At 44.8% G+C, this 70,828-nt stretch overlaps 3 protein-coding genes across 7 annotated transcripts in view; 2 read left to right on the top strand and 1 right to left on the bottom strand.

The window, feature by feature from the left end:
* Positions 1–3,593: 3,593 nt before the first annotated feature.
* Positions 3,594–12,113, bottom strand: CEP19 (centrosomal protein 19). 5 transcript variants are annotated; one of them, XM_058662073.1, is made up of 3 exons: positions 12,047–12,113; positions 7,548–7,709; positions 3,594–4,878 (listed from the first exon to the last, which is right to left on the bottom strand). In XM_058662073.1, the coding sequence occupies exons 2-3, from the start codon at positions 7,675–7,677 to the stop codon at positions 4,517–4,519; spliced, it is 492 nt and encodes a 163-aa protein (XP_058518056.1). In that variant the 5' UTR covers positions 7,678–7,709; positions 12,047–12,113; the 3' UTR covers positions 3,594–4,516. The 5 variants fall into 5 exon arrangements, with proteins under 5 accessions (XP_058518056.1, XP_058518055.1, XP_058518054.1 ...); XM_058662072.1 differs by having other exon boundaries at positions 7,548–7,742; XM_058662071.1 differs by having other exon boundaries at positions 7,548–7,745.
* A 372-nt stretch (positions 12,114–12,485) lies between these two features.
* PIGX (phosphatidylinositol glycan anchor biosynthesis class X) lies at positions 12,486–32,049 on the top strand. Its single transcript, XM_004578248.4, has 6 exons — positions 12,486–12,703; positions 14,951–15,014; positions 21,328–21,469; positions 26,243–26,456; positions 28,503–28,603; positions 31,697–32,049. The coding sequence occupies exons 1-6, from the start codon at positions 12,649–12,651 to the stop codon at positions 31,838–31,840; spliced, it is 720 nt and encodes a 239-aa protein (XP_004578305.2). The 5' UTR covers positions 12,486–12,648; the 3' UTR covers positions 31,841–32,049.
* An 11,731-nt stretch (positions 32,050–43,780) lies between these two features.
* PAK2 (p21 (RAC1) activated kinase 2) overlaps positions 43,781–70,828 on the top strand; it is a 79,761-nt gene continuing 52,713 nt past the window's right edge. Inside the window, exon 1 of the mRNA XM_004577818.4 lies at positions 43,781–44,078. The gene's annotated coding sequence lies outside the window, so the exon portion shown is untranslated. The remainder of the gene's footprint in view (positions 44,079–70,828) is intronic.

Consider the following 70,828-nt stretch of genomic DNA (forward strand, 5'->3'; position numbering starts at 1 on the left):
ACTTGCTAACTCAGCATTTCCCTTCTCTGACCCAATTACTTCATATGTTTTATTCCAAGTTCACCTGCCACAACTTGCCAGACCTGCCCTGGTGCCACTTTCTGGTCCTTTTAAATACTCCATTCCTCCCATGTTACCCTGCCTCTGACTCCACAAAACCCTATGCAGCGTTACAGCCCAAGATCCGCTCCTTTGTTCTGCCCTTGCCAACTTCCTGGCTGTCCTTGATCCATTATGCCCTGTTCTGTCCACTGTATCCAGTTCTTCCCAGAGGTCTCTGCTCCTCTCTTTGAAAGAGGCTAGCAAGACGCTTGTTCCTTTGTTCACAGCCCCCCTTTTTTAGTGGGGGAGAAGGGTTTGCAGCGAGCAGGAAAATACCAACTTATTAACTTATGTTTTAAAAATTTATTTTTACTTTTATTGAGAAGGCAGATATACAGAGAGGAAGAGACACAGAGGAAGATCTTCCATTACCCTAGCAGGAACAACGGCCAGAGCTGAGCCAATCCGAAGCCAGTCCGAAGCCACGAGCTTCTTCTGGGTCTCACACACAGGTGCAGGTCCCAAGGCTTTGGGCCGTGCTCAACTGCTTTCCCAGGCCACAAGCAGGGAGCTGGATGGGGAGTGAGGGTACTGGAACCAGAATCAGCACCTAAATGGGATCCCAGCATGTTCAAGGTGAAAACTCTAGCCATCACGCCATCATGCCAGGCCCGAAAAATAACAATTTAAATTTGCATTAAAATGCAGAACTTTATTATTTCATATAATAAAGTGTCAAAGACAGGGCAGGATACAAGCACAATATGTGCCTATTGTCACAAAATGATTACTGTATTTCAAGTTCACATGCAGGTATTGCGTGTCTAGAGAAATGGAAGGACCTTTCCTTTTCTCCAAAAAAAAGTGTACAACTTTCTCAGAAGCCCTTGTTGAACCACATCTCAGTGGCCAGAACTAGGTGACATGCCTGTTTCCTAAACCGATCACACAGTAGATCAGGACTCAGGGGAAATTGTTTTTTTTTTTTTAAAGATTTATTCATTTTATTACAGCCAGATATATACAGAGGAGAGACAGAGAGGAAGATCTTCCGTCCGATGATTCACTCCCCAAGTGAGCCGCAACGGGCCGATGCGCGCCGATCCGAAGCCGGGAACCTGGAACCTCCTCCAGGTCTCCCACACGGGTGCAGGGTCCCAATGCATTGGGCCGTCCTCAACTGCTTTCCCAGGCCACAAGCAGGGAGCTGGATGGGAAGTGGAGCTGCCGGGATTAGAACCGGCGCCCATATGGGATCCCGGGGCTTTCAAGGCGAGGACTTTAGCCGCTAGGCCACGCCGCCGGGCCCAGGGGGAAATTGTTTTTAACTCGCCTGATTGTCCCCTTCTTCTCCAGTTAGTCAGTACCTCTATCACACCCGTGAGTGCTGTAAAAAGTTGTGCGAAAAAGGAATTGAAAGATAACTTGGGGTGAGTTTTCAGCATCACACATGATTCTGTTTCTGCTTCTGTTACTGTAGCGCTTATTTTCAAGTCTTGGTTCAAGTTCACAATTCCAGCCTGCTGTTAATGTGCACCCTGGCAAGCAGCCATTATGGCTCCAGTACTTGGGCCTATGCCACTCTTGTGGGGAAACAGGATGGCGTTCCTGGCTCCTGGATTCAGCCCTGCCCAGAGCTGCCTTGAGTAACCTTTTAAAAACTGAACCAGCAGAAGGGAGATAACTGTCTGATTCAAATAAATAAAACACATTTTTTGAAAAAAGCTAAGTTTATGTTGGTATATAAAAAGACGAAAGCTTACTGGTTTGATGGTAGGCATAGTTGAATAGGCAGCTATCAAAGCATATTATGCAAATGACATCAGCATTTTCCATGAACTCTTTGAAGTGCCTTCACATATGGTAATTTTGTTGCTGTGATCAAATTATGTAACACCTCAGTGGCAAAAGTTATGACCTATTTTGCATCTTTCTATAGCTCCTAAGCTAGCAAAAACGTGCTCAATTACACTTCAAAAATTATAAATTTGGAAATCTGCCACAGATGACACTAACATCATCAAAAGTTAACTACTTTAATAAATACGGGTATTTAGGTGATTATAAAAGGGATATTTCAAATCATTGGGGGGAGATACTCAGTGGAGAATGCTACAGGAACACTTGGCTAAGTATCTGCACAAATTAAGTTGTGTTCACATTTCACACCTTAGGCCAAAATCAATCCACACATGAAATAAAATATTAAAAAAAAAAATCTTGGTTTCAGGCCAGCACATTGGCTAATCCTCTACCTCCAAGTGGGCCCTCCCATATGGGCCTGGACATTCCACTTCCTTTCCAGCTCCCTGCTTGTGGCCTGGGAAAGCAGAAGAGGACGGCCCAAAGCCTTGGGACCCTGCACCTGTGAGGGAGACCTGGAAGAAGCTCCTGGCTTCAGATCAGCTCAGCTCTGCCTGATGCAATCATTTGGGAAATGAAGCAGCAGATGGAAAGACCTTTCTGTTTCTACTTTCTCTGTAAATCTGCCCTTCCAATTAAAAAACCAAAACCACTAAAACAAACGAAATCCCAAAAACCATAATCTTAAAAAAGAAAAAAGAAAAAGTGAATCAATAGATAGAAGGCCTCTTTAAAACAAATCTTGGTTTGAAAAATCTGACAAAAATGCAAATGTGGAGAGCAAAATGTTGCTACATCACATTAAAAATTTCTACCTGGGGTAAGCACTGTGCAGCAGTGGGTTCAGCTTGAGTGTGAGACATCCACGTCTCACTGGAAAGGTCGAGCTCTGCTCCCCGCTCCACCAGTGATCCATTCTCCTGCTCATCTGTTCCCTGAGCGGCAGCAGATGACGGCTCAAGCACTGGAGTACCTGCCACATAAACAAAGTAGAAAAATACAACATACACAGGTGACGTGATGGCAACAGTTTCAACTCTTATCATGGAACAAGAACTAATTTCCTTAATAAAGAACTTTCATGGGGCTGTGTCATAGCAAGTTAAGCTACCACCTGCCATGCTAGCACCCCATAGGGGTGCAGGTTTATGCTCTGGCTGCTCCACTTCTTTTTTTATGTTTTTAAAGATTATTTTATTTTTATGTGAAAGGCAGAGTCACAGAGAGAAGAGAAAGCTGTTCCATCCAGTGGTTCACACCCTACATGGCTGCAATGGCGGCTAGCGCTGAGCTATTCAAAGCCAGGAGCCAGAAGTTTCTTCCAGGTCTCCCATTTGGGTGCAGGGTCTCAAGGCTTTGGGTCATCTTCTGCTGCTTTCCCAGGCCATAAGCAGGGAGCTGGATTGGGAATTGGAGCAGCTGAGACATGAACTGGTACCCATATGGGATGCCACTGTCACAGGCAGATTAGGTTGCTATATTAAGGTACTTGCCCCTACTCCACTTCTGATCCAGCTCGATGCTAATGGCCTGGGAAACATGGCTCAATCTGCATTAGCCACGCTGGCCTCCTGTTCTTCCTTTCATATGCCAAGTACATCTCATCCCAGTATTTTATCTATGCGTTTATCATACTCCTCTACTCTTGAAATATGTATCAATAGGAATGAACAGATTAGAACAGTGAATAATTGCTCTTATGGTTTTATTTGATAGATATTACCTTGCAGAAAACACAGGATTTCTACCATTTAAACATTCCAGTGAGAATAAACATATCCGTACATAGATAACCTGCTTAAACAAAGATTGTGTCTTTATAGACTTCCAACCACAAGCAGGCCCACACTGGCAGTATCTATTGTTCATTTATTATGGGTGGATTTCCCATTTTATAAACAAACCTCTTATTTACAGGAAGAGGTTCCGGGTTTCAGAAATGCCTGTGTTATGTATTTCCTGACATGACGGGGGCAGAATTCCCCTGCTGGCCATCATACCCGTTGGGCGACACATGTGCAGCTGTGGGCATTTTGCAGGGTTATGCTTCTACTCTGGATGTCAGCAAGCATGGACATGGTGTATCCAGAACAACGTCCTGGCAATTGCACATGCCCTCCAATATTGTCCAATTATAATTTGCTCACTGCTCCTCAAATAAAACTGTCTATTTCCTATCTCTCAATCTCTCTCCTTCCCATATAAACTACTACTGCACTCTATGATTTCCAGGATCAAAGTCCTACCTGCCCCTTCACCATCCAACTCTATGACAATCGAAGCTCTGACCTGCTCTAGCCTCTATCAGGCACCTGGCTTTCATCTTCTTAACACCAGACCTCATTACCTTTGCAAAAGCTTTTGACTTGTACTGAGATTTTAACCTCCTTAAAAGCAGGTTGCTCTACAGAACAGATACATGGAATGTCCTATAGTCTCTGTGCACTTACCCTGTAGGCGTAAATGTCCTGCTTTTGAAAAGTAACATGGTCAATCCAACTACGACCCAACACATACATTTTGTGCTTTTGACAGATTTTTCTAGAACCAGTGCATGCTCTGCATAAACAGAGACATTTTGCCAGCCCGTCACTTCTCCGAGGACTTTATGTCAGAACTCGTCAGCAGACTCTGTGTCCCAGCTGCACGACTGCACCTGCTCATCCTGTGGGAACTCAACCTCGATGTCATAAACAAAATTTGGGTCATCCTTCTTCTTCTGGTTTTTCTCAAAGAGTTCATCCATGATGCGCTTCCGCTTGGCAAGCTCCTTGTCATCCAGTTTGTTCAGGTCCTCCTCGGGATCAATGGTTGTTTCCCGCTGAATTTGGTCCATGGTTTCTGTCAGACTCTGCCCCCGCAGGTGACCTCGTAAAACACTGAACAACTTCTCCAACTGCCTCAGGGACACCTGTTCCAGGAAAGACTTGTGTCGGGGATTATTCTTTAGTTGCTCAGCTGCTCGGGCACAGTCTAGAAGAAGAGAGAAAACTGCATTCCATATACATTGTACACATCATAAATAATAAACACACCACAAGTTAATACAAGGGTCAAAAACAGAACAAAAAACTCAGAATTTTGAGAGCATTATCTTCCTCACAACTAAGTGACTAACTGTCTTCACTGGAATATTTTAAAAAAAAAAATTTAAATTTGAAAGCCAGAGTGACAGAGATGAGAGGAGAAAAAGAGAGAAAAAGAGAAATTTCCCATTTGCTTGTTTACTGCCCACGTGTGCTATCAGCCAAGGCTGAGTCATGCTGAAGCCAGGAACACCACCCTGGTTTCTCACAAGGATGGCAGAGACACAGCCATCTGGGCCATCATCTGTTCCCTTCCCAGGCACTAAGCAGGAAGCCCAATTGGAAGCAGCGAAGGAGCCAGGACTAGAAGCAGCACTGTTCTACGGTAAGCAGGTGTCCAAGGAGCTACTTAACCCACTGTGCGTAAAGCTGGCCTCTGGAATGAACTCTTTCATAGAACTTACTCCTTCATACTTAGTTTTTAAAAGGTGGTGGGGGAAGCAGAGAAGTAATTTTTTTTTTAAATTATTATTTGCAAAGCTGGATGACACGGAGAGAAAAATTATCTTCAGTCCACTGGCTTTCTGCCCAAATTAGCCACAACTGTTATGCCTGGGTTAGGCTGAAGCCAGGAGCCAGGAAACCCATCTGGGATTCACATGTGGTAGAAAGGACTCAAGAAAGTACTCAAACCACCATCTACTATTTCTTTTTTTTCTCTCTCTCTTTTTTTTTTAAAGATTTATTTTATTTTTATTACAAAGCCAGATATACTGAGAGGAGAGATAGAGAGGAAGTGGAGCTGCCGGGATTAGAACCAGTGGCCATATGGGATCAAGGCGAGGACCTTATCCACTAGGCCACGCTGCCGAGCCCTACCATCTACTATTTCAAAGCACATTAGCAGGGAGCTGAGCTGGAAGTGGAGTAGCTGGAATTCGAACTGGAACTTTTGTATGGAACATGGCTGGCACAGTTGGCAGCTTAACCGAATAGGAGACAATGACCACGGGAACTAACTTTTTACTTGCTTAACTTAAAATAACTTTGTAGAGAGCCCAGCACAGTAGCCTAGCAGCTAAAATCCTCGCCATGCATGTGCTGGGATCCCCTACGAGCGCTAGTTCTTGTCCCGGCAGCCTCGCTTCCCATCTAGCTCCTTGCCTAGGCCTGGGAAAGCAGTCAAGGATGGCCCAAAGCCTTGAGACTCTGCACCCGCATGGGAGACTTGGAAGAGGCTCCAGGCTCTTTGGATCGGCACAGCACCGTCCATTGCAGTCACTTGGGGAGTGAGTCAATGGATGGAAGATCGTTCTCGCTGTCTCTCCTCTTCTCTGTATATCTGACTTCGCAATAAAAATAAATCTTTTTTAAAAAAATAAAGACTCCTGGCTCCTGGCTTCACATCAGCTCAGTTTCAGCTGTTGTGGCCATTTGGGGAGTGAATCATCAGACGCAAGATCTTCCTTTCTGTCTCTCCACCGCTCTGTATATCTGACTTTCCAATAAAAAGAAATAATTTTTTACAAATCACTTTGTGGAGATGTTAAGCAATTTCAATTAGAGAAAATGAGAGGAAATAGTTTTATTACAACCTTTAGATAGCAGCAGTGTTGTTTTGTTTTAATTTATTTTGTTACAAAGCCAGATATACAGAGAGGAGGAGAGACAGAGAGGAAGATCTTCCATCTGATGATTCACTCCCCAAGTGGCCTCAATGGCCAGAGCCGAGCCAACCCAAAGCCAAGAGCCTGGAACCTCTTCCAGATCTCCCACACAGGCACAGGGTCCCAGGCTTTGGACTGTCCTCCACTGCTTTCCCAGGCTACAAGCAGGGAGCTGGATGGGAAATAGGGCTGCTGGAATTAGAACCGGCGCCCAAATGGGATCCTGGTGAGTGCAAGGTGAGGACTTTAACCACTAGACTATTGTGCTGGGCCCCCAGTAGTAGTTCTAATTTTAAAAAAAAAGGGGGGTGGGCCCGGCAGCGTGGCCTAGCGGCTAAAGTCCTCGCCTTGAAAGCACCGGATCCCACATGGGCGCCGGTTCTAATCCCGGCAGCTCCACTTCCCATCCAGCTCCCTGCCTGTGGCCTGGGAAAGCAGTCGAGGACGGCCCAAAGCTTTGGGACTCTGCACCCGTGTGGGAGACCTGGAGGAGGTTCTTGGTTCCCGGCTTCGGATCGGCGCAGCACCGGCCGTTGCGGCTCACTTGGGGAGTGAGTGAATCATTGGATGAAAGATCTTCCTCTCTGTCTCTCCTCCTCTCTGTATATCTAACTTTATAACAAAATAAATAAAATCTTTAAAAAAAAAAGAGGGGGGTGGGGCTACAAATAAAACAATAGCAGGAGAGAATATGATTGAATTATGTTATCACATTTAATCCATACAAAAACTCAAAATAATTAAATTATCAAGTTTCAAACTGGAAAAAAATGATCAATTCCCTTTGACAGATAGGAGAAACAAAGCTCAAGTACACTAAGTAGTTTGCCAAGACCACGTGCCAATGCCCTGACCAAATCGCCATCTGAATGCAGGCTTGGATCCTGAGAACCATGAGGTCCAAACTGTCCTGACAAAATGATCCTGTGGCAAGACAGAGGGGAGATACCTGAAAACTTTGAAAAGTTCCGGACGGGCATGATGCGCTGTCGACGTTTCCCCTGGGTTTCATTCTCATAGATTAAGATAATGGCCGGAGGCTGGAATCTGATTCCACATTTCTTGGCAGTACACATCATTCATACAGGCTTCGGGGTTAATCACAGGAAACCTGGTAAAAAGGTATTCGTTGCACACTCACTTCCTGCTAAAGGGCAAAAGAGCACAGTGAGATACATCTCCCTCCCCTTTCTTGTTCCTCTATAGCAAATCTGGCTCTAGTCCAGCCCAAAGGCACATACCCAGCCTTGGAAGCCCAATCCTTAGGGGCCACCCTCAAAGTTCCATATGGCCTGGGGTTAGCCTCCGGTGGATTCCTCAGTCTCTGCTTCATGGAAAGACCTAAGTTTGTTCACATGTGAGCTGCATAACCAAGTCCACCTGGACCTCTCTGTGTACCGCACTCTCAATAAAGACAATGGATGAGCCTGAGTTGCCCAAGAAGTGATCAACAGTGCCTTTCCCCTCTATATCAAGGTATTATGATTCTTTTTTCATCTTTGGAGCTGACATGGTGGCTTAGCAAGCTAATGATCTGCACCCCATATGGGTGTTGGTTCCCGTCCTGGCTGCTCCACTTCTGGTTCAGCTCCCTCCCTGCTTATGGTCTGGGAGCAGCAAGAGGATGGCTCAAGTCCTTGCACCCTGCAAGGGGAGTGGGAGAACCAGAGGGGGCTCCTGGTTCATGGATTTGGACCAGACTGGCTGCTATAACTATTTGGGAACTAAAACAGCAGATGGAAGATCTCTTTGTCTCACCTTCTCTCTGTAAATACACATTTCAAATAGAATAAATAAATCTTAAGAAATAAATTCAAACAATTTGTTCTGAGAGGGTCACTGAACTAGATCTATATCCTTTGAATTTTCCCAATTACTTTACTCATCCAGTTTGCTGTAACCTCTCTTTCCTTCTGGTCTGTACGTGCCATGAGGGCAGGGAAGACCCATTCTCCCCACAATATCTCAGCACACTTGGAGTACAGAAGGCATTCTGTGCATACCATTTTTTTTTTCTAAAACTTACTTATTTTGAAATTCAGAGTTACAAGGAGAAAGAGAGGGAAAGATACAGAGAGAGCATCCATCTGTTAGTTCATTCTGCAGATGGCCACAAGATCCAAGTTGGGCCAGACTGAAGCCAGGAGCCAGCAGCTACAAGCGGGCCTCCCATGAGGTTGGCAGGAGACCAAACCCTTGGTCAATCTGCTGCTGCTTTTCCCAGGCCATTAGAGCAAGGCATAGGATTCAAAGCAGAGCAGCTGAAACATGAGTTGGCACCTATAAGGTAAATACCACTCCCATGCTGGTTTAATCCTCATGTATTAACATAAAATATAGCCCCGACAACTCTTTGCAAGCATTTATACTCTAGAAGCCTGACTAAAACAGAAGCCCAACCTGAAGGAGAAACAGCCTATGTAGGAGGCTTTCAAAAATACATGATTTTTTTGGGCCTGGCACGATAGCGTGGTAGCTAAAGTCCTCACCTTGCACGCGCTGGGATCCCATATGTGCGCCGGTTCTAATCCCGGAGGCCCCGCTTCCCATCCAGCTCCCTGCTTGTAGCCTGGGAAAGCAGTGGAGGACAGTCCAAAAGCCTTGGGACCCTGCACCCATGTGGGAGACCTGAAAGAAGTTCCTGGCTCCTGGCTTCAGACTGGCTCAGCTGTTGCAGCCATTTGGGGAATGAACAAGCAGATGGAAGATCTGTCTCTTCAGGTATCTCCCCTCTGTCTTGCCACAGGATCATTTTGTCAGGACAGTTTGGACCTCGTGGTTCTCAGGATCCAAGCCTGCATTCAGATGGCGATTTGGTCAGGGCGTTGGCAAGCACCAGGATCCCATATGGGCCATAAGCAGGGAGCTAGATGGGAAGTGGAGCAGCTGGGACGTGAACAGGTACCCATATGGGATCCTGGCGCTTGCAAGGTAAGGATTTAACCATTGAGCCATCATGCTGGCCCCTAAGCCTCCGTTTTAAATAATATCTATTTATTTGTGTCATTACACACCGAAATGGAGGAAATGGAAGAGGGATCATCTGAGTGCTGGTTAAGATGGCCGTAACAACAGGAGCAGGCTCAGGGGGGAGCCAGGAACTTCTTCCAGGTCTTCCCCACAGGTGACAGAGGACCAAGTACTAGGGCCTTCTCCTGTTGCCTTTCCCTGACCATCAATAAGGAGCTGGATTAGAAGAATACTGGTGCCCAAGAGGAAAGCAGGTATCACAGACACCTGCAATGTCACAACTGTCAGCCTTTATCTATAATATTCTAGAAAGATTTGCAAACATTAAAAACACTTTGAGGTACAGTGCCATAGTGTACAAACCTGGTTCTGTTGGATAATCACCCCCAGAAATACACTTTTTAAAAAGATCCTTGTCTTAAAATCTATTCTTAAGGGACTGGCTTTGCCATATAGCTGGTAAAGCTGCTGCCTGCAACACTGGCATCTCATACGGGTACTGGTTCAAGTTATGGGCATCCTACTTCCAATCCACCTCCCTGCTAATGTGCCTGATAAAGCAGTAAAGGATGGATGGCCCAAGTCACTGGACCCCTGCACCGATGTGGGAGCCCTGGATGACGCCCTGGCTTTGGACCCGCCCAGTCCTGGCCACTGTGGTCATTTTGGGAGTGAAACAGCTAATGTAAGCTCTCTTTCTGCAAACTCTACCTTTCAAGTAAATAAACAAACAAATGGATAAACAGTTCTTTTTAAAGGCAGAGAGGGACAAAGAGACCTTCCACGAGTAGAGTGGGTTCATTCCCCAGGGTTGGCAAGGGAGTGGGGGTAGGGTAGGTCTGGGCCAGGCCAAAGGCAAAAGGCAGTAACTCAAGCCAGATCTTCTACAGTCAACTGCCTGAGCCACCACTACTGTTTCCAGGATAAGCGCAAGCAGGAACCTGGACCTGGAGTGTGCATCTGAGGACGAAGGCGTCCCCAGCACCTTAACCATGTTAATGGCTAGAAAAACCTGTCCTGCAAACATAATTATTCCTAACAGTAACTACATAATTCACTGTTGGAAAATTGGTGTGAGGGAGAGAGAAAGGAAAGAAAATAATTACCCTAGTTACTTCCAGGATTTTTTGAGGCATAGTTTTAGTTTCTAGCATGCCGATTATTTACACTGAAATTTAAGAACTTCTTTTGTCATTAAACTTTGTTAAGATATAATTTTGGGCCCGGTGCGATAGCATAGCAGCTAAGGTCCTCGCCTTGAACGCACCAGGATCCCATATGAGAGTGCTGGTTCTAATCCCAGCAGCCCCGCTTCCCATCTAGCTCCCTGCTTTTGGCCTGGGAAAGCAGTCAAGGATGGCCCCAAAGCCTTGGGAACCTGCACCCGCATGGGAGACCTGGAAGAAGCTCCTGGCTCCTGGCTTCGGATTGGCTCAGCTCTGGCCATTGCTGCCGCTTGCGGAGTGAATCAACGGATAGAAGATCTTTCTCTCTCTGTCTCTCCTCCTCTCTGTATATCTGTCTTTCCAATAATAATAAATAAATCTTTTTTTAAAAAAAGAAGATATAATTTTTACCAGATTTCCAAGTGTCTTATGGATGTACCATAACCTATTCCAAGTAGCTCTCACTGTTGGACTTAAGAATTTTTACACAGAAAAAATTAGGAAAAGTAGGAAAGCTTACTGAATATAAATCCAACACACTCTGCATGCCATGTTATTTTAGACTCTTCCTTCTTGCTTTTCTCTCTATTAACATATATTAATGTCTGCGCTCCTCTGAGAATGTAAAGGTTTAACATGCTAAGAGCAAAAACTGAACAAACACGGTGAGCGTGATAGCTCAACTAGGTAATCCTCCACCCTCAAGTGCCCAGCATCCCATGTGGGTGCCAGTCCGTGTCCCAGCTGCTCCACTTTCCATCCAGCTCCTTCTTTATGGCCTGGGAAAGCAACGGAGGATAGCCCAAGTCCTTGGGACTCTCTACTCAAGTAGGAGACATGGAAGAAGCTCCTGGCTTCTAGCTTCAGATAGGCTCAGCTCCAGAAATTGCAGCCACTTCGGAAATGGACCAGCTGATGGAACATCTTTCTCTCTCTCCTTCTCTCTGTAAATCTGCCTTCCCAGTAATAATAACAATAATAAATAAGTTTTTAAAAAGTCAGACAAACCAAACGATTGGTCCTCTGGCCCACTGCTCTCCACACGGTACGGTCTTCCAAAGCGCCTTTCGGCATTCCCTACATTGCTTACAGCACAAGCCCCCTTTGAGGCCCAGGCCCTGCAGCTCCGGTGTTCGGGAAGAGGGAAGGCGCGTTCACTCTCTACCTGGGTTTGAATGGTTTTCTCCGCAGAGAGCAGGGACTGTCAGAATCTTGCAGGGTTACCCCCACCACACACGCCATGAGGATACGGATCTTGCCCAATGGGTAGATGTAGCCTCGCACGTCTCCGGTGCAAAGCTGGCCTCCTTACCCGAAGGAACAGAACAGGCATCCTCTCCTGCGAGACAACGTCCAAACCCTCAGGTGCGGTGACGTCCCCTCACGGACACCCGCGTCGCCGTCGAGGCCCGAAGCTGCAAGAGGCCACCACCCACAGCCTCCGTGTCCGCACCGTGGGGTGAGCCCTCCTCCAGGGCCGGCGGGCACACAGCCCACAGAGCAGGTGGAGGCCGGCGGGCAGCGTCTCGGCGTGCGGGATTCAAGGTCCCGCCAAACCCCTGCCCAGCCGTTCCCACAGCAACAGCCTGGGACGCACGTCACCACGCCGGCGTCGCTCCTCGCCCCGCCCCCGGGGCCGTGAACGCACGAGAAAGGGCCCGGTGCCACCGCCTCGCCACCTCGCGCTAGGCTGGAACTTTTGAGCGCGGGAGCCGCGGGTAGTGCGGGGGAACACGCGGCGCACGGACGTGCGGGTGTGCGGGCGTGCCGAGCCTCAGGCCCAGTCAGCTGCCGGCTCCTTCCTCGGCCGGCGCCTCGTTCCCGCGCGCCCCTCACGGGCGGGCGTCCTCCGGCGTCCTGGCTGCTCCGGTCAGGGCTGTCCGGGCGGTCGCTTGGCTGCTGCTGGGCGCGGCGATGGAGCTCGGCCGCACCGCAGCCGCGACCTCCGCTGACGGCGCTACCGCGGACGGTGAGGGGAGGGGAGGGGCTCTGGCGGGGGCGGGGCTTCGGCGGGGGCGGGGCTCGGGCGGGGGCGGGGCTTGGGCAAGCGCCGGTTTGCGCAGGTGCTCTTTTTTTTTTTTAATTAATTATTTTGCATTGTGTGACAGTTTCATAGGCTCTGGGAATCCCCCCACCCCTCCCCACGCCCCTCCCCCTCCTCTCCCCCCTGGTGGATTCCTCCACCTTGATGCAGTATTACAGTTCAAATTCAATCAAGATTCTTTCCTTGCAAACATATACCAAGCATAGAGTCCAGCTACTTATTGTCCAGATGGGTTGAACAGTTTCTTGGGGAGACCATTTCTGGTCCGAAGTTAGAGCTGGTAGAATATCATCCCAGTCAATTAAGAGTCCCAATATAACATCAACAGCAATTTGCAATATTATGGAATTGACATGGTTTTGAGTAACCAGTATGTTAAAAAAAAAAAAAAAAAAAAAAAGCAAGTCCTAACCACAACCTATGATTAGCTCATTGACATTTCAATTTTAGTTTATATTCAGGACCGGCTGTTATATACCTTAAAATGGCTATAAGGTACCATTCAGCTGTCTCGTTTCTATTTCATTTTAGTATTTAGCCATTTGTTGTGTTGAAGTATAATTTTGCTGATCTTGGCAGATTTTAGGATAATCTAGACTGGCTTGTAACTCTAACAACATATTTGTCGACAATTAAGGTGCAGAACATTTTTGGGGGGGGGTTGCAGGAAAATCCTCAACACCATGGTGAGGAGTAACTAATCTTTGTGTCCCACCCAGCGAGGCATGAGCCAATCCACACCAGCTCTCTCCTGTCAGATTTCAAGCTCTACTTTCTGTTGTTTGTCTATTTATTTTAGGGTTTTTTTTTTTTTTTTTTTTAGTTTGTATGATTGTTTGCTGTGACGGCTTTTCGAAGCGATCCCGATGGTCATTGCGAGGGAGGGCGGGGGTCCAGAGGTGGAGCCAGGCTCAGACCAGAGAAAGTTCTCCTCCCTGGTCCCGAAGGACATTTATTGTTCTTCTGTATCTGCGGACTGCTCAGGGATTCTGGTTGTCTTTCCGATGACGTTGGTTTCTGCGCGGTAGTGTTTGGACTTCTTCCATCCCCTGCGGAAGCTCTGGTTGGGAGTGGGTGACCTCAGAGTACTCGGCCTCCGAGGGCATCCAATTCCCTGTGGCCTCCTTGGCAGTTGGGATATAGTCCTTGTTGCTCGTATTAATAGTTTGTGGTGAAGGTCTGGGAGTCTTCATGGTTGGGATCCAAGCTTCCTCCTTACCACTGTGCAGGTGCTCTTGACGCCAAGCCGTGGACTTCAGGACGGACTTGGAGTGAATTAAAACCAAAGGTCAGAAAGAGAAAAGAATCGTTTGTGAGGACTTGCTTTAATTATCTACCTGGAAGAAAAGGAGAGGGTGGTTCACTTTCCAGTTGCCTGCAACACAGCAGAAGGCCAGGAGCTTGGAACTGCATGTGGTTTCAGGGACCCAAGCATTTAAGCCTCTTCCACTGCCTTTCCCAGATGCATTAGCAAGAGCCAGATTAGAAGCAGAGCGCAGGTGGGACTCACGCAACGCTCCAGTATGGAGTAGCGTAAGTGGCTTAGCCCACTGTGCCACAGCGCTGTCCCCAAGCTTGCTTTCCCCCTATTTAAATACGTCGTTAGATGTTAGGCCTTAAGGAAAAATACTGGGCCTTACTCCCTAACTTCATTAAAATTAAACACGATGAGGGGCTAGCTAAGTGACTCAATTGGCCATTCCTTTGTCTGCAAACATTTACATCCCATATGGGTACCGGTTCGTGTCCGGGCTGCTCCACTTCCCATTCAGCTCCCTGCTTGTGCCCTGGGGAAGCAGTTGATGATGGCCCAAAGACTTGGGACCCTGCACCCGCGTGGGAAACCCTGGAAAAAGCTCCTGGCTGCTGGCTTCGTATCGGCTCCCCTCTGCTGCGGATGGAAGATCTTCCTGTCTCCCCTTTTCTCAGTGCTTCTCTACCTTTCAAATAAATATAAATTTTAAAAAGAAAACTCTAAAATCAAAGTTAACTACTATGCAGCACTAGAAATAGATTTATGTATAGGTTAAATTGCTTTAATTTTAAAAGTTTCTGGTTTTAGATCGGTTACATTTTATAGGCAGGTAAAGCCTATTGAAGTGATTTCATTCTAGTTATTTAAATATTCTTTCACTGTGTACTTATTTAATAGAATCTTTTTGGTTCTTACAGGTATAAGGGCCACATGTTCTGAAATTATTTTAAAGCAAGAAGTTTTGAAAGATGGTTTCCACAGGTAAGTTACCCATTGAGGGTTTTTTTTCCCGTTTTTCTTTTTTTCCTTTAATGATTCATTTATTTAGGGGCCACTTTTGTGGAATAGCTGGTGAAGCTGCCACCTGTGATGGTAACATCCCATATGGGTGCTGGTTCAAGTTCTGGATGCTCTACTTCTAATTTAGCTATCTGCTTAGGAAAGTAGCAGAGGGTAGCCCAAATGTTTGGGCTCTGTGCACACGTGGGAAACACAGAAGAAACTCCTGCCTTTGGCCTAGGTTAGTCCTAGTTATTACAGCCATTTGAGGGTGAGCCAGTGGATGGAAAACCCCTCCCTGGCTTTTTCTCTCTCTCTTTCTCTTTCTCTCTCTCTGGTTTGTTTGTTTGAAAGGCAAAGATAGAAAGATAAATATATAGAGAGAGGAATTTTTGGACAAAGAGAAATCTTCCATCTGCTGACTAATTCCCCAAACAACCACAACAGCTGGGACTGCCCAGGCCAAGTCAGGCAGTCTGATATTCCATTTATATTTCCCACATGGGTAGCAGGGACCCAAGCATTTGGGCCATCTTCTGCTGCTTCTAAGAAACTGAATCAAAAATAGAGCATCTGGGACTTGAACCAGCACTCATATAAGGTACGGGTTAAGCCACTGAGTACCACAATTGTGACCCAACTTGTTGAATTCTACATACATGTCTACCTCATGGGGGACCGCAGCCTGGAGGCAGAGGATGGCCAAGCAGGAATCATGTGGCCTCAGTTCTGAAAGCCACCAGGGCCATGCAGGGAGGGCGGCAAATTGCCCAGGGAAGGGGGTCTGAGGACATCCTGGAACAGGAGCCACTAAGGGAGTGTTTGACAGATGTGAAATGACCATTTGGGGGCTTCCACAGACCAGGCCACTACACTCACAGATAACAGAGGGTTAGCTGAGATGGGGTGATTTAAAAAGGGGAATTTGGAGGGCACGTCAGGGATATGTCTGGGTATCCACCCACGTAGGAGACCTGAGCTGGGCTAAGTAGTATCGCCCCCTGGCGCATGTGAAACCTAGAGCTGAGGGGCAGACCAGACAGGGCTGGCTTGCAATACCCACTGTGTATTGGGACAGAGTTATATTCAGTAGAGATTTTGTGAGCTTGTCCCTGCTGGATTGCAACACTTGCTGGTGTGCCCAAGAGCTGAGGTTGGTGGTGGGTCAGTCCAGGTAATGCTGTGGTACCCACTGGAACCTGCGAGAACTGGGCCTGGGAGCAATCTGGGCTGGGCCAGGCTGCAGCACCCACCAGCACATGTGAGAACTAAGTCTAGGGGCAGGCTAGGCTGTGCTGTGTCACAGCACCCACTAGCGTATGTAAACGTTGGGGCAGGGAACAGTCCAGGTTGAGCTAGGCCACAGCACCCATCAGCAAGTGCTGGAACTGGTGGCAGACCATGTCAGGCCGGGCTGCAGTGCTGGCCATCATGTGTGAGATCTAGGGCTAGTAGTGAGCCTGATGGGGGAACTTTGGAGTCTTCAACTAAGCTGCAGTTCCCATTGGTAAGCATGAGAGCTGGGCCTGGGAGGGGCAGACTGGGCCAGACTGCAGCACCAGCTGATGAGTGTCAAGATGGAATGGGCCATGCTAAGCTGGCTCACAGTTCCTGCTGGTGAACCTGAGAGCTGGGGTCGGGGGTGGGGCAGGCCCTGGTGGGCCGCAGCACCCACCAGTTTACATGAGAGCCAGGGCTGTTTGCAGTTATGGCTGGGCTAGGCTGCAACACCTACCAGCATGCACAATAAGTGGGGCTGGGGTGGGCCTGGTGGGGATTATTCTTGATTGTCCCACCTTGACCACAGTACCTACTGGTATATATGAGAACCAGACCTTGAGCCGGCTAGGCTTGGCTAGGCTGCAGGACCCTCTGGCTTATGTGAGAGATGGGACTGAGGGTGGGACAGACCAGACAGCTGCATGCTTGGTATGTTTTAGGCTGGTATGGGAGGCAAACAGAACTTGACCCTGTACTGATTAGCGCACACAAGAGTCATGTGTGAGAACCTTCCAGGCGAGAATTCCTGGGGACTCCCCAGTTAGACCACTGGACTCAAACCTCATCCTCAGGGAAAACCTCAAGATATGTGATCTGACCTTGGAGCACATGTATTGGGACAGGGCATACTAAGTTGATAATGCCTGTGGACCACATAGCCAGATGCACACAGGAGACATAACAGTCAACTCATCTAGACCATCAGAAGACAATGGCAGCCTAATCAGAGAACAGAAAGCAAAACAGATTAGACCACTCTCATGGCCAAGCTTTGCAGCAGGTGTCTGGATCTGTGGATGCACTAAGATGGACTTGTCAGCCATTAGACCCTGGTGCAGCAGGGCTAACAATGTCTCAAAACTATCAAACCCATTCAGGTAACACCCTCAGAAAACTCCTCCCCACATGGGGTTTCTAAGGCATAATCAAATCATCATCCCTTATCCCCAGGTGTTGATGTAGCTTGATGACAAGCCGCAACTCCTTTTCCTTCCTCCTCATTCCCATACCCCTCCTGCCGTGGTCACTGGAAGGAAAAAAAAGAAGTGAAACATTAATCTCATCCAACTTTCTGCACGTCTCAGAGACTGACATGGATATGCATTCTTCTCAGTTATGCAATCAATTTTAAAAATTGCAAATAGTTTTTAAAAGGTTTTCTAAAATATAACAGCAAAGAAATAAAGACAGTGACACATTAGTCATTCAGTAGCATGTTAACTTCATGATGTTAATTTCTTTTGTTTCTTCCTGTTGATTTTTTTGTTTTGTGGCTTTTCATTTAAGCGGATGTATAGTAACTGTGTAATGGAGACTAACATACCTAGCAGCATGTAATTTAACTTCATGGCATTGTAAATTTCTATTTTTCTTCCTGTTGTTGATTTTGTATCGTGGTTTTTCATTTAGGGGAATGTATAGTAACTGTGTAATGGAGACTATCACATCCAGATGTGAGGGTACAATGCAGTATGCATCTCTACTTCCAGACAAAAATGGACTCCCAATAAAGCTGTTTACTATATCTTGACAATAAGATGCTGGACTCTCTGCCATTGTCCATGCCTGCAATGGTGGACATATGACTGTGTTTGAAGAATTGTACTATAATAATGCTATAGGGGAAGTCAGTGAAGGGGGAGGGAATTGGAGGGGATAAGGGAAATCCCAGGGCTTATGGAACTGTATCATAATATGATAATAATAAAAATAAGTAAAAAAAAAAAGACAGAGACCAGAGTATTATAATAAGGTTGATTGAAGTAGGAATATCTGTTCTTTTTTATATTTTGGTCCAAATGGAAATAAATTCTTGTTTCAAAAAAAAAATAGTGGACAATGATTTTCAGTAAGAAATTAATGATTGAAGCACTGGTGTTGTGGTATAGCAGAAAAAGTCACTCCCTGTGATGCTGCCTTCCCATATGGGTGCCAATTTGAGTGTCTGCTACTCCACTTCCAGTCCAGGTATGCGCTGATAACCTGGGAAAGCTGCAGAGAATGACCCAAGTGCTTGGGCCCCTAAACCCATGTGGGAGATCTAAAATGAATCTCCTGGGTCCAAGCTTGAGCCTTGCTCAGCCCTGACCATTTCAACCCTTTGGGGGAGTGGCCAGTTGATAGAAGATCTCTGTTTCTCTGTCTTTATCTTCTCTGTATAACTCTACTTTTCAAATTAAAAAAAAATTCTTAAAAAAGAAATTGATAATTGAAATATGGCTAAATTGAAAAAAACCGTTTGCTTAAAATGTATCAGTGACAGATTTTTTCAGATGTGAGCCATACTTTGACACAGTGGTTAAAATAGCAGTGTGGAGGGGCAGATGTTTCATGCAAAGATGATGCCGCTTGGAACGCACACACCCCCTCTCCCAGAGCCTGCGTTCAAGCCTCAATGCTACTTCTGATTTTAGCTTCCAGTGGGGCTAGCTCAAGTAGCTGAGTCATTGCTACCTGTGTGGGAGTCCTGGATTGAATTCCTGGCTGTTGGCTTCAGCCTGGGCAGCAGTTGCAGGTGTTTGGGGAGTGAACTAGCAAGCAAGCGCTAGCCGTTTCTCTCTCTGTCCAGCTGCCTCTCAAATCAAAGCAGTATGATCTATATTAAAATACATAGTGCTTGTCACATAGTGAAAGCTTAAGAAATGACAGCTGTTATTAACAATGAGACAAGTGGTCTACCTGGGCAATAGTTTTTGTCAAAGAGGAGCTGTGACTGTAAGACAGCGTAGTTGATTCTGCAAGGGAAGATGGCGGAAAGACACCTTTGAAAGTTTTAAGTGGCATTCTACACACGATTTAGGCAATGGCAGAGTAATTATGCCACGTACACACTGCTATTTTCGCAGTAATTAGGATTCATAAAGCTGTTTTCATGCCCTGAATTGTCAGAGGAATAGTGGATGCTAAGTCATGCAAACCTGACAGTGTAATCATTAGTTATTTTAAGAAGGACAAAGGAAGTACCTGAAGAGGTTCTTGTGATGGCACGACTGCCTCTCTAATACACAAATACCCAGAATGGGAGAATATATAAAACCAAGAATATGGACTGACAAAGCACATGCGGTTTGCTTCAGAAAATAGGAATCTCAGTGTTGCATGAGACTTTAAAAATGCCAGTATTTTTTTTTAAGATTTATCTGTTTGAAAGACAGAGTGACAGAGAGATGTTTTTTAAAATTAATTTTCATTAGAAAGTCAGATATACAGAGAGGAGGAGAGACAGAAAGGAAAACCTGGGGCCCGGCGCCATGGCCTAGCAGCGAAAGTCCTCACCTTGAATGCACCGGGATCCCATATGGATGCCGGTTCTTATCCCAACAGCTCCACTTCCCATCCAACTCCCTGCTTGTGGCCTGGGAATGCAGTTGAGGACGGTCCAAATGCTTTGGGACCCTGCACCCGCATGGGAGACCGGGAGGAAGTTCCTGGCTCCTGGCTTCAGATCGGCACAGCACGAGCCATTGCACTCACTTGGGAAGTGACCCATTGGACGGAAGATCTTCCTCTCTATCTCTCCTCCTCTCTATATATCTGACTTTGTAATAAAATAAATAAGTCATAAAAAAAAAGAAAGAAAGGAAAACCTTTCATCCACTGATTCACTCCCCAAGCAGCTGCAACAGCTGGAGCTGAGCCAATGCAAAGCCAGGAGCCAGGAGCCTCCTCTGGGTCTCCCACATGGGTGCAGGGTTTCAAGACTTTGGCCCGTCCTCAACTGCTTTCTCAGACCACAAGCAGGGAGCTGAATGGGAAGCTGGGCCACCTGGATTAGAACTGGTGCCCATATGGGATCCTGGTGTGTGCAAGGCGAGGACTTTAGCCACTAGGCTCCCGTGCGGGGCCCAACAGAGAGATATTGATAGAGGTCTTCCACCCATTGGTTGGCTTCACTCACTGAGCATCTGCAGCATCCAGAGCTGGGCCTGCCAGGTCTCCCATGTGGGCGGCAGCTGCTACTTCCCAGGCTGGTTAGCTGAGAGCTGGATCAGAAGTGGAGTGGGTGAGACATGAACTGGTACTCCAATATGGGATATGGATGGCACGTGTGGCATCTTAATTCTTAATTTGCTGCACAACAGTACCTGCTGTGCTTTTGAAATCTTGCTGGATTTGATTTAGTTAGGATTTTCACTGCTGTGTTCCTCAGGGCTGTTGGTTTGTATTTTTCTTGCAATCCCTTATTCTGGTTGTGATATCAAGGAAATATGGCCTTACAAAGTAATTAATATTGCAAATTACTATTTGATTGTATAGCACTGCTATGAAGATATCTTTCTCTCTCTCTCCCTGTCTCTTCCACGTCAGTCTCACTGAGCTTCTATCTATATTTCCCAGTTTTAGCGATACCTGCATGCCAAACTTTCAGTCCCCTTCCCTGTACTGCGCTCTGAGATCTGCCTCCAAGCAGAGACATGAGGCAGTTATACACTCAAATTTGTATCTATTTTATGTGAAATTTTCTGTATGGTGTGAGGTAGAGATCAATGCTCATACTCCCCTATATTAATTTGTAATTGTTTCAGTACCATTTGTGGAAGAGTCTGTTCTTTCCCCTATCCAGTTAGATTATACCTTTATTGAAAAATGTGTATGGATATTTTTGGGCTGTCCTTTTCCATTGGTAGCTGTTTATTTTCATAGTAATGTTGTAATGTGGTTTATGATATGAGTTTTGAAACAGCTATTTTTTGGAAATGAATTTGAAATAGAATGTTTCCATTATTATTAATATAGTGTCATCTCATTTAATTATTGAAGGAAGAAATTTACTTTAAATGTATTTGTCTTGCAGAGACCTTTCAATAAAAGTGAACTTTGGAGAAAGTGGCGAGGACTCACAGCCCTGCCGACTATTAATTAAACAGCACATCCCGACAGGACTTCTTGTGGATCCGTACGAATTGGCTTCATTACGAGAGAAGAACATAACAGAGGTACTGCTATAGGGACTTTTTTTTTTTTAAAGATTTATTCATTTTATTACAGCCAGATATACACAGAGGAGGAGAGACAGAGAGGAAGATCTTCCGTCCGATGATTCACTCCCCAAGTGAGCCACAACAGGTTGATGTGCGCCGGTCCGATGCCAGGAACCTGGAACCTCTTCCGGGTCTGCCACACGGGTGCAGTGTCCCAATGCATTGGGCCATCCTCGACTGCTTTCCCAGGCCACAGGCAGGGAGCTGGATGGGAAGTGGAGCTGCCGGGATTAGAACCGGCGCTCCTATGGGATCCCAGTGCTTTCAAGGCGAGGACTTTAGCCGCTAGGCCATGCCGCTGGGCCCAGGTATAGGGATTTTTAAAACCGTTCTGGTTATGTTCTTTTTTTCCTAAACATTTATTTATTTATATTGGAAAGTCAAACATATGAAAAGTCCAATTTATGAAGAGGAAGAGAACAAAGATCTTCCATCCTCTGCTTCACACCTCAAATGACAACAACGACTAGAGCTGAGCCAATCCGAAACCAGGAGCTGGGAGTCCGAAGCTTCTTCCAGGTCTCCCACGTGGATGCAGGGTCCCAAGGCTTTGGGCCGTCCTCAACTACTTTCCCAGGTCACGAGCAGGGAGCTGGATGGGAAGTGAAGCAACTGGGATATAAACCAGCACTCTCATGTGGTGCTGCTGCTTATATGTGGACGGCTAGCCTGTTGAACCACTGTATGAGACCTAGGAATTTTTTTTGAAAAAAAAAAACTTAAGGATGCTATATCTTCAATAAAGGAAGAATATTAGATATTATAACATTGTAATTTTTTCACATTTTCTTAAAGCATATTTAGTAACATTGGGATAGGAGTATTTTTTTTAAAGATTTTATTATTATTATTGGAAAGCTGGATATACAGAGAGGAGGAGAGACAGAGAGGAAGATCTTCTGTCTGATGTTTCACTCCCCAAGTGAGCCGCAACGGGCCGGTGCGCGCCAATCTGATGCCGGGACCAGGAACCTCTTCCGGGTCTCCCACGTGGGTGCAGTGTCCCAAAGCTTTGGGCCGTCCTCGACTGCTTTCCCAAGCCAGAAGCAGGAAGCTGGATGGGAAGTGGAGCAGCCGGGATTAGAACCGGCGCCCATATGGGATCCCGGGGCTTTCAAAGTGAGGACTTTAGCTGCTAGGCCACGCTGCCGGGCCCAGGAGTATGTTTTTTAAGGTTTATTTATTTGAAAGACAGAATGAAAGAGCAAGGGAAATATCAGTCTTACATCCACTGGTTCCATAACGGATTAGAAAGCCAGTGGTCAAGAACTCCAGCAGTATTTCCCATGTGGGTGGCAGGAATCCAAGCACCTGGGCTTTCATTTGCTGCCTCTCCGAAGCGTTCAGCAGGAAGCAGATCAGAAGTTTGGAGTAGCTGGGACTTGAACTCGGCAGTTCACTGTGGGATGCAGACATTTCAGGCTGCATTTTCACTTACTGCTCCACTGTGCCTGTCCCAGCGTGGGGATTTTGTTGGACAAGCAATTGATGTTTGTTCACTTGCCAGGAATAAACCACCTAAACTGAGCTTGTTAAATGCTCTTTGGAAGGTTGACTGATAAGTAATTAAAATTGTGTGTGTGGTTGTGTGTGTATACCAAAAACTTCAAAAAATGCATTGACAAATGAAAATTAAAAGATAATTTGCATATTCTACTCATATAAAGTCATGAGAAGATTAGTGATGAATAAATAGCATTTAAAAAGCAATTTTGTCAAACTAGATAGACATAGATTCCAACATCTGTGATTTGGAAATGCAAGGAAAGGAAACTAACGTTTACTAGTTATTAAAGCTGGAAATCTTTATTTTTTAAAGAAGTTAGCAGAGAGATAGAGACAAAGATCTTCCCCTGCTGATTTACTCCTCAGATGACGACGCAATCCTTGGCCGGACCAAGTCAAGGCCAGGAACCAAGAACTATAAATAAAAATAAAATTAAAATTCATTTTTTAAAAAAAGTGGACTCAGGACTCACACTCAGGTGCTCTGGTGTGAATTGTGGATATCATATGGCATTTTAATTGCTGTGCCAAATTCCTACCCCTAATATTCTCATTTTTAAAAAGGGAGAGAAGTAAGGAAAAGTTAAATTTTTGAAAATATTTCTTTATTTATCTTTATTGGAAAGTCAGATATGCAGAGAGGAGGAGAGACAGAGAGGAAGATCTTCCATCCATTGATTCACTCCACAAGTGGCCACAATTACCAGTGCTGCGCTAATTTGAAGCCAGGAACCTGGAGTCTGCTTCGGGTCTCCCATGTGGGTACAGGGTCCCAAGGCTTTGGGCCATCCTCGACTGCTTTCCCAGGCCACAAGCAGGGAGCTGGATTGGAAGTGGGGCTGCAGGAATTAGAACCAGCGCCCATATGGGATTCCAGAGCATGTGAGGCAAGGACTTTAGCCACTAGGCTACTGCGCTGGACCCAGAAAAGTTAATTATTACAGGAAGATTGCGTCCCTCATATTTTACGTCAATTAGTTGTTCCATCACTCTAGAGGTGTAACCTGCAGGTTGTAGATAAGGAAACAGAAACACAAGGAAACAGTACCTTATGCAAGATATGTAGATAAATGGTAGAGCCAAGAAATGGACCCAGGGTTATTGAATGGCAGAGATTTTGCCATTACCTGATGGGAATCTTGGCACTTTAACTCAGAGTGTCTCTAGCTTTGAAGAGAGAATCATCTGGGGCCACTTTTTGTACAAATTGTTGTCTTTTGGGGAAGTCCCAGTTCCACAGGTATAGACTGGCCCATTCCCCAAATGGTCACATGGCTGGACCTGAGCTGATCCAAAGCCAGGAGCCAGGAACCAGGAGCTTCCTCTTGGTCCCCCACGTGGACACAGGGTCCCAAGGTCTTGAGCCATCCTCCACTGCTTTCCCATGCAGTAGGCAAGGAGCTGGAAGGGAAGTGCAACAGCTGGGGTATGAATCAGTGTCCATATGGGATCCTGGCGCATGTGAGGAGAGGATTCCAGCATGTAAGGAGAGGACTACGCTGCCTCGCCGGACCCCAAACGCGTGTTTGGCTTACAATGTCATGGATTAAAATCATATTAAACCACCTTAATAAATGAATCTCTGGAGAGATTCCATTGTGCTTAGAGTGGTTAAATCAGCAATAATTCAGAACTGTTGAACTATCAAAACCACTTGAGCAGGACCCTTGGAGCATGCCCCACAGTGGGGACCCTGTGATGGCGCTGGGTGGCTGCCCTCCATCCCTGTGTATGAAGGTGGTTGGGAGGCTGGGTGTGGCATCCCCCCTTATCTGCATTCTTCCCCCAGATACAGGAAGGAAAAAAAGAGAATGTGGAAATAATGGTCTCACCCACCTTCCTATAGCCCTTGTCCCTTATCACCCTAATTAACTATTTTGGTAAAAATCATCAAAAATAAATATAATTGTATTAAAATTTTAAAAATGTAAAAAGGAAAGACCTTATAGCTTTATTGATTAGATTTCTTGATTTTGATGACCTGCTTCCCCATTTAGTCTCTAATTGTAGTTACGTTATAATATTGTAAATCTCTAGAAAAATTGACATCGCCCAGTGACATGCAGTAATTGGAAGCTGATTTCTTGATCAGTGGGCTGCTGTTTCTTTGAGCTGTGCTGAGGCTGGGCTTGTGGCCCAATTCCTTCTGCAGAGACTTTGCGAAGAGGTCTGTGAGCATCAGCAGCACAGCTTGCTTTCTTTATGTCTCTTGCTGTGTCTCTGTCACTCTCAAATAGTTTGTAAAGTCTGTTTTGGTACAAAAAAATTGAAATTCATACATAGTTTTTTAAATAATACTCATTTTCCATCATGTTTTTGAAGAGTCATTTTTATATTGATATAGATAATATATACATGATAAATACAGTATAACTCATGTGCACCTATGCAGTCTCACTTTTTGGGTAGAAGGTTCATCTTAAAGTGATTTAAAAAAAAAACTATTTGCCATTTTTCTTTTCAGTTAAGTTTTTTCCCCAAAAGGCAAAGCAACTAAGAGCTCCCATCCTGTGGTTCACACCTTAAAAACCCACAGCAGCTTCAGACCATGCTGGGACCAAGAAGACAGGATCTGGGAACTCCCTCTGGGTGTCCAACGTGGGTAACAGAAACCCAGTGACCCAGGACCTACAGTAGCAAAAGCTGGGGTCCAGAACCAGAGCTGGGTGTTGGACCCAGGCACTCAGATACATGGTGTAGGTATCTCGATGACTCGGCTGGACACCCACTCCCTGTGACGTTTTTATACCCCCTGACCTTTGCTCTGACTTCCTGACCACAGTGCTTTAACTTACTCATTACCTTCTTACATGTTTGTCTGAAGAACAGGAAATTACTAGAATGACACCAGCTTTTTTCCCCAATACAGGTTCAACACTTTTTGTCATAGAGATTTTCATGATATATGTATTAACAAGCTTTCTCTTTTCTTGATACCTGTTTCGTCATGTCATCAAAGGCTAATAAGAAAATTTGACAGAAATATGTTTTAAGAGGATATATTCTTTCTCCAGTTTGCTTTGAGTAAGCAAGCTTGGTTAAACGTAGATCACATCCTCTGTGTTCTACTTTGAACTGAGGATGCAAGGGTGATGGAAAATATTGATGCAAGGGCCCCATTTGACACTTCTATCTGTATAGCCATCTTCTTCCAGTTTTACTTGTTCATAAACCCTCCTCATTTATTTCTTTTAGATTAATGTTTGTTTTCTTGTTTGACAGGCAGTGATAGTTTCAGAAAATGTTGATATAGAAGCTCCTAACTATTTGTCCAAGGAATCTGAAGTTCTCATTTCTGCCAGACGAGATCTCCAGTGCATGAACTGTTTCCAGGCCTTTGTGCCTGTGCACTTCCGCTATCACCGGCCACACAGTGAAGACGGAGAGGCCTTGATCGTGCTCAGGAACCCAGATTTGCTGATGCGTTGTGACCAAGGTGAGGGTTGTTAAGTCTTTTCTAAAGCTTGAAAATGCGAGTGAAAGCTATGGCCCCAGGAGCGAAATACAGGCTAAGGCATGATGCTTTATTTTTAATTGTAAGATATAAGCTCAGATATGGAAAAGCTTATCTGTGGATAGTTTTGCAGATTCTAAGACAGTTGCTCTTGTGAATACCAGCCAGGAGAGGAGAGAAAACTTTGATGGCCACCCCAGCAGCAACTCCATGTGTTCTGTTCCAGCCATAGCCTCTTCCATTTCAAAACTCACTCTTCCTACTTAACCCACTTCCTCATATGTGTGTTTTTTTTTTACATTTGTGTTATGAAAATGAACATTTTTAGACACAACTGCTTTGTCATTAAAAGCATGTTATCTCCATCAGGTCTGTTAATGTACAGGTTTCTCTCCCTTTACTTTGAAACTAAACTATTGAAGCAATATGCGCTTGGGGCCGATGTTGTGGTGCAGTAGGTTAAGCTACCTCTTGTGGAGCTGGCATCCGCTATTGCTCTGATTCTAATTTAGCTCCCTGCTAATGGCCTGAGAATCAACAAATAAATGAATAGATCTCTAAAACAAAAAGTGGTCCATTTGACCCTGTTGACTTTCTCCTTTTGGAGATTTTTCCTGATCATCCTCATGAGGCAGTTCACCATGTTCCTCAGACTTAGTTATTTCCCATGGAGCAGTGCAGACACCAGCCCTTCAGATAAGTTAAGGTTTGTTCCTTGAACAAGGCCCTGGGTGGTGCCATGTTCTGTGAGCAGTTAGCTGGCTGATACCCAGTGTGTTTCTTGCTTTCTGTTTCTTCATTACTGATATTGCAACACTTTCTGGCTTTCACTATTTTGTCTCCAGTTGGGAGGAGTCTAGTATTTTTATTACTTACCTTTATTATAATTTTGCTCATGAGGGTTTGGTTTAACCAAAAAGTTGTTCTTGCTTCTTTTTTAAAAAATCCTTGGATCTGGATGAATTAAGACGTGATTTTTAACTCTTCACAGACTTCTTTTTTTTTGTTTGTTTTTGTTTGTTTATTTTAATTACACATATTCTAATGTACAAATAAATCTCTCTTATCTCTAAATTATATAGGGTAGAAATAATCACACTACCTTGGTCAGCAAACATTTCCTTCCTTTTTTCTTCCTTCCTGCCTTCTTTCCTTCACTTATCTATTGAGGTTTTATGCTTCTAAAGAGTTTAAAGTCACAAGAGCCTGTGTTGTGATACAGTGGGCTGCACCACCTCGTGCAACGCAATTCAACATCAGAGAGCCAGTTCTGAGTCCTGCTTGCTCTGTTTGATCCAGCTCTGACTAATGCTCCTGGAATGGTGGCCCTGAAATATGGACCCTGACCTTCCTGTGGGAGACTGGGTCTTCACAGACTTCTAAAAATCAAGACTATTTTTTATAGTTAAAGAAGCTGCTTCAGATTTTGGTTCTTCCTGTGGACTTAGAGGGATAATAGCATCATTACCAAAAACTGACAAAGGGAAAGCTTTTAATCATATGGTTGCTGCAGTCATGCCATTCAGGATGAGAACATTTAAGTTCTCAACTATATTAACTAATTTCAATTAATGGTATCTTATACATACCTTAAGTAAATTTTGAAAAAGTGCCCCATCTGCAAGAAAATTGGAGGGTCTGGTATTGTTATGATTTTTGTTGTTGTTGTTGTTTTGTCTTAAAGATGTTTCTACTGATGTGTTTCATGTGGGCAGTTGTCAGCTTGTACATGTAGCAGTGTTTTTCAAAGATTCGTCCTTAGTTTGGCTGTAATACAATTTGTTAAAACTCATGTTCAAGTCTGTGATACCTTTGTAATCTTATTTAGGCATCCATACATACAAAAAGAGTGCTCAGATAACATCCTGAGATAGATGGGTCCAGGTCATACAGAGTTTATATATTGTAAATTAAAATGTTTCAATATTCGCGTCCCAGTATGAAGGACTTCTGTTGAGACTCGATGCAAGAATAACCTGGAATTCAAGTACAAATTTTCTGATAGAGTTTCCTGCTTCCTTTGCTCAGAGTTCTCAATTTTGAGATGCTGGGCTCAGTCGGAAGTGGCAGCTCCTTGTGCTTTGAAGAAAGAGGATATTTGCCAGTGGAAAAATATGAAGTACAAATCAGTAAGCTAATATTTTATGTTGTTTTTATATATGAAAGTCTTTATGTTTATACTACACTTAAAGAATTAGTGTTTTATATTCAAACATTTCTTCACTTGTTTTTAAATATTTATTTATGTGTTTGAAAGGAAGAGTTATACAGAGAGAAAAGAAGGAAAGACAGAGAGAGACCTTCCATCTGCTGCTTCACTCCTCAGATGGCTGCAGCGGCCTGAGCGGGGCTGATCCAAAGCACAGGAGCCAGGAACTTCTTCTGGGTCTCCCATATGGATGGCAGGTACCCAAACTCTTGGGCCACTTCCACTACTCTTCCCAGGTGGTTAGCACAGAGCTGGGTGGAAGTGGAGCAGCATGGCACGAATGGGCACCAATGCAGGATGTTGGCATTATGGATAGTGTTTTAATCCTGTTAAGCCATAACACTGGTCCCCATTTGTTTTTCATGTTATTTCTTTGCCAGCAGTTTTTTTCTCATTTGGGTGAAGTTTGCATGCATGTTTTGGCATGGAGGTTAAGGATTTAGAATTAGTTCTTTGACACATTGGTTGGTCAAGGGCATAAATGTAGCAGGTACACTTTTTAAAGATGTGAAATAGTAGAGAATACGGTAGCATTTACGTCTTTTTTCCTTCTTATCAATAAAGTTTTATTTGAGGCAGCATTGTAGTACAGTGGGTAAAGTCTCATCTCTACTGGATCCAGTTTTCTGCTAGCTGTACCGTGGAGGCAGCAGGTGGTGTTGTAAGTACTGGGGTCCCTGTCACTCACATGGGAGACCTGAAAGGAGTTTTGGGCTCCTGACTTCAGCCTGGCACAGGCCTGACTATTGGGGGTTTCAGTGGCATAAACCAGAGGATGAAGACCTCTTCCTGTCTCTCTCAGTTGCTGTGCCTTTGAAATAGACAAACATTTAAAATATGTTGTTGTGACATAATGACTTAGGCAGCCTCTTGCAGCACTAGCATCCCATTTGAGCACCAATTTGAGCCTTAGCTGCCCCACTTCTGATTCAGCTGCCTGCTAATGCACCTGGGAAGAGAGAAGGTGACCCAATCCTTCGACCCCTTCACTCACATGGGAGACCTGGATGAAGCTCCAGGTTCCTGCCTTCACCTTGACCTAGTTTCAAGTGTTACAGCCATTTGGGGAGTGAACCAGTAGATGGAAGATCTCTTTCTCTTCTTCCCTCCCTCTCTCTCCCTGTCCGTCTCTCTCCCTGTCTTCCTCTTCCTTTCCATAAATCCTCCTTCTTGCCTTCTTTCCCTCTCCCTCTTTCTCTAACTCTGCCTTTCAGTAAATAAAATAAATATTAAATAAATAAAATGAAAGTTTAAGATGTGTTTATTTTTATTTAGATCTTCTAGTTTTTAAATAACAAAGTTAACTTCAGAGGAAGTGAAAAAAAGGAAAACAAAGTTCAAAGATGGTCAACTTCAGTAATATTTCTAGACAGTTTTATTTTGTTATTTTAATACCTAAATATAGTCTGTCTGTGGCTATTTTTGTAGTTTTGATCTCAGTTATTGAAGCGAATATCACATTAATACCTCATTACCACTATTTTTTAAGAGTTTGCAATTTTCACATTTACAGCCTTTTAGTTAATAGTCTACTCGTTTGTCACTTCAGATAAGTCTTTATAATGTACATCCTTTCTTTTTTTCTTTTCCTTTTTATCCTTTTGTTCTTCCCTTTATTTCCTTTTAACTGATGGTTGTAATGTTTTTGTTTGTGTTTTTCTTTCTTTCTGATTTTCTTGAAGGAGCATTTTGGTTGAAGGATACAATCTGTGTCACCATTTTTTACAGCATTTTTGTTTTTGTTTTTTTCACAAAGGACCAAATGAATTTGCAACAAAAATAAATTTAAAATTTAAACAAGCAGACAGCATACTTTGCCAGTCCTAAACCTAAGGCAGAATTACTCATATGTGTTAATGTGGATATTTGGGTTTGAAGTAATTTTCTTGTGGTTACTTAAAAGTTTGTCTGGGCCCGGCGTGGTGGTCTAGTGGCTAAAGTCCTTGCCTTGCATGTACCGGGATCCCATTTGGACGCCAGTTCCAATCCCGGCAGCACTACATTCCATCCAGCTCTGTGCTTGTGGCCTGGGAAAGCAGTCGAGGACGGCCCAATGCTTTGGGACCTTGCACCTGCGTGGGAGACCCGGAAGAGACTCCAGGCTCCTGGCTTCAGATCGGTTCAGTTCTATCCATTGTGGCCGCTTGGGTAGTGAATCTATGAACAGAAAATCTTCTCTCTGTATATCTAACCTGCCAATAAAAATAAAATAAATCTTAAAAAAAAAAAATTGCCCAAGTGCTTAGACTGCTACTGTCCATGTGAGCAACCTGGGAAAGCTCCTGGCTTCTGACTGCAACGTGGCTTAGCCCTGATTGTTGCAATTGTCTAGAGAGTGAAAGGAAATAAAGATCTGTCTTTCCCTGTTTCCCCTCTCTGTGTAAATCTTTCATATATATATGAGTGTGTGTGTGTGTACATACATACATACACACACATATATTTAAGTTGAACATATAACTTTCACATTACTAGCTACAGTAAAGATTGCGTATAGTAGAATCTAAGTTGAACACAGAACTTTCACATTGCTAGCTATGGTAGAGATCCTGTTTGTGCTATTTGTGATTTACAAACTTTAAAAAGATGTGTAGGGAGAGAAGCTGCAAAGCAAGAATGAATGTATAGTTTTATTTTAATACTTTTCCTCTAGAACTTTATTGAGAGAGAATTCTACATTCTGATGTGAATCATGGAGTAGGTAAATCTTTATGGTGACTACAGAGGTGATATTGAGCTATAACATTTTTTAAAGATAATCAACTTTAAAAAAAAATCAGAATTAATGAGACTTTGTAATTGTAGGGATTAAGTTTGATTTTATGACCTAAATGGAATGTTGGATCTCAAATAGTCATTCAAACAATCTTACATATATTATAGAATTAGCAGAATGATATTTAAAGGAAATCAGATTGAAACAAAATCATATTTACAGTGTGACATATGGTGGTCTTACCTTTTTGCTGTGCATTTGGAGCATGTCTAACTTGTCACCGCGTTCTCTTCACAGGCATCTAAGAATGTGACTCTGCAGGTCCCAGTGGGAGTGGCCATTCATACCCCTTTAGTATGTTTTGTGACTCTGTTTGTTACTGTCCTGTGTTCTATGCTGATCCTTGTAACTGTTTTCAAGCATGGTGATTTTTCCCTTTAAGTTTCATATAGTAAAATGCTTTCTTTAACTTCTAAGAACTACTCACTGATGAATAGGGGTATTGGACTGGACCTGGCTTGCTACTTTTGCTTTTGTCTTTAGCTATGACTAAAATTGTGTTTACAAAAGGAAATTTGGGATAATTTTCAGCTAATTGCAAAATCTCATGCCCCATTGTATTGAATATTGACAAACCTAAACATCAACTGCCAAGACAGGAAACTTTATTTTATTAAATTAGTATATTCATGCGTGATTGTGGCTTTATTTAGATTGAAGATAAGGAAATGAACTTTTTATGTATCAGAGATAAATTCTTCCCTTTTCTTAACAGAAACTTTTGAATTTAAAATTGAAAAAATCATTGTAAATAAGGAAAAAAGTCATTTATTTCAGTGTTAATTTTATGAGAATATTAAACCATTTTAACAGTTACAAAAAACATTGTTGAGATAGGGCTGTAAGAGTTGTAATATCAAAATGTTATTATATCTGTTAAGATGTCTTCATTCTTTTAAATTTCATATTTTTGCAGTATGAATTGACACAGGGCTTGATGAAACTTACTACTAATATTAAATATACATACTTGACGTCAGTAGGAATGCCAAAATTATCTTTTTAAAGAGAATGTTTATATTTTCTTAAGCTTTATATTCATTAAAAACAAAATTGTCAGGTCTCATTTTTTTAAAAAACAACGGGTCTTGATTTATTGTTACACATGAGAAAAAATAGAATTTAAAATAAGTGCTATATAGGCTAATTAAAAAATGAAACTTTCGAGTCCAGCACCGTGGCCTAGCGCCTAAAGTCCTCGCCTTGAATGCAGCGGGATCCCATATGGGCGCCGGTTCTAATCTCATCAGTTCCACTTCCCGTCCAGCTCCCTGCTTGTGGCCTGGGAAGGCTGTCAAGGACAGCCCAAGGCATTGGGTCTCTGCACCCGTGTGCGAGACCTGGAGAAAGTTCCTCACTCCTGGCTTTGGATTGGCTCAGCATCGGCTGTTGGGATCACTTGGGGAGTGAATCAATGAACAGATCTTCCTCTCTGTCTCCCCTGCTCTCTGTAAAAATCAGCCTTTCCAATAAAAAATAAATAAATCTTTTTAAAAAAGTAAATACAGGTAAGTCTGAGCAGCCGCATGGCACAGGTGTCCACCACGTAGCTGTGAGGTGGGGAAGGGTCCTGGGCTTTTCCAGGCCTGGGTCCAAGAATTTTCTCCATCCACAGCGACCATGCTGGGGACAGATCTCAGACAGCTTTGGGCATGCCCAGGACCATGGCTCTGCCCAACTACGCCATGTCTATGGGTGGAGTCCAGGTAAGTCTAAGCAACAACACAGTACAGGTGTCTGGGTCCCCCAGCCACATAGCTGTGGCTGGAGGGATCCATGCCAGCCCAGACTTCCTGCTGGGATCCTAGCTCCACCGCTGCTAGGCTGGGGGAGGGTCCTGGACTTGTGGGTGGTTAAGTGCCAACTGGGCTCTGCCTGCTGACCACCAGGTGTCAGGCTCTGGTGTCTTGGGAGTATGGAATTACTGCCTAGGAACATCCATGGATAAGGCCACAGTACGTATAGGTGAGGAATGAATCCTGAGGGACACCCAGCAATAGGGCCACTGTACTTGCAAGTAAGTGAGGGAAATGAGACCTGGTGGTTTGGTGGGGAAAGACTTGAAGATCTTTATGGGTCAGACTGATAACACTGCCCACATGGAAGTCCTGGGTTGGGCTTGTTAGCATGGAACATGGCTGACCACAACACGCCGATGCACACATAAGCTGTGGCTGGGAGCCTGTCAGGCAGGGCTAGATCCCAGTACCTGACAGTAAATGTGGAATCATGGGATGGGTCACATTAGACTAGGCCATGATACCAGCAAGCACGCAAGAGAACCAGGTCTGGAGTGGATTCTGAGGGGGATATGTTGACACAACTGTATGGAACTACAAGTCCCGCTGGTTAGCTTGAGAGTTGGGATGGTGATGGACTGAGCTAGGCATGACCATAGAACTCACCAATGCTCACAGGTACTGGGGCTGGGAACAAGTGGGGCAGGTCCAGGCTGTAGCACCCACACAAGCACCCTAAAACAGGGTGTGGGACAGGCTGGGCTGCAACAGCTCATATAAAGGCTGGGGCAGATGGGGCAGGCCATGTAGTAAGGGCCAAGCAGCCACTGGCGTGCATGAGATCTGGGTCTGGGAGCAACCTGAGTGGGGGAACCTGGAAAACTCCCCTAGTGGGTCATAGTTCCCACTGGGGAGCACATGATTCAGGCCTGGGTGCAGGGTGGCTTCATCTGTCGGCATGTATATGAGTTGGTTTTGGAAGGGGGCAGACTTCGCAGGGCCAAGCAAACCATAGCCTACTGTCAAGTGCAGAAACCAGGATGGAGTGTAGTTAAGCTGTGCTAGGCTGCCATACCTACTGCTTTAGATGAGAGCAGAAAAAGCAGGGTCGGGTTGCAGCACCCACCAACAAGAGTTGGGACTAGGGGCCGACTGGGCTGTGCCCAGCTGGGTCAGAGCAATCATTGGCACAGGTGAGATCAGTGACTGGGATCAGGCCTGATTGGGGAACAAAGGGGACACCTTGGCTAGGTTGTGTAAGCGCAGGGGCCAGAGTGGGGAATGCAGTCTGGTCTGGACATGGATGCAGTCTCCCCGGCATGGGTGTGGACTGGGTCTGGAGCATTCAATGGGCTCAACTCCAGTACCCATTGAAGCTTGTGAGAACCTGTATAGGTTTAGGATGGGCAGGGCTAAGTCTGCTTCCTTGCTGAGCCATGTGTAAGGTGTGTCTGGGTTTGGACCAGGCTTGGACTAAGTAGGTGGACTAAGTAGGGCTGGACTAAGTAGGGCTGGCTGGTGTGCACGAGACTGGTATTAGGAGAGGTTCTGATGGAGGAGCTTGGCAGCTCTTATTTTGGGACACAGTTCCTGCAGGTCAGCACTAGAACCAAGAAAGGAGCAGCCCAGACTAGGCCTGGTTATGGGTCCCTTGGGCTTACCTTTGGCTCAGGTCTGGGGCAAGCCAGACTAGGCCAGTTATCACCTCCTGCCAAATCCAAGAGCCAGAATGGTATGCGGGTCATGCCAGGTCCAGCTGCAATACCACCAGTTCACATGAGGGCCAGGACTGGGGGCTGGCTGGGCTGGACTAGGCTGTAGTCCCCTTAAGCATGAGCTAGAACTGGGGGCAGACTGGGCCAGCCTACAGCACCCACTTGCAAATGCTGAGGTGAGGCGGGCCATACATACCAAACTGGGCTGCAGCACCAAACCAACACATGTGAGACCCGGGGGAGGGTAGGTGAACCCAGTAGGGGGGCTTCAGAGAGCTCCCCTACTGGGCCACCATTCCCACTGGTGATCATGAGAGCTGGGATCTGGAGCAGACCAGGCTGGGCAGGGCTACAGCACCTGTTGGCCTGCATGTAAGCTAGATCAGGAACAAGCCAGGCTGGGTTGACTGTACCTACTGTACATGCATTAGCCAGAGTGGCTAAGGGTTGGTTGGGCTTTGCCACAGCATCAGTTAGCAGATGCTGGCACAGGGGGAAAACTGGAGAGATCCAGATCCAGGAGTGGTATGGGCCCAGTAGGGAAGCAATGGGTACCTCCCTCTTGGATAGCCACTCTGACTGGTGAGTATGAGAACCAGGACTGGGGTAAGCATGGCTAGACAGAGTGTGGTCCCTGCCAGTACATGTGTGGGTTGGATAGTGGGACTGGTTGGGTTGAACTAGGCTTCAATGCCCATTGATACGTATGAGAACTGGATGGGATGTGGGACAGACTGGACTAGCCTACTGTACATACTGGCAAGCACAGGAACCAGGACAGGAGGTGGTGCTAGCAGGGGTTATTACTGGTCTCTGACTAGGCTACAACTCCCACTGGTTTGAGTGAGGGCCGAGTGTGCGGTGGGCAGCATCGGACTGAACTGCAACATCCATTAGTTTGCATAAAAGACAGGGCTGGAGACAGGACTGACCCAGCAACTGCAACTAATGGTGTGCACATAGGCTGATTTGGGTGACGGTCTGTGCTGAGCTCTGTATTGGGATGCACACACAAGAATCAAGTCTGGGATTACCTCAGATGAAGTTTCTTTGATGATTCCCCTAACTGAACCGCTGGACTCAAAACTCCGACCATGGAGAAAATTGCAGGTTCCATGCTGACCATGGAATGCATGTATACTGGAGCCTGCAGAGGACACCTGGTGCCACAACAGAGGATGGAGAACAGAACAAATTGAGCCACTACCCCAGCAAAGTGTTGGCAATGAATATCTGGGCAAATAGAAACTCTAAGATGGACTGTGTTAGCCAGTGGATTCTGGAGAAATTTGATTGTGATTGGAGTGGCAAGATCAGCAGCAATTCAGAACTGTTGAACTACCAAAACCGCTTAAGTGGACACTTGAAGCATTGCCCACATCGGGGACCCTCGGGTGGTCGGGAGGCTGGGTGTGGCTTCTCCCCTTATCTACCTCCTTTCCCCAGTAAAGGAAGGAAAAAGGAGATTGTCAAAATAATGGTCACACCCACTTTACTTAGCCCTTGACCCTTTACACCCTAATCAAGTATGTGAAAATTTATAAAAGTTTTATACAATGTATACAATTTTTAAAATAAAATTTATACAATTTTATTAAAATTTTTACGTAAATTTTATACAATGTATATAATTTTATTAAAATAAAATACAATTTTAAAAACATAAATTAATAAATAAAAGTACCATTGGGCAATTGGCATAGCAGTTAGGACTCTGCTCGTGAGGACCTCATCTCATGGCAGAGTGCCTGAGTTTGAGTCCTCACTTTGCTTCCTGTTGCTGTGTACCTTGGGAGGCAGGCAGGGGCAGGTCCCTGCCACCCACAGGGGATATTCAGATGCAGTTCCAGGCACTTGGCTCCTGGTTCCTGGCTTTGGCCTGGCCTATCCCTGCTTATTGCAGGCATTGGGTGAATGGGAGATCTCTGTCTCTTTGTGTTGTTCTGCTTTTCAAATAAATGAAAACAGTAGGGCATGGCACAGTAGCCTAGCAATTAACATCCTGGCCTTGCACATACCAGGATCCCATACAGCTCTAGTTTGTGTCCTGGTGGCCCCACTTCCCATCCAGCTCCCTGCTTATGGCCTGGGAAAGCAGTCGAGGGTGGCCCAAAGCCCTGGGACCCTGCCCCCTCGTGGGAGACCCAGAAGAGGCTCCTGGCTCCTGGCTTTGGATTGGCTCAGCTGCAGCTGTTGTGGCTGTTTAGGGAGTGAATCAATGGACAGAAGATCTTCCTCTCTGTTTTCCTCCTCTCTATATCTGAGTTTCCAATAAAAATAAAATAAATCTTTTAAAAACAGCAACAACAACCACAATAAAAACCAGCAAAACACAATACCTGAGAACAAGCATATTGTAAATTTTAAAACAGAAGCCAGGATATATTAGCATTATCCTATATAGAGTAATAGGATTTGATATATATTTATGTTATTTTCATTTGATTTCCATAAAATTTTGGTGTTTGGTTTTTTTTAGTTAATCTTTCATAATTTGACTTGCAGGACTTGACTGGTCATCACAGTTTTTTTCAAATGTGTTTGAGACTAAAATGTTGGAAAAAGCAACCATTGTCATCAAGCAGAAATACTAATGGAGATTTTTTGGAGCTTTTCTTTTTATTTACTTGAAAGACAGAGTGACATAAAGAGATAGAAATCTTCCATCTGCTGGTTCACTTCCCAGAAACCCGTAACAGCTGGGGCTGAACCAGGTCAAAACCAGTAACCCAGAACTCCATGTTGGTTTCCACTTGGTTGGCAAGCATCCAAGTTTTTTTTTATTGCAAAGTCATATATACAGAGAGAAGGAGAGACAGAGAAGAAGATCTTCCGTCCAATGATTCACTCCCAAGTGAGCGCAGCGGCCAGTGCTGCGCCGATCCGAAGACAGGAGCAGGAGCTTCTTCCAGGTCTCCCACGTGGGTGCAGGGTCCCAAAGCCTTGGGCCATCCTTGACTGCTTTCCCAGGCCACAAGCAGGGAGCTGGAATAGAACTGGCACCCATATGGGATCCCGGCGCGTTCAAGTTGAGGACTTTAGTTGCTAAGCTATTGCACTGGGCCCGAAGTGATTTTATGTTTTAGAAGGATTTCTTTCATTATGAGATTAGTAATATGACACTAAATGGGATTATAAATAATTTAAAATCAGTAATATTAGCACAGGATTTGGGGTTATGGTTAGATAGGTGCTGGAACATAATACTGATTAACTTATTAAAGGTGTGTGGGCATGTATGTGTAGAAATATAATATATGTAATATAAATATAAAATAGAACTTTTCTCTTTTGCTTATCAGAACCAAGTTTCTTCAGAATTTAAACAAATTTTCAAATTGATGTTTAAATTGGCGACTTGGAACATTGTTTAGCCTTTTATGCAGAAGTATAATAAAAATAAAGAAAACTTTGATATGACTGTTTTTCTTTTGATATGACTTATTTAATAAATGGTTGCAGATGATACTGCTTTTGATATAACAGCATTTCTATTATTGACCTAATTTATCATCTTTTTAAGATACTTAATGAATAAGCACTTTTTAAAATCAGTTTTGCTTTTCCATATAAGGTCTGTTTTGTTCGAGGCCAAGGGAGAGGATACTGTTTTTATGATCATTGTTTTCTGGCATTTATTCCATTTACTATTTTATCTCTTTTTTTAAAAAGATTTACTTTTTTATTGCAAGTCAGATATACAAAGAGGAGGAGAGACAGAGAGGAAGATCTTCCATCTGTTGATTCACTCCCCAAGCAGCTGCAATGACTGGAGCTGCAACGATCTGAAGCCAGGAGCCTCCTCTGGGTCTCCCATGTAAGTGCAGGATCCCAACAGTTTGGGCTGTGCTCCGCTGCTTTCCCAGGCCACAAGCAGTGAGCTGGATGGGAAGCGGGACTGCCGGGATTAGAACCAGCATCCATATGAGATCCCGGTGCATGCAGTGCGAGACTTTAGCCGCTAGGCTACTGCACCGGGCCCCTATTTTTATCTTTTTAAAAAATTATCTATTTCATAAACAATCATTAATGGTTTAACATTCATTGCAGAGGTGAGGGGATGGGGGTTGCGTATCCATGTGGGCCTTTGTTAGGAAAGGAGAGGGTTGGGAAGGGGGATGAGTGAAATGTGAGGTGGTGTGTTATTCCTTGTTGTCGGACTACATTGGGTTGAATAGAGATGGGCTATTACCATCGCCTAAGGGGCCTTGGAGGGGAGGTTGTTGAGTGATCATTAGTAGTTGATGTTTTCCATCTATCTTTGGCTCTTTCCTTGTTCTCTCTGTGTAAGATCTGAGATCTGTTGGTTGTCCATGTCTACCTCAGAGTGTGCACAAGCTCAGGTGCTCTCCATAGAGCTTAGCCCGAAGTGTTGTGCCACCTGCCTTTCTTTCCATCTTTTGAAGGGGTGCCTCTTCTGTTGGATTACAGGGTCCACTTGTCTTGTCTATCATGTGCATCTAAGCACACTCTTCATCCTTCTCTGGAGTCAGCACTGGGGGTGACCCAATCCCACAACAGGTGCTCCACAGTCAGACCACATTCCATGGGATGTTCTCTAGGATTGAGGATCCTGTCAGTCTAAGGTAATTCAGGGGGCCCATTCTCAGCAAGGTCAGCCTACCTGCCCTGCTCCCGGCTCCAGTTCTCATGCTCCATGGTGAGTGCTGTGGCCTGGTCTGGATCTGCTCTATCTCCTAGACATTTCTGCTTATGTATGTCAGTATGATCAGCAAGTGATCCCCTCCAGAACCACTACCAACTTAACTCTCAGTCCCAGATTCTGTGAGCATCTCTTGGCCTACCTTCAGCCTGGCTCTAACATACACTGGCAGGTACAGTGGTCCAGTTGGGGTGACCCTTTGAACATTTACCAGGCTGTTCCTCAGACCCAGCTGTCATGGGCATCTGTGGGTAGCAATGGCTCAACCCAGCCTGCCCCAATTACATGACTCAGATTCACATGGGGTGCCTTGGCCTGGACAAGTTGATTCTGCAAATCTCCTGCCAAGCTGGCCCCCAGCTTGTGTACCAGTGGGTGCTGCAGCCTGGCCCAGATCATTCCCAGACCTGGCAGTTGTATGTGTGCTGCTAGGTGCTGCAATCAGGCTTGGTCCACACCCAGACCTGGCTCTTGTGCATACTGGGAAGTGTTACCGCCTATCCTGTCCAGCATGTAGGTGCCAGGGATGGACCTGGCCTGCACCTAAATGTGGCAGTCGTGCATGCCAGCAGGTGCTATGACTTGGCCTGGCCTGCCCCCAGACCCAGCTCGCACAGGTGCTTGCAGGTGCAGCATTCCAGTCAGGGAAACCCCTTGAATCCCTACTAGGCCATACCCCAGACCTGGCTTCTGTGTACTGTAGAAGGTACTGTGACCTGGCCTGGCCTGCCCCTAGCCTTGGCTTTGCCTAGTCAGGGGGAACCTTGTGGATCCCTATTAGACTAGTCCCCAAACCTGATTTTCACGTGTGGTAGCAATTGTAGCAGTGACCTGGCCTGTCCCTCTACCCAACAACACTCTGACTTTTTACTTGTATGGATGGGTACAGCAGCCTGGCCCAGTCTGTGCACAGACTCAGCTCTAATACTCACCAGTAGCAGGTACCTTGGCCTTGACAGGGCTCCCTTCCAGAATCCCTACCAAGCTGGGCCCCGACCGGCATTCACACATACAAGTGAGTGTTACATCTAGGCCTGTCCTACCCTGCACATTCCCAATTCCATGTGTACCTGCCCTGGGAGATTCTCCCAGGCTCCCTAACCTGGCTCATACCCTGACCTAGCTATACTATGCATGCCAAGTGTAGTGGCCCAGCCCTGATGGAACCTCTGGGCTCTCACCTCCATTCCATCACATGCATGCCGCTGCCAGGTAGACATGCATGTACAGTGACCTGTTCTGTGGAGATCCCTACCAACCATTTTACACACCTCAGTAGCCCTCAGTGGCCTCTCCAGCCTGTCCCTAGTTTGGTACACAGTTATGGTAGCAAGGCTGGGGCTCCCCCTTACTCTTTGTATACTGGTATAGTTAACACAGGTAGCATGAAGCAGGCCCAGAATGCTCGCCATTTGTTGACTGCTTTTCTCCCAGCAGTGTCACACATGCCTAGGAACAAGGCAACTCAAGCAGTTGCTTCTAGCTGGGGAAGATTTGTTTTCAAGTATTGTGATAGGTTCTTTGAAATGGCAGGAACAGAGAAACAAGTTACTTTATTTTCAGGTGGTGGGGGCTTAGTGGATGTGACTTGGGGGTGTGTGTATGTAGATGTGTGTGGTTTAAGTATACTGGCCAGATTTTCTGTTTATGTAAAGTGACATACTGGTAATTGATGCTGATTGATAATAGTGGAGATTTTAAAAAGTAAGGTGAAGTGAACCTACCTGTTACTATTCCAATTTATAAATTATGCAGCTGAATGGTAATTGGGTATAGTGTTTGGTAGGCTGGATTGTCCTAATCTGTGATAAGAGGTAGGTATTTGCTCTGGACCCGATTTTTTCCATCTTAGAATTTCCTTCTGGAATCATTTTTCTAATGAGCTGGATCCCTGAGGGAGTTCCTTTAGTAGATAATAGATGTCAGTTAGTAGCATCTTTATTTTTGTTTTATCATATCTTTTACTCTTATTCATCTGATAAAGTCAGAGTTACAGAGAGAGAGACAGTCAGGCCAGAAACAGGGGCCAGGAGCTGCATCTGGGTCTCCTGCGTGGGTGACAGGGGCCCAAATACTCCAGCTTCCACTCCCTTTCTCAGGCCATTAGGGAGGTAGATTCAAAGTAGAGTTGCTGGAACATGAACTGGAGCCCATTTGCGATGCCAGTGTTAGAGGCAGCATCTTTATTTGCTGCACCCCAACTCTTGAAGTATCTTACTTATTCTGCTTGATATTCAGTTTGTTTCCTGAACCTGGACAGTCTTCTCTCTTTTTTTTTTTCTTTTTTAAAAATCAGATTTACAGGGTAGAGGAGAAGAGACAAAGAGAGCTATTTACTGGTTTGCTCCCTAGGTGGCTGCAAAATCCTGGGCTGGTCCAGGCTGAAACTGAGAGCTTCCCCCAGGTCTCCCATATAGGTGTCAGCAGCCCAGGCACAGGAGCTATCTGCTGCTGCTTGTCTCAGGCCATCAGCAGAGAGCTGGATCAAAAGTGCAGCAGCTGGAACCCAAACCAGCACCCCGATGAGTTGCCCTAATTGCAGACAGAGGCTTTAACCCCTACTACCTTACTGGTCCCAAAGAAGATTCTTGTCTTGAATCAGTTCTGGAAGATTGTTATCCATTACTTCATCATATGTGGCCTCTTTTGTTTTCTTTCCTGAAATCCTCCTTAGGGAATGGTAAGCCTCTCCGGTTCGCCTGTCTCTTTAGCTTTCTCCCATGAAACTGCCAGTCTCACATCTCTGAATAGGTTTCCACTTTACAACTCCTTTCAATGTTGTGTAATCTGCTGTTTAATGCGGTCATTGGCAATGGCATCAGTCCTTTACTTGTGGACATTCTATTTAGTTCCTTTTCAAAGCTTAGTTACACATCTGGAAGGATGTCCCGTGCTCCTGTGTTTTCTTCAGGTCAAGTGTGCCGTGTTGCTCTCCTGTAGCTTTCCTATCAGTTGTGGTTTTTGCTCTACCTATGGAGATAAACACAATTTGACTCCCTCTCCCCATTTCTTGTAAAATTTTATCAAAGAATAAGAGAGAGAGAGGATTGCCATTTCCTGTCCTTACTAGAATGCCATGTTTGGCTGGGCTGGGCAAGTCTAAATCTCCCATGTGAGTAGCAGGGGCCCATTAACTTGAAGTATCACCTGTTTCTTTTCACAGTTTACATTAGTGGGAGGCTGGAATTGGAAGCAGAGCTGGGACTCAAACCCCAGCATCCTGATATGGGATATAAGTACCCCAAGTTGCATCGTAACCACTGTACCCAGTGCCCACTTCACAAGCTCATGCCAACTCTACTGCTGTCTGATGTGGCGTGCTTACTGCCTCCCCAGTTCATTTCTCTCCTATTTTAGTTTCTCTGTACTTCATTAGCACTGCAATTATTTTAGAGTATATACGAGGTTACTCCTATTCCTGGCTTAATACCCTTTTGGGATGAAGTGCAGACTTGTCTCCATGGTATTAAAGTTCCTTCATGGTCTGAATCTTGTCTTTCCAGGGTTTCCCTTACACTCCGCCCTTACTGCCATGAACTCCAGCTACCCAGACCTCCTCCCCTGCCCATAGCATGACCGTTTCTACTGCCCACTCCCTGTCATGCCTTCCCCTGAATGTTTCACCTAGCTGTCTCTGCCTGTTCTTAGCTTGGAGGTTGTCTCCTTCAAGAAGCCGGCTCTGGCTGCCTATCGCAGGCAATCTCATACCAATATCGCGACTTACTTTCGTGTTCTATTTGTAAGCGTCACAGGCCAGGTCAACCATGTTCACTGCATGTGAACGCATTATATGATTAACTATTTGTAGAACAAGTGAACCCACTGATGAACTTCTCTATGGATAAAATCTGGAAATCTGGGATTCCCCAAGATTGGACTTAGAAGAAAAATAGAGTTTGTAGGTCAGGGAAAAATCAAAATGGATGGATTCTAAGAAACAGATGCCCTTGGGTCAGATTTGTATATCATCAATCGTCCTTGGGCAACTGCAGTTGGCCAAACCGGATTGGAGACAAAGCTGAGCCGATGGAGAGTCTGGCTATTCCTTTCAATACAAGACCACTCAAAAAAAAAAAAAAAGAGCAGCAAGCGTTGCCCATCCTTAGACTACAACTCCCAGCGGCCCCCGCGCGAGTGCGCCCATTGGCCGGAGCCACTCGGCGGTGGGGCGGGGCGCCCCGCCCCACCGCTCCCCGCCGTTTCCCTCCTCCCCAGGGTTGTGGCCACGCGCAGCGGCGGCGGTTGTTCCGCTTCCCCTCCAGCCCGGGCCGTCGCCATTGCCGAAGGCTCCCTCCCCTCCCCTCCCCGACGCCCGCAGGGCTCCGGCTGCCGCTCGGCCTAGCGGTGCAGCAGCGGCCGCGCTCCAGCGGGACTCGTCTTCCCGCCCCGCCGCCCCGTCCTTCCCCTCCCCGCCGCGCGCCTGGCCCGGGGCGGCTCCGCAGCCCGCCGGGAGCTCGGACGGAGGCGCCTCGCTTGGGGCGGGGACCTTTTCCTCGCCTGGGGTAAGTGTGCAGACAGGCCCCGGGGCGCGAGCCGTCGCTCTCCTTCCTCTTCCCCTCTCGAGCTGGGCCGGGAAGCCGCCACCTGCGAGCCCCGAAGCCGCGGCTCCTGGGGCGGTGGCTTCATTGTCTGCTCCCTTTAGGGGTGTTTTCTTCTCCGGCGTTAGCCCGAAATGGGAAGCTTGCTGAGCTGGGGAGCTCTCAGGGCTGCCAGACCCAGCCCTGTCCGGACCGTGGCGCACCCCGGGCTCTGCCTCCTTCCCTCATGTTTCTGCCTCTTGACCCCACTTTTAACTTCTTTCATTTTTTTTTCCAACCTTGCTTTTACTTCTCAATCGCTTTCCCCGTCAGGTTCATTGCTTAGGAATGTGACTTCGAGTCCTCCCTTTCGCTCTTTTCTCAACTTTCAAGTCTCTGCCCCTTTTTCCACAGATCCCCACGTTGGTAGAAACGCGAGTTTTCCGGGGTGCTGGGGGAGGGAGCATTGAGGGCCCTGTGCCTCAAACCAGAACTTTGATGAGTCGGGGTTTGATCTGGGGCCAGGAGGTGAGCGTTTGAGTCTTCTCAGGTGAAATTGAAGGGGGTGGCGTTTTTGGTTTTTTTTTCCCCCAACGCTTTTGCACTCAAACCTTTTTCGGGCTAATTCTTGAAAGATTGAAAGTCACCCCAAAACTTCAGTGCGCCCAGGTAATTGCCATGATTAAACCCGGTGGAGTGAGGTTTTAGCACTCCTCCACAAAATCCTCCAATCTTAAACTTCCAGGACCCCGTGTGTGTGATTTGAAATAAATTTCAGCTATTTTTAAGAGAACTGTATAAATTATTTTGTTTTTCCAAACTTCCTTTTGCATCAAACAGACCATCGGAACCGGCAGGCCTAAAATTAAGACGAGCTGTATTTTGGATCAAGGTTGTTCACGTCACTTTTTTTTTTTTTTCTGCTCTTACTGAACTCTTCCGCTCTTATAAAGTAGGCAGGATAGTAGGCAGGATATTGAGATGTACAGGAATTTTGGTCCTTTTTTTTTTTCCTGGTAGCATTGTCCGAAAGAATTAACATTAAATGAAGTTGGGGTGGGGTGGGATGGGGGATGAAGACAGCAGATAGTAATTTTTGAAGCAGGTTACAACTTGCCGACTTTGCCTGCTGGTCTGTGGCGTTTGTACAGTGTGAGTGCTGGTTTAGGCGGCTGTGTCTGCCCTGTATCTGCGGGAAGAAAGGCCTTCCTCAGAGCTTCTGTTTGGAATACTGTTGTGAGGTGATGGGTTCACACGTGCACCCTCAGCACTTAATTAGCCTGAGGACTAGCGGGATCCGTGTTTCCATGACGGAAGCTGGCAATTCATGTTTTTGGCCTTATGTAAGACCTGTAGGTTCTCAAACTGATTTTCAGGTTTTGCGAAAAAGGTTGACCAAAATTCAGCATATTTTCTGTGTTCCTTAAATAGTCCATTGTTGTCTTTTCCCTTCCATGGGCTCTGAAAAATAGGGCCTAATAGGGCCTGATGCTCGGCTACAGCACTGGCATCGTTCAGGAGCTGCAGTTGTCCTACAGGTGACCAGTGTCCTGTTGGCTGAGTGGATGAAGTGGAGCAGGGGTCAGGTGGGAAGCCTGGCGGGTTAGTGTCCACTGCTTGGCTTCCTGGTTCTCTCTCCAGGCCTCTGTTTTTGTTTGTTTTGTAACAAGGAGAACTCCTGCATTATTTGACTTCCCCTAAGGCCTGCCGGTTGAACCTCTGTTTAGGGTTATTCTTTTGGGCAGTGTGATATTTAGTGATGAGCCTGCACATGTGAATTCATAAAGCAGCAGTAGGTGTGTGTGTGGAGGAGCTTATCTTCTCCAGGGATTCCTATGGGTCTTCTGATGTTTTTTGATAGGCAGATTTTGAAGTGAACATGATTAATAATAGTTTGTGTTTTTTGTCATTTGTACTTTTTTTTTTTTAAAGATTTTATTATTATTGGAAACCCGGATATACAAAGAGGAGGAGAGACAGAGAGGAAGATCTTCCATCCGATGTTTCACTCCCCAAGTGACCGCAACAGGCCGATGCGTGCCGGTCAAAGGAACCTCTTCCGGGTCTCCCACGCAGGTGCAGGATCCCAAAGCTTTGGGCCGTCCTCGACTGCTTTCCCAGGCCACAGGCAGGGAGCTGGATGGGAAGTGGAACTGCCGGGATTAGAACCAGCGTCCATATGGGATCCCGGGGCGTTCAAGGCAAGGACTTTATCTGCTAGGCCATGCCGCCGGGCCCTTCATTTGTACTTTTTAAAGGAGTTAATTTAGGAAACAGTCACATTCGTTTATGCTTTTTTTTTTAACTTTTTTTTTTTTAAGATTTATTCATTTTATTACAGCCAGATACACAGACAAGAGGAGAGACAGAGAGGAAGATCTTCGTCCAATGATTTACTCCCCAAGTGAGCCGCAATGCGCCGATGCGCGCTGATCCGAAGCCGGGAACCTGGAACCTCCTCCGGGTCTCCCGCGCGGGTGCAGTGTCCCAAGGCTTTGGGCCTTCCTCAACTGCTTTCCCAGGCCACAAGCAGGGAGCTGGATGGGAAGGGGAGCTGCCGGGATTAGAACCGGCGCCCATATGGGATCCCGGGGCTTTCAAGGCGAGGACTTCAGCCGCTAGGCCACGCCGCCGGGCCCCGTTTATGCTTTTAAAACGGTATTTATTTTAATAGCCAGGAATAAAATATGTAGGTACTGTTAAATTCCTCCTGTCTCTCGTCTGTCACTACTGGTTATCAAAAGAATAATGCTCAAATGTAACATCTTTTGACTTTCTGAAAATTTTATATATATATTTAAGTTTTTATTGCAAAGCCAGATATACAGAAAGGAGGAGAGACAGAGAAGAGGATCTTCCAACCATTGATTCACTCCCCAAGTGACCGTAATGGCTGGAGCTGCACTGTTCCAAAGTCAGGAGTCCAGAGCCTCTTCTGGGTCTTTCCATGGGTCTGCTGGGACACAAACATATGTCTATATGGGAGCTTGAACTGTGTGCAGGGCAAAGACTTTAGCTGCTAGGCTATTGTGCCGGGCCCAACCTGAAATTTTTTAAGGTTTACTTGTTTGGTTTGTGTTCTTGCTGTTCCACTTCCCATCCAACTCCTTGCTTGTAGCTTGGGAAAGCAGTAGAGATGGCCCAACTCCTTGGGATCCTGCATCTGCATGGGAGACCCGGAGGAGGCTCCTGGCTTTGGATTGACTACTCCAGCTATTATGGCCACATGGGAGTGAACCAAAGAATGGAAAATCTTTCTGCCTCTATACTTTATAGATCTATCTTTCCAATCGAAATCTTTTTTTTTGTTTGTTTTGTTTTAAGAAAAAGAAGTACAGAGTTTTAAGGGAAGAGAGAGAGAGCAAGAGAGCTCAGGCCAAAGCCAGAGGGACCAGGAGCTTCTTCCAGGACTCCTTACATGGGTGGCAGGGGTCCAATCACTTGGGTCATCCTCCACTGCTTCCTCAGTTGTATTATCCACGTGCTGGGCTGTATGTCACTTTTTGGAGTGGGATTCTGGTGTTGCAGATGACTGGTTAATAATGTGCTGTGTCACAGTGCTGGTCCCAATTTTGTGTTTTTGATTAAAACTTGAAACTGAGCAATCAATGTTCAAGACTTTTTTTTATTATTATTGGAAAGCTGGATATACAGAGAGGAGGAGAGACAGAGAGGAGGATCTTCCATCCGATGTTTCACTCCCCAAGTGAGCCGCAACGGGCCAGTGTGCGCCGATCCGATGCCGGGAACCAGGAGCTTCTTCCAGGTCTCCCACGCGGGTGCAAGGTCCCAAGGCTTTGGGCCGTCCTCAACTGCTTTCCCAGGCCACAAGCAGGGAGCTGGATGGGAAGTGGAGCAGCCGGGATTAGAACCGGCGCCCATATGGGATCCCGGCGTGTTCAAGGCGAGGACTTTAGCTGCTAGGCCACGCTGCCGGGCCCTCAAGACTTTTAAGTCTTCAGATTTTGAACAGTTTGTTCTCAAAGGCCAGTCTAGGGTTAACTATGTGCTGTTACCAGTTTTATTTGTGAAATTAAAAATAATGATCTGTTGAATGTCATAGTCTTCACAGTGATTTTAAAATTAAAAATCTAGTCATTTTATATTTTCTTTTTTTTTTTTTTAAAGATTTATTTTATTTTTATTACAAAGTCAGATATTCTGAGAGGAGGAGAGATAGAGAGGAAGTGGAGCCGCCGGGATTAGAACCAGCGGCCATATGGGATCAAGGCGAGGACCTTAGCCACTAGGCCACGCTGCCAAGCCCCCATTATATATTTTCTATATCAATATGTATATATAGTGGTGCCTTGTCTTTAACTGTTGTAAGAAATTCCATTAGAATGTGTTTATTTAATTATTCATAATCATTTATGTTATTTCTAACTTTGACAGCAATCTTTGTGCACATGGGTATCTATGTAAATACTTTCCTAATAAGGATTCCTAAGTGTATTTAAGTTTTGTTAGATGCCAAATAGCCTTTCAAAAAGACTTTACCAATCTGTGTTCCCTTGTTGAGTTGTGGGAACTTCTTACACAGAATTAGATGTTAATCTTTTGCCTTCTGTTCAAAGATCTTACCTGTTCAGCCTTTACAGAAAACATTCTTCTATGGTCTCTTATTTATTTATTTATTTATTTATTTATTTATTTATTTATTTATTTAAGATTTTATTTATTTTATTACAAAGTCAGATATACAGAGAGAAGGAGAGACAGAGAGGAAGATCTTCTGTCCGATGATTCACTCCCCAACGACCGCAATGGCCGGTGCTGTGCCGATACGAAGCCAGGAACCTGGAACCTCTTCCGGGTCTCCCACACGGGTGCAGGGTCCCAAAGCTTTGAGCCGTCCTGAACTGCTTTCCCAGGCCACAAGCAGGGAGCTGGATGGGAAGTGGAGCTGCCGGGATTAGAACCAGTGCCCATATGGAATCCCGGTGCGTTCAAGGTGAGGACTTTAGCTGCTAGGCCATGCTGCCGGGCCCAGGAGTATTTTTAGTTGCTGGATTTTTTATCTGAATCTCTCTGGAGTATTTTATGGGAGAGGGTTATAAGTTAAAGTCTGAGATAGTTTTGCTATAGAAATGAAATGCAGGCTTAAGTATTTGAGGTGTTTGAGAGTAAGGTGGAATTTCATTGCCTTATTGAGATTAAGAAAGAAGATACTGTAATGGTTTTATTGTAACTATCATAATTGGAAAGAGAGACATGCCATTCTTTGATTCTTAGTTCTTGTCATCCATCTAATTTATTCTCATTTTTTCAAATCCCAGCTCTGTGTGTGTGTGTATATTTATTCATTTGAGAGAATGTGTTGATTCCCATCTGTTGATTCCTCGAATGAACTCAGTGGCTGGATTGGCCTAGGCTAGTCCAGGTCTCCTGTGTGGCCGAATGGGAGACAAGGCTCCAAGTGCTTGAGCCCTCTCTGCTGCTCAGGGTCCACACTCATGCGAAGCTGGAGCCTGGAGCCAGGATAGAGAATGGAACCCAGACACCCCGATACGGAACACAGAGGTCTGCACTGTCAGGCCCATTGGCCACCTGCAGATTCTCAGCTTCTGAATGTACCTTTTTTTTTTTTTTAGGAGTCTGCTTTTACTATGATTTTGATAATCTCACTGTATATTCTTTAGCATCTTAACCTTTCTGGAAGAGTTATTTCTTACTTTCTGTCATTTTAAGACTAATCAGAGGGAATTGGAAGAGTTCAGTAATATTGGTGAAAGGTGATGTTATTTTTTTTTAATTTATTTTATTGTATCGTTGACAATGTTTACATAGTTAATTATGGTTAAAAAAAAGGTTCAGGGGGTATAGGGAAGTGGGTAATACTATTATGTCCATATTGTTTCCATCTTGTATCTGAGATAAAGGGGAATATTGAGGGAGAAGCCCCACCCGGTTTCCTGCCCACCCCAAGTCCCAGGTGCGGGGCATGCTCTGAGATATTTGCTCAAGTTGTTTTAATAGTTCTCTAGTTATGAATCGCTGCCATTTTCGCTCTATGAGGTCGTCCACTGATTGATATGGTCCATCATGAAGTCTCCATTTGCCCCATATTTCGCTGCCAACATATAGCTGAGATGAATGATTGACCTGTTCTGTCTTCTGTCTTTCTTGGTTAGAGTTCTGAGTCCAGCAGTTCGATTGGGGAGATCTCCAAAGAAACTTTGAGGTATTCCCAGACTAGTTTCTTGTATGTTCTAGCAAGCACAGGGCTGAAAGGTGATGTTATATATGTATGCACACATGTGTAAAAACACAACATGCATTACAGGATTTTCAGCTGTCCTTACATCTTGCTTATCAAGCCTTTTTGTTGATAACATTTTTTCTGTGCTAATAGGTTCTCTACGGATAGGCTTTATTTTGATTTTTACCTTTATTTCATAATAACAAAATGCATGTAAAGTCTCACTCAGCTTTAAAAAGTTGCTACTCCTGGGCCTGGTGCTGTGGCCTAGCGGCTGAACTCTTCGCCTTGAACACGCCAGGATCCCGTATGGGCGCCGGTTGTAATCCTGGCAGCTCCACTTCCCATCCAGCTCCCTGCTTGTGGCCCAGGAAAGCAGTTGAGGACGCCCGATGCCTTGGGATTCTGCACCCGCGTGGGAGACCTGGGAGGAAGTTCCTGGCTCCTGGCTTTGGATCGGCACGGCACTGGCCGTTGTACTCACTTGGAATGGAAGATCTTCCTCTCTATCTCTCCTCCTCTCTGTATATCTGACTTTGTAATAAAAATAAAATTTTTTTTTTTCTGAAAGTTGCTACTCCTGGGCCTGCCATTGTGGCACCTGGGGTTTCCTGCTTCAGATCCACATCCCATATCGGAGTGTTCCCATCCCGGCTGCTCTGCTTCCCATGCAGCTGCTAAAGCACCTGGGCATGGGCGGATCATTGCTGCAGTGGCTGGCTTGGCCCCTGCCTTTCACCTTGGGAGTCCCTGCTGGAGTGCCAGGCTCCTGACTTCCTCCTTGCTCAGCCTGGCTGCTGGAGGCCTTCCGGGAGTGAACCAGCTCATGGACGACCTGTCTCAAACATTCTTTCATGTTATGAAAGTAAGCATCAAGAAAATTCCTACTGTTAACTTGGAGATTATTTAGTAGTATTTAGACCAATGAGTGAGCATAATTGTTGTCTAATAACCACAAGAACAGTGATAGTTAGGGTAAAGCATCGAGACAAATTTCAGGTACTTCAAAGAGCCAATTATTAAAGTAGCCCTTTTGTAATCTATTCCTAACGTTTTCCATCTTCCTGAAATGTTTGGAAAGAGCAAAGTTGATTTTCTTTTCTTTTTTTTTTTTTAGATTCCAATTCTATTATCTCTAGCAAAATTGTTTTTTATTTTGGGGGGGGATGTTTCTTGCCAGTGCTTTGTCTTCATGTGTTATTTATACACGGATGAATTTTAAAAAATATATTTATTTCAGAAAGAGATTAGAAAGACAGAACTTCCATTCATCAGTTCACTCCCTAGATGGATTAAAGCATCTTGAACACTTCCTTTGTTCTCCTTAGAAATTCTTACAATTGACTTTTTTTTTTTTTTTTAAATTGCAAAGGCAGATATACAGAGAGGAGGAGAGACAGAAAGGAATATCTTCCATCCACTGGTTCACTTCCCAAGTGGCTGCAGTGGCAGGAACTGACCCAATCCAAAGCCAGGAGCACAGAGCTTCTTCCAGGTCTCCCACACGGGTGCAGAGTCCCAAGGCTTTGGGCCGTCCTCGACTGCTTTCCCAGGCCACAGCAGGGAGCTGGATGGAAAGTGGGGCCACCAGGATGTGAACCGGCACCCCTGTGGGATCCTGGCGTGTGCAAGGTGAGGACTTTAAATCACTAAGCCTCCGCTTTGGGCCCAAATTATTTTTAAAGTATAAATAACACTATGGTGAATATCTTTTTGCATAAATCTTATAATGTCTGATTGTAACTTTTTTTTATTAAAATTACTTTTTTTTAAATTTGAGAAGCAGGGTGGTCCCCTGGACTGTTCACTTCCCAAATGTGTGCAGGGCAGGCAGTCGAGAAGGAACCCAGCAGGTATCCCCCCAAGTGAATGACAGGAACCCCAGTCCTGGAGTGGTCACTGCGGCCTTGGTGTTTGCATGAGAGGAAATTGGAACACTGATGTCATAACCACTGGGCATCTGTTCCTGCTCTGTGGATTTAACTAATCCTTTAGAGATTTATTTATTTAAATGATTTTCCATTTTTCTGCATTGCTGATTTCTACTTCATTTTCTTAGGTTGTGCTTTTTCTAACTTATTGAATTATTGTTTCTTATGTGTTTATTTATTTGAAGGACATAGTTCTAGAGAAGGGGGGAGGCAGAAATCTACCTGCTGGTGCATTCCCCAGATAGCTGCAACAATGAGTGGCTGAGTCAAATTAAAACCAGCACTTCTTCTGGGTGTCCCGTGAGGGCAGAGGGGCCCAAGCACTTGAGCTATCTTCTGCTGCTTTCTTAGGCACATCAGCAGGGAGCTGGATCAGAAATGCAACAACCAGTTCTTGGACTGGTACCTGTATGGAATGCTGGCGCTTGGCAGGCAGAGGCTTAACATGATGTGCCATAGTGCCCCTTTTAATAATCAAAACATTTAGTGTTCTTTTTTGTTTTGTTTTGTTTTTAAAGATTTATTTATTTTTATTGGAAAGGCAGATATACAGAGAGGAGAAGAAACAGAGAGGAAGATCTTCCATCCACTGGTTTACTCCCCAAGCGGCCACAACGGCTGGAACTGAGCCAATCCAAAGCCAGGAACCAGGAGCCTCTTCTGGATCTCCCGCAAGGGTGCAGGATCCCAAAGCTTTGGGTCGTCCTGGACTGCATTCCCAGGCCACAAATAGGGAGCTGGATGGGAAGTGGGGCTGCTGGGATTAGAACCGGCGCCCATTTGGGATCCTGGTGTGTGCAAGGTGAGGACTTTAACCAGTACGCTATCGCGCTGGGCTCACATTTAGTGATCTTAACTGGTGTCTTAGTAAATCTTTGATTACCACAATAACTTACATGAGCAGTATTCTATTTACTACTTTCTAAATAGTTGGTACTTTTAATTTTGATTTTTTTATAAGATTTATTCAATTTTTATTGGAAAGTCAGGTACACAGAGAGGAGGAGGAGAGACAGAGGAAGATCTTCCGTGCACTGATTCACTCCCCAAGGTGCAGCAACAGCTGGAGCTGAGCTCATAAGGAGCCAGGAACCTCCAAGTCTCCCACATGGGTGCAGGGTTGGGATCCCGTGCAGCTGGATTGGAAGCGGGGCCACCGGGATTAGAATTTGTGTCCATATGTGATCCTAACGTGCAAGGCAAGGAGTTTAGCTGCTAGACTGCTGCACGGGGCCTATTTTATTTTGTTAGTGACTACTGTCTTAAAATGCTTTTAAATTTATTGAACATTTTTTGTGACTTAAAGCATAATCCATGCTGTAGTTGTTCTGTAGAAACTCAGAAGCTCTATCGTTCAGCTCAGACTGCTGCGCCCAGCCTGTTCCAGGGCCTGGACAGTGGTGAGTGAGTAAGTTGTTTTTGACAGATCATGTCCTGTGCGTGTTGATGAGTGCTACCTGAAGCAGTAGTTCCTTATGATCTACATGCTTGGTTCTTTTTTCATTTCCCAAATTACTTTTGGTTATTACTTTTCTTTCAGCTGCTGTGTTTCCTTCCCTGAAAACATTTATAATTAGGTTGGCTCACTTTTTCTGTCCTGTGTGTAAGCTGCTCAGATGTTTGTCTTTTGTATCACTGGTTTGGTTTTCCCTTTGCCTCCATTGTTGATTTTATTTCCACTATTGTAATTTTGGTTTCTGCATCCTTTAAAAATTGACCATGCTCCCTTCCTAAATTATTCCCTTTTTATCTTGGACTTCTCTCTCTCTCTGTTTGCCAAACAACATTTGTAAGTTAATTCTTTGTCCTCAAGTAATTTAACTTCGAAGTCAGTTCTACATTTGTGTGAAGGAGAACTTTCCCTCTTCCTTGTGCAGCTTTGTTTCTGGTTGGGTTTTTTCTTGTTTGTTCGTTGCTGAATAGTAATTGGTTAGAGTATCTGTAAACTGTTATTTCTGGATTGTCCTTGCCTGGTCCGTGGATTGGGGTGCTGGTGGCATCCTCTTCTCTGGTGTGTTGCTTTGGGAGGTGACTACCCAGCTGTTAGGCTGGTGTCCATGGGGTAAGAGATCCTCTACAGTGGCTGGCCTGGGCTGGGGCCGTGGTGTCCTGTGCTGGCTGCTTCTGCCCGTGGAACTTGACCTCTGGATGACATGCTGTGTGTGGGGTGGAGCTGTTCCTGGGACTGTTTTTAAAACTGAAGTAACCACTTAATGCAGTCAAATCAGTCTTGACCTTCAGCTTTAGGTGGTAGATTATTATTCTGAATTTTGTGATGTTTTGAGATCTAGTGAGGTAGAACACTCTGCATATAGATATTGCCTCTCCCACTCCTCCTTCCCATTTTGAATGGAGGTCTGGAGTTTGCGACCAGGTTTTCTCATTTCTTCTTGCTGCTTTTTTTTTTTTTCTTTTTAAAGTAATCTTTGGTGACTGTTGGTTACCTAATCGCTCCCCATGAGGCTGGTTACAGGCAGTTTTGAAACATTCTGAGCCTCCCTAGCCTCCTTCATGCTTGGTCATTGTTTCATTTTTTAGTGTAGCAATTGGGTAGTAGCCAAGAGGAAGAAAGAAAAAAGATCACATTTGAATTACAAAATTTCTTTACGCTCCCAGTTTCCTCTGTATACAGAGATCTTCCTTTCTTTCTCTGCCTGCCAAATTCCTTCTCATCCTTCAGAGGCCACTTCTTACCTTGCCCAGTTCCTGTCTTAGACACAGAAATCCTGGATCTCTTTCCTGCTGGATTCCACTGAGTTAGCTCATTGCAGAGCAATCATGTCCTAACTATATTCTACTTTCTGTGAGTGTAAACGTGAGGTTAAATCTTTGATCTCTAGTATCTGACACATTTTGAAGTTTTTTTTTTAGCTTTTGATGATTACATAATTAAAAAGGATGCCTGCCCAGTTAGGGTGGGAAGAATGGAGGAAAGAGGGAAAGTGGAAGAGACAACTGTTTCCAAATTTCTTTTTTCTTCCTGTATCTGGAGAAAATAGGGACAGAAGGGGAGAGGGATCCTTCTAGCAGCCCAGCCACATCAGTATCCAGGAATGGGGGACAGCCACCTGAAGTCATACCATGTTCCTGATGTGGGGCATGTTCCTAGTGTACTGCTTAACTGGCTTCAGTAGTTCTGCGATGCTGCTGATTTTGTTGCTCCAAGGATGAGGAAATCCTTTCCAGGTCCATTGACTGGCATAGTCCACCTTAGAGTCTCCACTTGCCCAGATACCGCTGTCAATGTTTGGCCAGGAGAGCTGTCCAATTTGTTCTGTCCTCCATGGTACTAGATGTCCTCTGCAGGCTTCAGTGAACTGGTTGTTACACACCCATGTGCATCTGGGCATGGTGACTGACACGTTTTAGATACATTTTAAATATTTAAGTATTTAAATGAGTGAATGTATGGAGAAAGTTAAAAAATTTTTTTCCCCAATTCTAGCAAGTTATGTTCAGGTATTTCTGGTATGAAATGACAGAAACAGTTTTCTCAAAAGTGGAATATGGGTGGATGTTTCTTTTATTTGTTTATGTTTTGCTTTATTCTTTTTTTTTTGAAAGATTTATTTATTTTTATTGCAACATTGGATATACAGAGAGAGGAGAAATAGAGAGGAAGATCTTCCGTCCGATGGTTCACTCCTCAATTGAGCACAACGGCCGGTGCTGTGCCGATCTGAAGCCAGGAGACAGGAACTTCCTGCAGGTCTCCCACATGGGTGCAGGGTCCCAAAGCCTTGGACGATCCTTGTCTGCTTTCCCAGGCCACAAGCAGGGAGCTAGATGGGAAGTGGAGCTGCCGGGATTAGAACCGGCGCCCATAAGGGATCCCAGCGCATTCAAAGCGAGGATTTTAGCTGCTAGGCCATGGCGCCGGGCCCAGATGTTTTGCTTTATTCTGAAGTAAGATTTTTGTGATGGTCGCATGCTGCTTTATTATGAGTGTGAAAACCAAATCCCTCACACTCGAGATTCTCACGGTTCACTATATGCCCTTCATCTCCTTCCTGTCTTATTAGTTAGGCTGTAGACTGTCCCTCGTCTTTGGATCCCATCTCCTGGTTAGGGTTATGCTGTGTTGTAAACGCTGAGGGGCCATGTTAGAGACTGTGCACTTAAAAGTTTCGATTGTCTGATATCCTGGTCTTATCCTGTACGTGTCATGGTTTGTTGATATGTGTTATCAATTGTTACGATCAAGATAAATGGAGAATTTAATTACCTTGTGTTAGAGAAAAGACTAGTGAGTGTATCTTCAACTTTCTGTGTATCTCTGATAGCCTAATTCTGATTCCTTCACAATTGAAGGCTATTCATTCATTGATATATTTTTTTCAGCAAATACTCATTACTCTGGATTAGTTACAGTATTAGTACTAGAGTGGTTAGCAAGACACTGGAACTAGGCTCATAGCGTTGATAATGTAGTAGGGAAGTCCTTTAAAAAGGAGGGGCTGGGCATTTGGTGCAGTGGTTATGCTGCAGTTTGGAATGCCTGCATCTCTTGTTCTAGTGCCTGGGACTGCTTCTGAGTTAGCTTCCTTCTAATGCTTTCCCTGAGTGGCAACAGATGATGGCTGAAGTTGGTGGGGTTCCTGTCTCCCAGTCGGCAACCTGGATTGAGTTCTGGGCTCCAGGCTGTAGCCTGGCCTAGTCTCAACTATTGCCAGAATTTAAGGATGGACAGTCTTTCTCAGTTTTCTCTGTCTCTGTTCCTTTCAAATAAAGTGAAGAATTTAAAAGTAAAATAGTCTTTTTTTAAAAAAGGAAGGACTGAAATAAACAGGTGTGTGAAATGAGATAAGACAGAGTCAGGAGAGATTTCCTGAGAAAGTGACATTCAGGCTAGTATTTTCTAGCGTTAGTAAAGTGGAATGATGGGCAGAAAGGGCTGATGAACTCTTCCTGCCTTGCCTGAGGCTTTCTTTTTTTTGTTTTTAAGATTTATTTTTCTGTGAAAGGCAGAATTAGAGAGAGACGTAGAGATCTTTTATTTGCTGATTCAGTCCCTGAATGGCCATAATGGTCAGCGCTGGGCTGGTTCAAAGCCAGGAGCCAGAAACTTTGGGTCCCCCATGTGGGTGCAGGGTTCCGGGTTCCAAGCACTTGAGCTTGGAACCAGGCACATCAGCAGGGAGCTGGATTGGAAGTGCCTTGGGACTTCAAAGAGTCCTTATATGGGATGCTTGCACTGTTTTTAATACTGAAAGTGCTTGTCTCCGGGAACTGTCTTGGTTCTTAGTCCCAAGCATACGGATTGGTCACCATAGAGCCTTTCAGAAAGCTTATTTCCATAGTGAAGGCATCTGACAGTTACTAGAGAAACAGAGAGAATGGCAACAATCTAAGAGTATAGGAAGAAAGGTTAAAAAGAGATGAAGCTGAACAGTTAGGTGGATACCTGATCTTGAGGGTACTACTGGGCGTAATTTGACAAGCCCATCTGAAGGTTTTGAATAGGAGAGTGGAGTAATAGCGCTATGTGTGTGTGCAGGTTGCTGCCTACATTTGGAAGGATAGACGGGGAGGAACTGAGTGGATACGGGAGGTGAGGTGGACATGATGACTAAGTCACGTGCCTGCTGGCTTAGATGGTCTGTGAGGCATGGACAGGTTTGGCAGTTAGAGCAGTCTGATGGAGATGTGAACCCCTGAGACAAATGAGTTTCAAAAATCGCTATCTTAAGTTAATTTATTTAAAATGGGAAAACAAAATGTTTTCTGTGTATTTCTCCCTGTTTGGGTGGAAGTTTTGCTAGCATAGTAAATAATGCAGGCAGCAGGGTTTTTTGTTTTAAATGATGACTGTTGGCAGTCTTGTAATTTCAGATGTGAACAGTTAATGCCTTAGAATGTAGGGGACGTGGCTGTGGCATTTTTTTGGGCACAGAAAAAACTACAAATGTCTGTGTCACCTGCAGAATTGTCCCATTCAAAGGTTGTGTATTCCAGTGGCACTTTTGTTCTTCAGGTCGTTGTAAGGACTCTGCTTTCTGAGTCCCCCTAGGTGCCTGTGGCATCTCTTTCATCTTCATTGGAGGGAGACACTTCATCCTTGCCTTTTGCTAATTTTGGGTCACTCTGCTCTCTACATCTCCCTGCCCCACTATGATTTGTTCTTTTCCTTAAAAGTACCCTTAATTAAAAAAACAAGCCAAGTGTAATTCCTGTCTGATAAGATTCGCCCTTTGTGATACATGATGAATTGGAGTTTTTCATGTTCACAAAGTTGTGCAGCCTTCACCACAATCTGGTTCCAAAATAGCTGTGTTACCTTAAGGATGAATATCACACTCCATACTGGTCACTCATTTTATCCCCCAGCACTTCCTTGTCACTAATACAATTTTGACTTCTAAATTGTCCTGCACTGGTACATAAATGGAATGACACAATATGGTCTTTGGTGATTGACTTTTTTTTCTTAAAGCGTGATGTTTTCATGATCCGTATGTGTTACCGCATGTATCAGTGTTCATTCTTTTTTTTAATCACTGAGCAATATTCCATTGTGGAAATACTGTGTTTCATTCATTAACCCATCAGTTATATATAAATAGTGCTAATATTAACATATACAGATGTTTGGATAGATGTAGGTTTTCATTTCTGTTGATCTTGCCAGTGTTCATAGGAATACAATTGCTGAGTCATACAGAAAGGCAAATGTTTTCAAGGTGGTTACCGTTTTCTCTGAGTTTTCACCTATACTTATTTTTTGTCTTTTTGATTATTGCTATCCTAGGTGATGCTAAGTGTTATCTTATGTCCTCATATTGTCAATTTGCATTTCTCGGATTTTTTTATGCGCTTGTGGATGGGAGTGTTTCTCTCTCTTCCTCTCCCTCCTTCTCTTCCTCTTCTTTCCCTCCCTTCCCTTTCTGGCATTCCCTCTCTGTAATTGCCTTTCAGATAAATGAGTACCAGAAAGAAACATAGCAGTACCTTGCCATCCAGGTGTTTATAATCTTGTAAAAGGAATGGTTAGAAGCTAGGTGACTGAACCAAAAAGAAGTATGTAAACCCTATATTGGTGGATGGGGGTCAGGAGAGCGAAACCATTATAATGTGAACATGAAAAGAATGATTGACTGTAATGGAAGAATTGGCTGATGAGGAATTGCTCTAAAGATCTTGTAAATAGCAAAAGCGAGGAGCAGCTGCTCCTGGGGCTGGGTGGAGCACATGGGAAGGAGCCCCAGCTGAGCTGGGAGTACCTGGGGGAGAGAGGGCCTCGCTTTCTCCCCCCATAGGCTGAGACTTTAAGTTTGTGTATTTGAAAGAGTTACAGAGATGGAGAAACAAAGATCTTCCGTCCTCAGTTCATTCCCCAGGTGGCTACAGTGGCAGGGGTGGCCAGGCCCAAAGCCAGGAACTTCATCCAGGTCTCCCAAGTGGGGGCAGGGGCCCTGGTATTTGGGCCATCTTCTGGTGCTTTTCCCAGGCCATTAGCAGGGAGCCTGGTTGGAAGTGGAGTAACTGGGACTTGAACTGGTGCTCTTGTGTGGTGCCAACATTGCAGGTGGTAGTTTATCTGGTGCATCTGTGTTCTGGCCTCCCATATCTGCTGCGCCAGAATGCTGGCCTGCTGTAGGTTGAGATTGAGTCTCCAGGGAAGAGCCCTCTCTTCTCTCAGGTCTGAGATCCAGACCGTGTTGGATACAACATTGCTGCGGATCATTGAGAAGCAGGAGCTCTCTACCGTTTCATGATTCTGTTAGCCAAAACTGCCTGACTTCTGTGCCTTAGAGTGCCAAAGTAGGTTGTTAGCATCACTCAAAAGTGCCCAGTAAGTGTGTCTGTGTGTTGGGAAGGGAAGCTGCTGGCTGCTGGAACATGGTTCTGGTAGGTTCAGTCCTGCAGGCTGCGTAGAATCCCAACACCGGCTGAATCACCTCGCCTTCAGGGCTTCAGGGACAAAGCTGGACCAGGAAGCAGAATTTTGGCTTAAAGTCTCTGTGGCTCCCTCTACTGACAAAGATCAGTATTGTGCTATCTGACAAAGGAAAATTACCCAAAGGTCCCAGATTCTTTAAAGGTAAAAAGGGTGAGGGGCCTGGCGCAGTAGCCCAGCAGCTAAAGTTCTCACCTTGCACGCTAGGATCCCATATGGCTGCCGGTTCTAGTCCCGGTGGCTCTGCTTCCCATCCAACTCCCTGCTTGTGGCCTGGGAAAGCAGTTGAGGACGGCCCAAAGCCTTGGGATCCTGCGCCCACGTGGGAGACCTGAAAGAGGCTCCTGGCTTCAGATTGGCTCAGCTCCGGCCGTCGCGCTCACTTGGGGAGTGAATCAGTGGATGAAAGAGCTTTCTCTCTGTATATCTGACTTTGTAATAGAAATAAATCTTTAAAAAAAGAGAGGGCCTTGAACCTTTGTGTCCCAATTAACTATGTAGAAATTGTCAAAAATAAAATTAAAAATGAAAAAAAAAGATGATGCAAAAGTATAAAACTTCAAAGGGGGGGGTGAAAAAAGGGGGCGGGCGAATTTGGAATTGAGAAATACTGAATGGTTATTGAGTGCTGTTTGAGCTCCAGGAAGGAGTAGAGATCATATTGGGTTATAACAGTAAACAGAATAGTATTTTTTAAAAATATTTATTTATTTTTAATACAAAGTCAGATATACAGAGAGGAGGAGAGACAGAGAGGAAGATCTTCTGTCCAATGATTCACTCCCCAAGTAACCGCAACGTCCGGTGCTGTGCCAATCTGAAGCCGGGAACCAGGAACCTCTTCTGGGCCTCCCACGCCGGTGCAGGATCCCAAAGCCTTGGGCTGTCCTCGACTGCTTTCCCAGGCCACAAGCAGGGAGCTGGATGGGAAGTGGAGCTGCCGGGATTAGAACTGGCACCCATATGGGATCCTGGCGTGCTGAAGGCAAGGACTTTAGCCGCGAGGCCACGTTGCTGGGCCTGGGAATAGTATTTTATGAAGGCATTCTTTTTTTTTTAATTTATTTTTTATTTTTATTTTTATTGGAAAGTCAGATACACAGAGAGGTGGAGAGACAGTGAGAAAGATCTTCTGTCCGATGATTCACTCCCCAAGTGACCGCAACAGCCGGTGCTGTGCCGATCCGAAGCCAGGATCCAGGAACTTCTTCCAGGTCTCCCACAGGGGTGCGGAGTCCCAAGGCTTTGGGCCGTCCTTGACTGCTTTCCCAGGCCACAAGCAGGGAGCTGGGTAGGAAGTGGAGCTGCCGGGATTAGAACCGGCGCCCGTATGGGATCCCGGTGCGTTCAAGGCGAGGACTTTAGCTGCTGGGCCATGCCGCCGGAATATGAAGGCATTCTTTAATGTTGAAGATAATACTGTTTTCCTTTTTCCAGACATTTTCTTTTTCATGTTTTATTTGAAAAGCAGAGAGACTGATTCATGGGCTGGTTCATTTCCCAGATGCCTACTATAGCTGGGACAGGGCCAAGGCAAAGCCAGGACCCCAGATCTCAGTGGGGATCTCCAATGTGGATGGGAGGAAACCAGGTACTTGAGTCATCACTTGTGCCTCCCAGGGTGTTTGTATTAGCAGGATGCTGGGTTCAGGGCAGAGCCAGGCAATGGGGATATGGGTGTCCCAAGCAGCATCTTAACCGTTGTGCCAAATGCCAGCCCCCAGAAAGATTTTTGATGAAATGTTGTACCTTAGAAATTCATCTGTGGTCTGCGTTGCACGTTAAGCCTCTGTCTGTGATGCCAGAATCCCATATGGGTGCTGTGAAGCCCCAACTGCTCCACTTTTTAAAAGATTGATTTATTTTTATTGGAAAGGTAGATCTACGGAGAGAAGGAGAAAAAGAGGAAGATCTTCTATCTACTTGTTTACTCCCCAAGTGGCCACAACAGTTGGAGCTGACCCAATCCAAAGTTAGGAGCCAAGAGTTTTTCTGGGTCTCCTATGCAGGTGCAGGGTCCTAAGGCTTTGGGTCATTCTCCACTGCTTTCCCAGACCCACAAGCAGGGAGCAGGATGGGAAGCAGAGCAGCCAGAAAACGAACATAGGACTTTTATGGGATCCTGGTGCATGCAAGGTGAGAACTTTAGCTACTAGGTTATGGTCCCTGCTCCATTTACAATTTAGGTCCTTGCTAACATGCCTGGGAAGGCAGTGAAGATGACCCCTTACCCTCTAGGGAAATTTAGAAGAAACTCCTGGATTTTGCCTGACCCAGCTGTGACCTTGTAGATATTTGGGGAGTAAACCAGCAGAGAGAAGACCATTCTCTCCCTCTTTGTTCAAATAAATATATGTAAAGCTTAAGCAGAAACAGGAAGAAACTGTAAACTGTGGAATCTTTGAGTGGTCTTAATTGTTATTTAATTGTGGCAGTTGTACTAGACAGTGCAGACAAAATTTTTATCAGTGCAGCAAGTTCTTTTTTTCTTAAGAGTTACTTTTTTTTTTATTGTAAAGTCACCTAAAGGGAGCCAAAACAATGTCTACCATTGTTTATCTGAAAAGTTTAAACGGTTATGCAATTAAACTTCACACACAGATTTTTAAAAACACATACATGTACTTACTGGAAAGGCAAAGTTACAGAGGGACTGGGGTAAGGGAGATGGCGTTACCCATGGATCTTCTAAGTGCTGGCTCACTCCCCAGATGGCTGCAGCAGCCAGGGCTAGATCAAGTGGCAGCCAGGAGCTTATTCCAAGTCTTCCATATGGGAGCCAGCATTGCAGGCAGTAACTTTACTGGCTACACCACAGTGGCGTTTCCTGTAAACAGTCTTAATTGCAGTTAATGACTTTTATTTGCTAATTCTAATATAGAAGAATGCTGGAGAAAAATACTAAATTCAGATAAAAATTTGTTGAAGCATCCATGGTAGTGTATAGAGAGACTTTTTAAAAATTTTATTGTATTGTTGGACAGTAGTTTAGTATGTGATATTCTAGCGCTAACTCAGCCAGTCCAGACCAGTGTCTATGGCTATTTGAATCACTTTCAGGGTATTTTTTTTTCTTTTTGACAGATAATGCTACAATAATAGCCTAATGTGTATGTCTATATTTTTACCAATGTATCTTTGGAATAGATCCTACAAATAAGATATCTTGAGCCAAAAAGCATAGTCTATACTTTAAAGCACTTTTATGTTGCTTTTATATGAAATGAAAACCAGGTGATCAAACCTTTCCTTACGGAAGTTCAAGGGGAAATCAATATCCTACTCTTAGTGTAATAGAAAAAAGATGAAAGCTATGATGAAAAGCCTGTTTTGTTAGTAAGCCTTGGTTGCAGCTACACAGAAGGTCACTATGAAATAATTAAGGTTCATGTCTGTACATAGACTTGGACACAGTGCAGCCAGTTATGTGGCCACCTCTGTTGGTGACTCAGCCAGTGTGCCCACTAAGTGACTATCCAAATGATGAGTAAACTTCATGGTAAAGTCTGAGCAAAACAAATTACAGTCTCCTCTTGGCTTATCTGGTGGTTGCATATCTGAAAATTTCAATGTATGTAGAAACTAAAAATATCTGCTGTATGTGAGATAGAACTGTACAGTAGGTTTAGATAATTATTTTTAAAGTAAAAATCAGTGCAGGGTGGGACGCTTGAGTGAGAGGATCTTGCAGAACACTTCATAGTTGTGTCCTCTTGCTAAATGTCATCAGAACTGATTTTCATTGCCAGTGTTAATTTGTGCACTTTTGGTTAATTTTGACAGAGACCTCGCAAGTTTTATCTAGCAGTTTTTAGCTTTGTCTTCTCTATTGTGTGTTAGCGTTTTATTCAACACTTGCTGCTGCTTACCTCTTTCATCCCTGCATTCTTTGCATGAATTTTGCTTGTATTTTGTAGGTTAGATGCTTAACTTGCCAATTCTTAGATTTTTTTTTAAAGAATTAATGCTTATTACAAAGGTGGGGGGTACAGACCCACGTACACTGATGGAGAAGGGAGGGATGGTCGGGGGTGGTGGGTGAAAGAAATGTTTCCATTTTCCTTCCCATGTCTGCTGGTGTGGGGAGATGGTATGCCACTTTTTGCTGTCAGTGCCAGGGGATGGGGATGGTCTGTTGTTGTCGTCTTAGGGAAAGAATGTTCTGAGGGTGTTACTTGAGTGGTATTGGTTGTTCTGTGAAGTTGTTGGCTTTGTTGTACCAAAGATGGGAAATTCCTTCTAAGACTTGTTTGATGTCCATGTCCACCATGGGCTCCAAGGCTCAACCACGCATCTATGTGATGTTCCCTGAGGTTGGGGATTGGGTGCAATGGTCTAGTTGGGGAACTCCTTAAAAACACCCACTAGGGGGCCAACGAGATGGCTCAACTGGCTACTCCTTAGCTTGCAAGCACTGCTATACAGTATAGAGCTGTTCATGTCCCGATTGCTCCACTTCGCAACCCTCTCCCTGCTTATGGCCTAGGAAAGCAGAGGAGGGTGGCCCAAAGTCTTAGGATCCTGCAGCAGTATGGGAGATCCAGAGAAGGCTCCTGGCTTCAGATCAGCTCAGTCTGACCATTTGTAGCCATTTGGGGAGTGAGCCATTGATTGGAAAATCCTTCTGCCTCTTCTTCTCTCTGTGAATCTGCCTTTGAAATAAAAATAAATGGGCCTGGTGGCGTGGCCTCGCGGCTAAAGTCCTCGCCTTGAACGCGCCAGGATCCCATATGGGTGCCAGTTCTAATCCCGGCAGCTCCACTTCCCATCCAGCTCCCTGCTTCTGGCCTGGGAAAGCAGTCGAGGATGGCCCAAAGCTTTGGGACCCTGCACCCGCGTAGGAGGCCTGGAAGAGGTTCCTGGTTCCCGGCTTCGGATCAGTGCAGCACTGGCCGTTGGGGCTTGCTTGGGGAGTGAATTGTTGGACGGAAGATCTTCCTCTCTGTTTCTCCTCCTCTCTGTATATTTGACTTTGTAATAAAAATAAATAAAACTTAAAATAAAAATAAAAATAAAAAATCTTTTAAAAAAAGCAAACAAAAGCAAAAAACAAACCCATGAGGCTGATTTCTTTTGTGTGTGCTAGCAGATATGGTACTCAGCCTGGCCTACCCCCAGTTCCAACCCTCATATGTAAGAGTGAGTGTAGAGGCCTCATTGGGGAAGCCCCTAAGAACACCTACCATTCCATTATCTTATCTCAGCTCTCCTGTGTACCAGCAGATATAGCTGTGTGGCCTGGCCCACCCCCAGCCTTGGCTTCTGCTTGCACCAGCAGGTGCAGTGGCTTACTTGGGCAGATCACTAAGAACCCCCAGCAGGCTGGTCCACAGTCCTAGCTCTTGTGCATGCCAGGAACCTAGTTAGGGATACCCCTAAGAATCCCTAGTAAGCATGCCCCCGATTCCAGGTTTCGTGTGTGCCTGTTTGTGTCACAGCCTGGCCCTTCAACTGGCTTGCCTCCAGACCTAGCTTTCCTGTGGTCAGTGGGTATAGCAGCCTGTCCCAACCTACCCACAACTGCTGCTCTCGTGCTCATCCATTGGTGCAGTTGGCTGGTCAGGGTGACCCTCTAGAACCCTGACCAGACTGATGCCCTGATTTGGCTCTCATGTGCTAATGGGTGTGAAGGCCTGGCCTTGCCTTCACCATTGGGGTTTTCTTGTCCATTTTGTTCAGAAGGAGGGTGTTACTCATTTTCCTGATAGGAGAGTTTAACCCTTTAGGTTTTAGCCTGGTGTAAGAGAGACTGCTATTAAAATTTGCGGCTTAGATAGATTTTGGGTTTTCTCATCCATGTCCTGTGACAGCTATCAGGTCTTCAGTCAAAATCCCTGGCAAGGAACTAGGTTACTAAATGGCTCCTTAAGTTCCACTCTGTTTTGGGCTCTGTGGAATCATCCCCTCTGTTTTACTGGTCCACGCATATGTTTTAGGATTTTGTAGTACCCACTGTTTCATTTGTTTGAGTTTAAAAATTTCTTTTCCTTCTTTTTTTTTTCTAGTTCCCTGGTTATATTTTTTACATCTCTTTTCCTTTCATGATTCTCTTTTTGGCTTTGCTGGTTATGGGCCTGATGTTATAATCAGTCATCCAATAAGATTTCTGATTTGTGACTCTTGCTTATACTGTGTTGTCATTTTCAGGTGATCTGGGGACATTTTCATTGATGTGCTTGCTCTCAAAGGCCTTTCTGGCTTGTTTTGAGGAGAGGAGCTCAGAGTCACTGATGTTGAGCACCTTACTGCTTGTTATATAGGTGGTTATAGTATGGTTAAGTGGTGTTGTCATTACATTCATATGATACCAAAAATCATTTCTTTATGTTTATATGGCTTGTACCTGGGATACTGTATTGATCCTACTAAAAATTGTAATAAATACAGTAATTTCCATTAACTGGACTGATTGGCTCCAGACACCACTAATTTTTTCATTTTTGCTGTGTAGTTAGCTACTCTGGTCTCCTTCAGTAGACAATTGAGTAATTGTTTGAGTTGTGTCACTGTTAAACAATGAGCCTGTTAGAACAGTACAGTGTGTTTTGGGCACACTTTATGTTTTGCCTACTTGTTTTTTTATTGAAAAGTAGCAAAAAGTATAGTTGAAGATTAGAAGACAGTAATTGTTTGCTCTTTTTTTTTTAATAAAGTGATTTTTGGGTAATGGTAGAACAATACATAAGATAAATTATAGTTTTTATCATGAATAGAATCAAACCTAGGCACTCTGAAGTGGGATGTTGCTGCATCTTAACCTAATAATTAGGCTGAACACCTGCTCTCTGGGGGAAAGAAAAAAAAAAGCAAGTACATGGCCATCCAATTCGTATCACAGTAAGTACTGAACCCACTACTGCTTTTGCACCATTAATACAGTATAAGAGGCAAATAATCACTTGGATTCTGAAAGTTTGACATCACAAAACCACAGTGTGACAGACCACACAGTGAGATTGTTAAAATGCACCCACCTCCATACTTCATCCACATGCCCCCAGTTTCTTTTTAGTTAAATAGTAGAAGACTAACATTTAGTTCATCCTATACTTTACATTTTAACATAGGAAAAGGTGGTCAATAGCTAGATTTTCAAGCAAAGGTGCAAAAAGTGACTCAGTATGTAACGTGGTTGAATATTCATACACATGAAAAAGTATTCACCATATTGCTTTTCAGTACAGTATCATAAATGATGCTACACAGTAGCTTTCACAAGTTTTTCCTTATATTTTACATCTCCTAATTTGTCTACTGTTCAATATACTGTGCAAATACTTTAATAAAAATTTCTTTCACTAATTCAGTCTAGTCTACTTCTTTATGGTGAACACACAGAATTGACAATGGCTGTTTTTCAAGAAACTCCAAATTAATATGACCTACCCTTTCAGCAATAGCTGCTAAAACAATCCCCAAATTTAAACACATGAGTCATACATGTCCCCAGTGAAATTACTCAACATGACAAATATGATAGCAATTACAAATAATATGCCCCAGAAGTGGCCAGACCTTAGTAAACACATGCACAGTCCTTTGTGAACAAGGGCGCTACAGCTTGGCTGAGGACTTTCTCACTTTATCTCTATGTTTCTCTAATTCTGTGTCTTCAGCTGGAGTGCAGAGCAAGCCAGAAGCTCTAACAGGCTACCTAAGGATCTTCTAAGGTGTTTAATAGTCACACAAAGTTAACTAAAAGGAACACATGTTACTTTCCCTGGCTATACCTTCCTTGGCAGCCGCCCACAACCTGCTACTGAAGGACTTGAACCTGCATTTAGGGCCATTTAACTCTAAGCTCCTGGTCAGTCTGAATGCAGACAAGTGCACCAAACAAGTCTTATGTTTCATATTGCCATATGTACCAAAGATCAACATTTTTTGCATAGATATTTCTCCATTCTTCATTTTTCTTTAGGAACCAGCATTCCATGTAAATGCTGCTTTAAGTCCTGGCTGCTCCACTTACAATCTCGCTCTCCACTAAAGCTCCTGAGAAAGCAGCAGATGATGGCCCAAACTGCTCCCTCTCTCTGCCTCTCCCCCATCCCTACCCCAACCCTCACCCCCCTCTTTGTCTTTCTGGAAGGAGAGGGAGGAAGAGAAATAAATTTTCTAGTCACTAACTTATTCCTCAAATGTCTACAAAGACCAGGGCTGGGCCAAACTGAAGCCAGCAGCCAGGAACTTCTTGTGAGTTTTCCACATGGTGACAGGAACCCAAGAAGCACTCGGGTCATCTTCTGCTGCCTTTCCCAGGCCATTTGCAAGGAGCTGGATGGGAAGTAGAGCAGCCAGGACTCAAATTGGTGCTGATATGCAATGCCGGTGTTGCAAGCATCAGCTTCACAATGCCAGGCCTGGGAGTTGTGCCATTTCCAAAAAGTACATTTAAAAAGCAGCAGCTGCTCCATCTCCCTGGGCCAACACACAGAATCGAGTGACTGGGGCTGCAGGTGACTGCCACCAAGACTGCCAACAGCTGTGTAAAGTCATCAGGTCTATTCCTGCTCAAAACAATCCCCCATCCACTGAACCTGTGTAGGTTCAGATAGTATTAACATTCTAAGGAATCGTAATTCACCTATCTTTCTTCTTTTATATTGGAAAGAAGCAATCTACAAAAAAAGCAGTTTGTCTCAAATTATACAGATTTAATCATTAACAAAACCAAGATCAGAATTCAAGTTTCCTTACAGCTTTTAATCTTATGCTCTTCTTTTTCTTACTTACTTGCTGGACCACTTCCCAGGCCATCAGGGAACTGGATGGGAAGTGGAGCATCCCGGATATGAACCGCCAACACTGCAGGCTAAAGCTTATTGTGCTACCCCATGATGCCGGCCCTAGATTGCTCTTATTTTATGTCTGTTTTTGAGTTCACTTTGCCAGTATTCTGTGTAGTGGAAATGGGAAGTACTCAGCATTTCTGTTTGCCAAATCATCTTTTAAACACTTTTGCAAGTGAGCTAAATCGGCTCCTTATTTCATAGATCACCAGTTTTATTTGAAAGAACAACTGGCTCACAGATTTTAGCTGTTCACACTTGGGTATCTTGCAGACATTTTCTCAAAATAGAATAAAATCTTGGAATTGATTCTTACTGACAAAAACATTTTGGAATTTTCTTTGAAAGGCAGAAAGAGTGAGAGATGGAAAGAGATCTTCTATTTGCTGATTCACTTTCTAAATCCCTGCAGTATTGGGATTGGGCTGGGCCAAAGCCAGGAGCTCCTGACTCAGTGCAGGTCTCCTGTGAGGCTGACTCAGCCACTTGAGTCATCTCCTGCTGCTTGTTAAGCTGTGGATTAACAGGAAGCTAGAGCAGAAGCAGAATTGCGTTGACACCTAGACCTATACCATAGTGTACGAAGAGGCAAGTTAACTGTTGTATCAATACCTGCCCCACATTAAAAAAAAAAAAAAGATTGGGGGAGGGTGCTTGATGTAACCAGCTGTGCCACTGATTTGAAAGCCCCTATCCCTTTGTTGTTAGAGTGCTTGTGCTAAGTCCCACCTCTGCCCTCTGATCCAGCATTTCTGCTAATGCGCCTGGGAGACAGCAGACCCAAGTGCCTGAGTCCCTGACACCCTTGTGAAAAACCTAGGTGGAATTACTCTGGCTCCTGACTCTGACCCAGCTGTTGCAAGCATGTGGGGGTTGGACAAGTGGGTAGATGTCTCTTCTTGCCCCCACCTGTCTGCTTTTCAAATAAATAATGGAATAAACTTTTTTTTAAAAGATGTATTTATTTTTATTACAAAGTCAGATATACAGAGAGGAGGGGAGATAGGAAGATCTTCTTTCCGATGATTCACTCCCCAAGTGACTGCAAAGGCCGGTGCTGCGTCGATCTGAAGCCAGGAGCCAGGAACTTCCTCCAGGTCTCCCACGCGGGTGCAGGGTCCCAAGGCTTTGGGCCATCCTCAACTGCTTTCCCAGGCCATAAGCAGGGAGCTGGATGGGAAGTGGAGCTGCTGGGATTAGAACCGGTGACTCTACAGGATCTTGATGAGTTCAAGGCGACGATTTCAGCTGCTAGGCCACCGCGCCGGGCCCAGAATAAACATTCTTAAGAAGGTTTATTTACCAGTTTATTTGAAAGGCAGAATTAGAGTGCTTCCATAGGCTGGTTCATTTCCCAAATAGCTGCAATGGCCAGGGCTGGGCCAGGCCCAAGGCTGGAGCATAGATCTCCATCCTGGTTGTCCAAGGACTTGGACCATCATCAACCCAGATGCATTTGCGTGGAGCTGGCTCAGAAGTGGAACAGCTGGAATTCCTGCTGGTACTCATGGGATACCAACCCTTTGTACAAAAATGGTGGTCCCAGGAGTGAACGTTTTTAAAAATATCAATAAAATTTATGCTTTCAAGTGAAAACTAGAATTTCAGAAAATTTTTATTTGTATTGTGAGTTTTATGAGATTTCTTCTTGAGATTTCATGATGAGGTTAGTGGAGATTTTTTTTTTAGCATAACATGTTGACACTTGGAATATCTTCAAAACCTAGTAAATCATAACATTTAAACATGGGTAAAAGAGCATTCAAAGTTCAAGAGAGACTATTAGATTTAATGTAATGGTACAATGAAATTGATTCCTGTGGTTTCAGGTTGCACAGTCAACCCTCTGAAACAGTTGAGTTTGGTGTAATATCAGAGACTATTCATAGTTATTTAAAAGCTGTTCAAATACT

This window comes from Ochotona princeps, chromosome 3 (assembly GCF_030435755.1).
Source record: "Ochotona princeps isolate mOchPri1 chromosome 3, mOchPri1.hap1, whole genome shotgun sequence".
Lineage (NCBI taxonomy): Eukaryota > Metazoa > Chordata > Mammalia > Lagomorpha > Ochotonidae > Ochotona > Ochotona princeps.

What these genes read in the sequence shown, in the direction of transcription:
- CEP19 (XM_058662073.1), bottom strand. Translation starts at nt 7,677, where the DNA reads ATGATGTGTACTGCCAAGAAATGTGGAATCAGATTCCAGCCTCCGGCC. An exon ending in GAACTTTTCAAAGTTTTCAG is followed by an intron (nt 4,879 to 7,547) that starts GTATCTCCCCTC and finishes CTCTTCTTCTAG; the next exon opens with ACTGTGCCCGAGCAGCTGAG.
- PIGX (XM_004578248.4), top strand. Translation starts at nt 12,649, where the DNA reads ATGGAGCTCGGCCGCACCGCAGCCGCGACCTCCGCTGACGGCGCTACC. An exon ending in GCTGATGCGTTGTGACCAAG is followed by an intron (nt 26,457 to 28,502) that starts GTGAGGGTTGTT and finishes TCCTTTGCTCAG; the next exon opens with AGTTCTCAATTTTGAGATGC. An exon ending in AAAATATGAAGTACAAATCA is followed by an intron (nt 28,604 to 31,696) that starts GTAAGCTAATAT and finishes TTCTCTTCACAG; the next exon opens with GCATCTAAGAATGTGACTCT.